Source organism: Protomyctophum parallelum (assembly GCF_964188405.1).
Source record: "Protomyctophum parallelum genome assembly, chromosome: 8".
Classification (NCBI taxonomy): Eukaryota; Metazoa; Chordata; class Actinopteri; order Myctophiformes; family Myctophidae; genus Protomyctophum; species Protomyctophum parallelum.
Window position 1 is genome coordinate 7,575,932 of NC_139703.1, and position 61,481 is coordinate 7,637,412.

At 41.8% G+C, this 61,481-nt stretch overlaps 4 protein-coding genes across 6 annotated transcripts in view; 2 read left to right on the top strand and 2 right to left on the bottom strand.

Moving 5' to 3' along the window:
- rhobtb3 (Rho related BTB domain containing 3) overlaps positions 1-6,564 on the bottom strand; it is a gene marked incomplete at its 3' end in the record, with an annotated part of 47,554 nt that extends 40,990 nt beyond the window's left edge. Inside the window, exons 1-3 of the mRNA XM_083771601.1 lie at positions 6,231-6,564; positions 5,423-5,657; positions 1,564-1,756 (exon numbers count right to left, since the gene is read on the bottom strand). Coding sequence (XP_083627727.1) covers positions 1,564-1,756; positions 5,423-5,657; positions 6,231-6,232 — 430 coding nt within the window. The 5' untranslated portion in view covers positions 6,233-6,564. The remainder of the gene's footprint in view (positions 1-1,563; positions 1,757-5,422; positions 5,658-6,230) is intronic.
- Positions 6,565-15,860: 9,296 nt separating this feature from the next.
- rfesd (Rieske (Fe-S) domain containing) lies at positions 15,861-24,573 on the bottom strand. The gene is made up of 4 exons (XM_083770995.1): positions 24,535-24,573; positions 19,367-19,532; positions 18,519-18,553; positions 15,861-16,343 (listed from the first exon to the last, which is right to left on the bottom strand). The coding sequence occupies exons 2-4, from the start codon at positions 19,518-19,520 to the stop codon at positions 16,047-16,049; spliced, it is 486 nt and encodes a 161-aa protein (XP_083627121.1). The 5' UTR covers positions 19,521-19,532; positions 24,535-24,573; the 3' UTR covers positions 15,861-16,046.
- Positions 24,574-28,186: 3,613 nt separating this feature from the next.
- nudt2 (nudix (nucleoside diphosphate linked moiety X)-type motif 2) lies at positions 28,187-32,120 on the top strand. Its single transcript, XM_083770991.1, has 3 exons — positions 28,187-28,313; positions 30,526-30,638; positions 31,369-32,120. Exons 2-3 carry the CDS (start codon positions 30,530-30,532, stop codon positions 31,686-31,688), a joined length of 429 nt encoding a protein of 142 aa, XP_083627117.1. The 5' UTR covers positions 28,187-28,313; positions 30,526-30,529; the 3' UTR covers positions 31,689-32,120.
- A 1,395-nt stretch (positions 32,121-33,515) lies between these two features.
- Positions 33,516-52,078, top strand: ube2r2 (ubiquitin-conjugating enzyme E2R 2). Of its 3 annotated transcripts, XR_014569656.1 has the most exons (7): positions 33,516-34,119; positions 34,988-35,181; positions 42,335-42,421; positions 43,638-43,735; positions 47,481-47,615; positions 48,005-49,779; positions 50,846-52,078. XR_014569656.1 is itself a non-coding variant. In XM_083771603.1 (6 exons), the coding sequence occupies exons 2-6, from the start codon at positions 35,005-35,007 to the stop codon at positions 48,297-48,299; spliced, it is 792 nt and encodes a 263-aa protein (XP_083627729.1). In that variant the 5' UTR covers positions 33,516-34,119; positions 34,983-35,004; the 3' UTR covers positions 48,300-52,078. The 3 variants fall into 3 exon arrangements, 2 of the variants coding, with proteins under 2 accessions (XP_083627729.1, XP_083627728.1); XM_083771603.1 differs by having other exon boundaries at positions 34,983-35,181; positions 48,005-52,078; XM_083771602.1 differs by having other exon boundaries at positions 48,005-52,078.
- The last annotated feature ends 9,403 nt before the right edge of the window (positions 52,079-61,481 follow it).

Genomic DNA, 61,481 nt, shown 5'->3' on the forward strand with positions numbered 1-61,481 from the left:
TACTTAGATAGATATAGATACTTAGATAGATAGATTTAGATAGATAGATAGATAGATAGATAGATAGATAGATACCGTAGAATAGACAGACAGACAGACAGACAGACAGACAGACAGACAGACAGACAGACAGACAGACAGACAGACAGACAGACAGACAGACAGACAGACAGACAGACAGACAGACAGACAGACAGACAGACAGACAGACAGACAGACAGACAGACAGACAGACAGACAGACAGACTGTAAATAGAGCAGTGTTCTGTATGTGTGGTGTGCCCTGGAGTTCATGCACGCTCGAGAGGCTCTCCGCAACATGTATGCCCTGGGTGATCTAAGCCACCTAGCAGGAGGCACATTACTAAGAGCTCACACATCACTCTCTGACTGCAGTCATGGGGGGGTTGAGACTGAGAATGCACACAGAGTCACACAACAATAAGACAAGACCAGCTATAGCAAGCCTCGCTCCCCGCCAAGAAGACCTCCCTCTAGTCACCCACAGTAAAGTCCTTGGTGTGCGCGAATGGAACCAATTTGTGCACTCTCTGAGTCAAAAGGATTTTACTGGTACACCCTGCTCTGAAGGTCTGACAGCATCTCAAAGAATCCTATGAGCGGCCAAGCTAAAAATACAGGCTGGCAAACAACAATGTGACGTGACGGGCTCCTTCCTAACAACAATGTGACGTGACGGGCTCCTTTCTAGCTTTTTCAATCAAAATAAAACAGGGTCTGTGTGCTGCAGCAGAGTTTTTTGATGTTCGTAAATACACAACTACATTATACAGTAGTACCACCATCCACCGTAGCAAGCCCAAATGAACTACATTATAGTACCACCATCCACCGTAGCAAGCCCAAATGAACTTTCACCAATATAGCTGTGTTTTTCTTTTTTCATTTGCTTGTTTGTTTGTGAGTGTACAGTATGTGCACGTTCTTTCCTGCCAGTTTGAGCTTTTTCCCATTTTGCGGGGCTCATAATGGCCGTGCTATGGACTTGGACTAATGTCTTGGTTGTTGGTTTGTTTGTTATAAAGACGCATTAGAGGGAGCAGCCTTCAGGCGGCCAAGCTTAAATTTAATCACGAGCATCCTCTCCATTGCTGAGAGGACAGGCTGGAGGACAAAGACGCTCACAGACATATCTGTGGTTCAATCCGAGGATCAGAATTCTAATAATAAAATCAACAACAAAAATCGAATTAGTGTCAAACACACATTGAAATGGCAAACAATCACCATACGTCGCAAACACAATAATGATAAAAAGATGAGTCATGAAAAATCAGACTGATGCATATTTGACAGTGCCTAAACTCCAACCTCACACTGCAAAACCCTGAAGTGTTCATTTACCCCACAATAATTTAGTGCCAGAGTTAAGTGAACACAGGATTTCCCAGTGCAGCCTTCAGATCCCGGATTCCGATTAAAACGGTGGATGGTATATGATGTCAGGAGAGGCCATTTTAAAAGCTTTATCGGTCAGACCTCTAATTCTCTTCTTGAGTAAGATGGATCCAGGGCAAAAAAGTCGACAAATGAATTTCTCACCATTGAGCCTGGCTCCCACGGCGACCAGGATAACAGGAACTCCCCAGTGCCTCAGTAAGGGGCGGAGCCTGGGTGCGTAGCCGTTGCGCACCTGCTGGAACGCTAGCTTGTCGTTAACCGAGTACTTAATGACCAGGATGTCCGCCTGCTCCAGGACACTCCGAACGCTGGCCCAGTCACTGTCCAGCAAGTCCTACACAAAGTAGGAAGGATAGGAGAAAATATATGAAATTAGGCCTGTCACTTTTTATCGCTTTCTTTACTACAAATAATGCAACATGTTCTGATTGGCTAATTCAACTACATTAAATATGAACTATGTCAGTCATACGTCGGCCATACCATGACCAAAATTGTTAATTTAAAACAAAATGTCAGACACCAGAGCGTTACGCTATTTGTCATATTTGTTGTTTGGGATTTTTGTTTACAAAGCCTAAAAGCCAAACAGAAATGTAATTATTTTTGTATTTATATGTTCCAAAGGCCCAAAAACCCAATTAAATCAATGAATCACATTTATTTGTGTCAATGGCCAAATGTCACGATCGTATCAACCCCAGAATGAACAGTTTGCAGGCAGACACATCCCACCCGCCCTGGGAGTGGCAGAGATCAGTGAGCAAGCTGTAACGCTAACCTAACCTCACCGACCGTACCTGTACCTGTGAACCTGTAAACATCCCACCTTCATTCTACTGAACAAATACCTTTTTAGGGAATGGAATGAGTGAGTGAGCTTTAACCTGAGTGGTGTGAAAGCTTTTGTTGTATACCCACAACAACAGTAAGGCCTGAGATCATCTCAAGCATAGAAGAACAAAACCCCCAAAAACGTTTATTGATCTTTGAGAGGGATAAAAAGCACAAATAGATAGAGCGGACACAGCAGTCTTGATGGATGTTAGACAGCACTACAGTGGGCTGCACTGAAGGGTATGAACACCCAACAATGTCTCACGCTGTATCAAATTCATATTAAAGGACATATAACATAAAATTCAACTTTTTCAATTTATTTTGTGTTTTTGGGGCTCCCATATGTGTGTTTTCTATTCCCACAAATAACCAATTTTGAACAATCAGGCTTTCATATCATATAGGTGTTTTAATGGAAATTGCTCTCAGGAACAGCTCAACTGATTTTGGCCTCATCGTGATGTCATCAATGTCACCCTACTTTGTATAATTCCCCCTCTTCTTCAGTCTTTAGTTCCAAATTTGTATTTCCACTTTGTTTACAATGTCCACCATTGTTGATTTTCCAAGCTGGCATGGAATGGAAACGAGCCTGGTTTTATGTAGCGTCAGTATTATAATGACTCAAATATTAAATAATGTGCATATCAGCACCCCCACCATCTCAGGACATTGTGGTACTGCAGCCAAAACTGCTTTCAAAGTCCAGAAAGAAATGACAAGGCCTGGTTCTATCAGAGTGGTGATTGAGGCTCAAACCATTAGAAATTACTTTGAGGGACATAGACAATATGATATTAAATATTAAAAGCAGTTTTAAAATGCATGTTATTTGCGCTTTAAGTAAAAATTGCAAATATGGTCCTTGGAACAATGGAGACATTTTCCATGCCGGTGGCATCACTGCTGGAAGGCAAGCAAGCAGCCTTGGAATTCCAAATGTGGCTACAACACTAATAGCGCTGTGGAAGCCGAGGGGATAAACAGCCACTCACAAATTCAATCCTTTAAACATGACAATGCGCTGAAAAAAATATCTCACTTCTTTCCCTGCAGGTGATGCCCTGACCTTGCTCTGCCACTGCACAGTGCACATTAAATATAATACGCCACCTTCACTCATGCACAAAAACTATCACAAAACAGAGGTGAGAACAGAAAACACAGATCGAGGACACATGGATGACAACAAAGAGATGACAACACAGAGAGCGTTTAGGTTATAGATGCACGGCATTGGAAAAAAACGATTATTGATTACCAATTATTATTATTAGTTACCATTATTTGCATGGTCAAATCAACCGATACCGATATTGCGATACAAGTTTCTTTCCAGTAGGGTTTACCTTATACCTGTTATACAGAAACTGTGATTCTGGGTGCAGATACAGACTTAACTAATAAACAATGCATTCTTATTACCTGATTTATTAGGCTTACACATATTTGCACATATTTACATTATTCATATTTACATTATTTACTTTACATTATTCCAACTTGTTGACCCTGAATAAGCCTTTCAGACGGGCATCGATTAACGCAGATGTTGTCAACTGGATCAACGACAGGTCTGCTCCAGGTTTCACGGGGAATCGCAAGGTTCCCAGTTCGAACCCGGGCTCCCCCAGAGTTAGTGCCGAAGTGTCCTTGAGCAAGACTCTGAACCCCTAATTGCTCCTGATGTGCTGCTGGTTGGTGCCTTGCATGGTCTCCTCCGGGATCGGTGTTTGAATGGGTGAATGTAAGGCACAATCTATGTAAAGCACCTTGGATAAAGGCGCTATATATGAATGCACCATTTACCATTTGCCACTCGACTTGACGACTTCTCCGCACGCACAGAAAATAAACCTTATTGAAAATGACTTACTAGGCGCGTTAATCGCTGCCCGTTTGAAAGGACGGGCAGCGTCCTTAAGCTTCTCCAAAAAACACTAATTGAATCTGCAGCCTTCATCATCACAAAAGGCTTTTTAAGCTTCACATACAAACCGATTAAAACTGGTTGGTTGAGGTACAGATAATAATTGGAAGTCATGGTAGCGCATCAGAATCAACATTCAGATCACACCTCACAGAACCGATCTTTACTGTTTTCTACCCTAAATGGTGGATATCAATAAATGTATATGAAATGCATAGGGGTGCATGGATAGATGATAAACACTCAGTTATGCAGAGGTGCTATCTATCTATCTATCTATCTATCTATCTATCTATCTATCTATCTATCTATCTATCTATCTATCTATCTATCTATCTATCTATCTATCTATCTATCTATCTATCTATCTATCTATCTATCTATCTATCTATCTACAGTATCTATCTATCTATCTATCTATCTATCTATCTATCTATCTATCTATCTATCTATCTATCTATCTATCTATCTATCTATCTATCTATCTATCTATCTATCTATCTACAGTATCTATCTATCTATCTATCTATCTATCTATCTATCTATCTATCTATCTATCTATCTATCTATCTATCTATCTATCTATCTATCTATCTATCTATCTACAGTATCTATCTATCTATCTATCTATCTATCTATCTATCTATCTATTGCAGTGATGCAAATAGCCTGCATCCTTACACTCACTAAATTGAGAAAGCACACAATCATGTCACGCTCCGGGGGTCCTGAGATGCAATACTGTACTCAGTACAGTACTGTAACCTATTTATATCACTAGCAAAACGACATATTGCATCAAAATCAGTTTAACCACATTAAGCCTACATCGGCTATAGCACATCTGCGTTGTGGGCTTGTAGATCTGCTATCTTCTGCATAATAATCTTTTTTTTTTAAGATATTTTTGGGGCTTTGATAGTGGAAAGTGGAGACAGATGGGAGAGAGACAGGGAGTGACATACAGCAAAGTTCGTCAGGAACAGGACTCAAAGCGCTGCATTAGGAGCCTATGTGCCCGGGACCGCTAGGCCGGCCCAGGCCCTGCATAATAATCTTGAAATGTTTTCATAAATGAATACATTATCTTACTTTACTTACTTACTTATTACTGGCACAAAATATTTTCAGATGGGGGGGTCTGTGGAACGAATACACATTAATTTGGGGGTCCTTTTTGAGAACCATATTGATCTAATCTCTATTTTACGACCCAAAAACAACTCTTACCCAGGTTGGACAGTCTCGTACCACCACAGTGACGTCTCCGAACACGCGTGAGGTGTACTCCATGAAGGCGGGGTTGTGCGGGCTGCCCTCCAGGTCCCGGGGGCCCAGCACAGCGCCGTGGCCCAGGTAGCTCCACAGCAGGCCCCCCTGCAGCTGTCCCTGGCCCATTGTGGCCTCTTCCCCTGGCCCGACCCCCCCGGCACACTCGCTGCCCAGGGCCACGATGTGAATGGACCTGCAAAGGAGGAGAATTAAGCCGACAAACACAAAGCCATGGCACGCATGATGACGACGACGATGGAGACAATTTCTGTAGATCTGTCACCGTCACCCTCATGAGAGGGAAAACACTCACAGTTGGTGGTGGGAGAGGAGGACATGCAGCTGACATGCAACTGACAGGAACGGCATGGTGCTAGAAGCTGAATTGTCTTCCTTACATTGTGATGATTATACATTGTGACTGTCTGTCTGTCACTTAGGGCATCATATATGTCACTGAAAGTGAATAAAATGACTATTCACTCCTCACATGGCACAATCCTGGAAAGACCCCTAACGTCACTGCCTGAATATAATATACGGTAATATTATATATATATATATATATATATATATATATATTTTTTTTTTAACTGGATATGATGATTAAGATGTTATTATCATTATTATTGTGGCTATTATGGCTATTAATATTATGTCTTATCTGTATTTGAAAGAAAAAAGAAAAGAAACTGAAACATGCAAGCGGGACAAAGCTCTCTCAGTCAGCGTCGTTTGCATGGACGCATTCAAGCAGATAACTTACATTGTGGTGGTGGTCACTGGTCAGTGTTTTCCACACGTAGCCTACTGCTCTCTCTATGCTCCGGAGCACGTCCGTCCCTCCAATGATCCACGCTGCGTTTTCACATGAGTCTGCAGTCACAGCCTTGCTTTTCCGCAATGAGCCGCGGCTCCTGGTCCAGCAGCACGCTCCGGCTCCACGCCGCCGTATTTAATCCCCCCTCTCTCCTCCTCATCCCCTGCATGGAAGAAGAAGGGACAAGACCACCAACACCACCACGACCACGGCACGACGGGACAGTTGGTTCTTCGCAATCTCTCGCATTTCCTTCGTCGTTGTTCATTCATAAAGCGAGCCCCCCCGATGGTGACGACGCAGCCTTTAGGGTCTATAATAATAATGTCCCGCAGCCGAGCCGAGGTGAGCGCCGCTCCGCTGCAGAACAGAGGTGCACCGGTCCGGACAGCCAGCCAGGCAGGCAGACACTGGGCAGAGTAGTGTGTGTTCTGTTGTATTCAGCTGCTGGCTGTGGGGACTGGACTCACTGACTGGAGCCGCCAGTGCGCTAGACACAAACAAGTTGACTCTGCTGCATGCTGCTCGGTGGAAAACACATTGAGGCGACGCACAGAAAGAAGAAGCATTGCTGCTGCTGCTGCTGCTGCTGCTGCTGCAATGTGTCCATACAATCCATACTGATTGACGAGTATTGATCCAATGACAGTTACGTCACCCCCAAGCCAACCTACTGAACCTAATCAAGTTCCACGCGTAAAAGAAACAGTGATAAGAGTGGAGGAGAGAGAGGAGATGAGAGGAGTGGACCGTGGTGGAACACACACACGACACCAGTGGTCCCGCCTGACTCAGCACACACACACACACACACACACACACACACACACACACACACACACACACACACACACACACACACACACACACACACACACACACACACAGAACAGATAGCCAGGGGTTGTGCGCGTGCGGGCATGCACGCGCATACATGAGCAGTAGCAGCATTATTTCATAAAATTCAATTTTCTCTGCTCTGCTGTGTCCCATAGTCTTATTAATTATTCTGTTGCTGTAGGTGTGAATTGGTTTCCTGGCTCTGAAGATGGACAGAAGATGGTGGGCACGTTCTTCTCGTAATAATAATCTTTCATTAAAATTATTGGGTATCTTAACAATCAATGTATTTGACAAATAGTGTGCGTGTGTTAACTGTGTTTGTTTGTTTGTGTGTGTGTGTGTGTGTGTGTGTGTGTGTTGGGGGGGGGGGGGGGGGGGGCTGAGACTGAGAGATGTCTTTGTTGTGACAGGCATATCTAACACTGGTGTGTATTTTTAAGGCAGTTGGTGGGACTTTGCCATTGCTGTATAGGCCTCTATTAAATCTCTGCTGGAATGGAATCCTGCCACGCTCCAATGACTGGCAATAAAGTAAACACTATAGGCCTACTGGGGGGAAAACTGACTGCAACTTGGAATGGTCGACCTATACAGCTTAAATTAAAGATCTGTTCTCCCATTACAGGCAATTTAAATACCGGTATTTGAATGCCGACCTAGCCACAAATGTCTGCAACTGCTTTAAAACTTGTGTTGTATCCCACGCTAGTTGGAATTTGTTATGTTTTATCATTGTAGGCTATTTGTCCAGGCAAAGTAGCATTTCCAGACAGACTAATTAAAAGATAATTTTTTTCACCATAGATCATCTCTATGAGGTGTCTAGAATAACATACTAAAAGTCCTAAGAAATCCTAGATGCGGAAATATGTTTAATTCTCATCAATTCAAGATGTGTGCTAATACCTCGAGAAAACTAAACACCCTAATGGGCTTTTTTTTTTTTTTGTCCTGTCACAATGAAACTTTCCACAATGAATCTTAACATGAAAACTAAACTTTTTTGTATTACAAGTTTCTCTGAAACTTAATTTGAATATGCAAATTAGCATATTAAATATGCCCACATTTGCATATCACGAAAATTTCTTTTCCCCAAAATGTATAATATTTACATTGTTGTTTCTTAATGATATCAAACACACTGATCAGACTTTCATGAACCATTTCATCGAAATATTGTGACTTCATAGAATAACATCAAAAACACCATTCATATGTATGACAAATGCATAAATCCGTCAAATCGTCCTCCAACCATCCTACTGCTAATGGTTGATGGCAATGCTGCTTTTGGACTGGCCTCTAACCTGAAACCTGCCGGGCTTGGTTGTACCTACCGGGGGCATAACCCCCACCGGTATAGTCCTCAGGGTCACAGAGGCCAGGTGACCTACCTCTGGGAGGACATCCCCTGGCTGCAGCAGTGTCTCAGTCCATTCCAGTCTTCTTGTTCCTGTACTCTGCAGACGCGCCTGAAGCTGTTGCAGGCCATCTCCCACCTCCGGGTAGACTCCATCACACATCTCCCACCTCCAGGTAGACTCCATCACACATTTCCCACCTCCAGGTAGACTCCATCACACAGCTCTCCCACCTCCAGGTAGACTCCATCACACATCTCCCACTTCCAGGTAGACTCCATCACACAGCTCTCCCACCTCCAGGTAGACTCCATCACACATCTCCCACCTCCAGGTAGACTCCATCACACATCTCCCACCTCCAGGTAGACTCCATCACACATCTCCCACCTCCAGGTAGACTCCATCACACATTTCCCACCTCCAGGTAGACTCCATCACACAGCTCTCCCACGTCCAGGTAGACTCCATCACACATCTCCCACCTCCAGGTAGACTCCATCACACATCTCCCACCTCCAGGTAGACTCCATCACACATCTCCCACCTCCAGGTAGACTCCATCACACAGCTCTCCCACCTCCAGGTAGACTCCATCACACAGCTCTTTCACCTCCAGGTAGACTCCATCACACAGCTCTCCCACCTCCAGGTAGACTCCATCACACAGCTCTGTCTCCTCCAGGTAGACTCCATCACACAGCTCTGTCTCCTCCAGGTAGACTCCATCACACAGCTCTGTCGCTACAATTATGTTGTGCGTTTCCTACTCCTTAAAGGTTTCACATGTGACATTAATTCATTTATTTTTAATGTCACAATCCCTTTAATGTGTTGCAAATTCATCCATCCATTCATCTTCATCCGCTCATCCGAAGTCGGGTTGCAGAGAGTTCCAGACTTCTCTTCCCCTGTTGTTGCTACCTTGTCGTGGTGACCCTGAGGACTATAGGGGTTATGGCCCCGGTAGGTACAACCAAGCCCGGCAGGTTTCAGGTTAGAGGCCAGTCCAAAAGCAGCATTGCCATCAACCATTAGCAGTAGGATGGTTGGAGGAAGATTTGACGGATTTATGCATTTGTCATACATATGAATGGTGTTATTCTATGAAGTCACAATATTTCGATGAAATGGTTCATGAAAGTCTGATCAGTGTGTTTGATATCATTAACAAACAACAATGTAAATATACATTTTGGGGAAAAGTAATTTTCGTGATATGCAAATGTGGGCATATTCAATATATATTAAGCTAATTTGCATATTCAAATTAAGTTTCAGAGAAACTTGTAATACAAAAAAGTTTAGTTTTCATGTTAAGATTCATTGTGGAAAGTTTCATTGTGATAGGACAAAAAAAAGGCCCATTAGGGTGTTTAGTTTTCTCGAGGTATTAGCACACATCTTGAATTGATGAGAATTAAACATATTTCCGCATCTAGGATTTCTTAGGACTTTTAGTATGTTATTCTAGACACCTCATAGAAATGATATCTGTTGAAAATAATTCTCTTTTAATTAGTCTGACTTTTGGGTCTAAAATGGGCTAGATTGCCTGGCCTATATGTGAATATGGATGTGAAAATGAAATTGTGGGCCTACTGTCTCTATGATGTACTGTATCTACTGTCTCTGCATGTACTGTATCTACGGTCTCTGCATGTACTGTATCTCGGTGACACTGCAAATGAGGGCAACCTCAATGTCTTTTCAAGAATAAATAAAGGTTTGAATGAATGCCAACACCCATTGTAACGTTCGTTCATAAAGACTTGCCAATTTGAAAACAATAAGGTACAGCAGAAGGCACTAGCTACTATCCAATTTGATTGATTAATGACTTGTTCCAACTACAAGTCATGATGTAAAATGAAATTGTCCCAGCCGTCATTAATAATTGTGTCAAAAGGAGAAGGATGGCATGTCCGAACATCAGTCTCAACATTAAGTGGCCTCATGTAAACTTCCTCTGCTAAGCCAAAGCAAGCACTAACTTTTAGTCCAGTGTTGAAGTACTAAAGTACAAGGCAGTCTCACCGGTAATAGTAACTTCACTGGTCATGATCTGGACCAGTATCATGGTCAGTAGTCAGTGTCATGTCAATATCATGGTCAGTGTCATCATGTCAGTATATTATGGCCAGCTGTATCATAGATAGATAGATAGATAGATAGATAGATAGATAGATAGATAGATAGATAGATAGATAGATAGATAGATAGATAGATAGATAGATAGATAGATAGATAGATAGATAGATAGATAGATGGATGGATGGATGGATGGATGGATGGATGGATGGATGGATGGATGGATGGATGGATGGATGGCTGGATGGAGATATATAGATAGATAGACAGACAGACAGACAGACAGACAGACAGACAGACAGACAGACAGACAGACAGACAGACAGACAGACAGACAGACAGACAGACAGACAGACAGACAGACAGACAGACAGACAGACAGATAGACGGATAAATGGATAGATGGATAGATAGATGGATAGATAGATAGATACTTTATTGATCCCGACATCCCGACACATTATTTTTTTGTCCAACAGCTCCAGTGTAAAAACATACATACAGAATAAAAAGAGCACAATGAACATATAAAAATACATTACATCATAGAAAGCAGTAGAAAAAGGCAATAGCAATAAGTTAAAGTGGCATGAGTTAAAAAGCACAACACCAAAAAATCAAGCTAATACATCAACTGACCAACCCCCTCCCTCCTTGTCTCCCCCCCACGGCCTCCATTGATATAGTCTTAATGGCCCTTGGGATAAAGGAGTTCTTAAGTCTATCTGTGCTGCATGTCTGGGATAAAAACCTGTTACTGAATTTGCTCTTCATGTCAATATCATGTCAGTATACGTATCGTGGTCAGTATCATGTCAGTATCCTGGTAACATTTTATTTCCCTTGTTTGTATTGCTTATTTAACCAGGCCAAAGTAATTGAGATTAAACTCTCTTTTCCAAGAGTGACCTTGAAGCCTCAATGCAATGCCAAGTGGACCAGCGGTTTCCGAGAACGAAAAACTGCCTGGTGTCTCATTCTCAGAGCTCGCTGCTTGCGTGCAGAGAAGTAATTTCAACTGAATGACCACTCACCACCCCTTAATAAAGGAAAACTCTTATGACCACAACAGAGGTCTACTCTATTCACAACAAGGACACGCTTTTCAAGTGATAAATAGAGAATAGAGGATGCCATAGTTGCTTCAACTTGTCCTTGGAAAATGTATCCATATGAAGGATTGTATAAAGCTGTCTGTACCTTGTGGTGGCAAAAATGCATATAAACACTATGGTATTGATTCATTGAATGTAGCCTACTAGTAGATGATACTTAACACCTGTTCTTCACTGACAAACTCATTAGAGACTGCCGACTCATGTAAACCTATTTCAAACTGTGTGAGTTAACTATAGAATAGAGTCCATTTAAGGAATGACCATCTCTTGTTACTCCTGAAACTCTGTACACTGCTGAAAGTATAAAATATGTGTGGGAGAAGTGTGTGGGGAGTTCGGAGGGAAGCTCTGGAGGGAGACACTAGTCTCTCTCTGGTGTGATGACATATACAATAAAATAATGGAGTTCGAATCCTGATGGTTGAGTCCTGCTTCTTCCTGATGTTGTTTACTTACTAATAGTGAGACCATTAATTCCCATTGCAACCTAAACTGTTTAGCTCAAGTCAAGACCCAAAATAGAAATTTGACATTTCTACAAGCTCAACATGGTGTTATGGCAGTTCCTGCCACTGAGACTGAATGCCTAAAGTTTGAATTATTATTGAATGTGTATGTTGCAGAGAATTATATTATTTTGGGATGTGTATGTATATGGGTTGATGCTTGATTGCTAATTGCTTGTTGTCTCCATAGTAGGGAGCAACTATCAGCTGTGGGGTGTGGGGAACATACCAACAGTATGAGGGTTTGTTTAGAGCACCATGCTTTCTCAGTGTTTAGATTATATGGTTACTCGATTGAATAATAAGTGATGTATAATAATAATGTGATAATAATATTTGTTGTCCCTGGACATTATGAAGTACTGGTTTAATTTTGGAATCAATTCAGGGTGGTGTGTTCCAGTGGGAGGGGCTTAGCCTTTATATGTAGGGAGGCCTCCCACTGCCTGTCAGTCAAAGTAGGACTGTGGAGGTGGAAGGAGTGAGGGCCACCTGTCCAGTATCAATGTTTTGGGTGAATAAAGACGAACATCTCTGCATCAAGGACTGCCTGGAGGTTATTTATATATATTTTCCCGTTTTTTCACACTACCCACACTAGGCAAGTGTGACAGGTGTGATGCTATTTTCACTCCTTCTTAAACTTTTTTCTCATTTTATTCATGAAATATTTTGTTTAATGTGGGAAAAGGAAAAAAGTAAATGTACTCATGATCCATCAAAATTGGTCCGCGACCCAAAGATGTGTCCCAACCCATTGTTTGGGAAACAGTGCTGTAGGCCTATACCAGTCTGGTGAAAATAAAATGAAACTACAGTATAGTGAAATTAATCCAAATAGTTTTTTGACTCTTCATCAACTCACTGATGAGCCTAAAAGCTCTATACTCATTTAGATTAGAGAACTTATGTAACATTGTTGAAGCATCATACTTCATGCTGAAAATGCAAGAGATTTTCCATTGTGATTATTGTGGTATTGATTTTCTCAACAAACCGCTGAATAAGAATGTGCTCAAGTACTCACACAGGACTTAAGTCTTAGGCAGTGTTTTGGCTGTGGCGTAGCTGTCTGGGCATCAGCTTTGGATAATGGAAGTCACAATCACACATCAACACAGATCACAGCCAACCAATCTCCATATTTGAACGTCTTAACAAAATATCCACACAAGCTCATTAAAACAGCAGCTCTACAACGTGTTGCACAGCGAAGCATTGTGAGCTTGTAGATCGGGTATTTTCAGCCTATATGACACCATCGTGTCAGCCCAGCAGCACCCAGGGAAGGATAAGTGAGATATATTTGTCAGTGCATTGTCATGTTCAAAGGATTGTGAGCGGCTGTTTTACACTACAGTACGTTAGTCTCTCTCCCCCCGGCTTCCACGCCACTATGTGTTGTAGTTGTAGCCACATTTCAAATTCCAAGGTCGCTTGCTTGCCTTTCAGCAGTGATGCCACACTGGCATCCTTAAGAAAATGTCTCCATTGTTCCAAGGACCATAATACAGCTTTTGCATGACGCCCACAGTGAGCCCACTGTATAGTGCTGTCTAACCCCATGAAACATATTGGACTACAAACCAATTAAATGAACAGGGTTCAAATATGAACTTTAAATACATTTTATTGTGTGAATTTTGCGAGCTATTCATCCATTGGGCAAGGTATGGATACTCATAAAACGATGGTACACTGTGACAACTAAAACCTTTTAATGATTAACAATAACCAATACATACACTATTATAGACCAGATGAGATAAGATAAACCTTCATATTGATTCCTGTGGGTACCTCCAGATGTCAATAATAATTGTAATAAAATTGTATAGGCCTATAGCACTTTTCAAAACCAGGAGTTACAATGTGCTAGACAGCTAGAATTATACTGTGAAGTTAACTGCTGATGTCTATGGTTTACAGTTGATGCTTGGGGGGTTCTTTTAAAAATAAATAAAAAAAGATTTTTTTTAAATTGGGTCCAACAATTGTTGGGGGTGGGGGGCTTAAAGCTAATGTTCTGTATAATGAAGGTTTTCTTTTTTATGCTACCCATTAAAAAGTTATGACTTGACATTTTGAAAACAACAAGGTATAGCCTACTTTACAGCAGATGTCACTATATCTAACAATAATGATTGATTGACTTGTTCCAGCAACAAAGACTATGACTGAGTATTACATTTTGTACCAGCCCTCAGACTGGGTCAGTGGAACCATTCATCATTTAGTCGAGGCATTGACTTTCTGGATATAAGAAGAACAACAACAAAACAGGCATTAACATTACTGTTAACTCTCCTGCATTTTGCAGTTGGGAGCATGTCTCCTGTTCCTCCAAAAGGATTTAACCCTTTTTACGTGGTCAACCCATGTGTCAACGGCCCATATACCCCCCTCACACACCCCACTGATATGCAGCCACAGCCATTAATGTTAATTTGCATAGTTCCGTGGGTTTTAGATATAAAAATCGCCATGGCAGTATTTCATTGTTTTTGTTAGAAGGTAAGAGCTCTCCTCAGTCAGTCAGTCAGTCAGTCAGTCAGTCTGACATACGGCCACATCATAGTGTGACATTTAATACAAATGTGACTGACATTAAAAGGCCACCAGTGATGATAATCCATTCCAACACATTACTTTTTTTAATCATTCTATTTATATGTGGTGTTGAATTTAAAATAATAAGAAACATATCCGTTACCAGCTCACTGCGCTATGGTGTCCGTAATGTTGCAATGCATGTTACAGGGTTCTGTAAATATATTAAGAAGATATTTTTAAAAGCAAGTTTAGTAACTCAAGCAACTTTCACTTAGTGGTGGAGTCATATTTGACCAGGAGTATACTTTTCCTCAAGATGTAACATTGTCCACCACTGCCGGCAGTGTAATAACCCATGCTCTGACTGTCCACACCTGCAAGTACCAAATACTAATTTCAGTGATGATATCTGGCTCACAACATTACATTTCCAACATTTGCATAATCTGCCCATAATTAATTTTCTGAGCTTAATGTTTAATAGTTCTATGCAAGACCACGATACACATGCCATCAAGCTGTAAAACAGAATGGAAGGATTAAACGCAGATGGAGATGGAGACAGAGGCCTATATATGCAACACAATTGTACACAATACACTGTATGTAGTAGGCGTCCCTGCTTCATCTCTTTATCACCTTTATCATCAAGGAGTTCTTGGCCTGACAAATGTTGAAGACCCCTAGATTAGAGAGCCCCGTTGCTAATAAATGCCTGACAAATCCCTCTGCAGAGACAACCATTCATCATCATCACCATTCATCCGTAAATGCTTCCATTTTCCACCACTTCTGTCACTATAGATAACAGAGATACAGTCAGCCTAATTGATAGTTCGTCCTACAACAGTCACTCCCAAAGAACAATTGATCAAAAAGTGCCCTTTAATTTGTAAAAATCTTTAATATCATTGTATTGCTTTATAAAACTTTGGACAGTCAGCAACCCCCCCTCATTTCACTAGAAATTTGACTTGTTTATAGCTAATATGTGTATTAATTTTTCCAAAAATAAGACAGACTAAGGAATATTTAAAAATATATAACAAAGACAAAAAGAAAAGAAAGAAAGAAAAGAAACAGGGCATAGTTTCAAAACAATGACAGTCAACAAAAGAAAATCTGCTTTATTAGAAAATTCTAATTCTAAGAAAAGGCTAAGACTATGGAACTAAATGTAGTACAGATACTCTGAAACTGTACTTAAGTACAGCACTCAAGTAAATGTATGCAGTCGTTGCTGAGTCGCTGACCACCACTGGTGTACAACAAAGTATAAACGAGGCCTCAAACAGGCAGGCCGTCTCTTCGTGCTTCGGCATTCTTCATTTCCCTTGCCTCTTTGCCACCCTCTCCCTGGAATGAGTCTGAATCGATAACGGTTTTTGACAGTGACAGAGCGACGTAGATGTCCCCGTCGGTCTCTGTGACGGCGTGGGTGCGCTGCTTGATGCCCTTAGAGTACCACCTGGCAACAGGTGGGTGCTCATTAGGCTTGGTGAACTTGTACACGCCCTCCCCGTCGGCCAGGGCCATCTTGTACTTGTGCCTGGGGCAGATCAGGCATAACTTGCCACCCAATTCCTGTGTGCGTGAATGGGAAGAAAGCAGGTGAATAATAACGTCTTGAGGAAATTTAGGGATTAAATTCACTTGTTCCCAAACACTGCATGGGTCGGCCGGGGACCCATTTGTGGATCGCAGACACATTTTTATAGGTCCCTTTATTTTATTTATGTCCTACATTTTGTTTTTAATTGTCTCCACCAGGCCGAAGGCATGGGGGGAGAGTATGTTTTGCACTCCGTCCGTCCGTCCGTGTGTCCGTGTGTCCGTCCGTGTGTCCGTCTGTGTGTGTGTCCGTGAGCAGCTAATCTCGGCCACTGTTAACCCGGTCGATGCCAAATTTTGCACACACACTCCCTGGATGCCAACGATGAACCTCTGCCCCAAACTTTCCAGAACGGCCTGTTATAGCGCCACCAGGAGGCCGCTTTGTGCAAAACAAGTTTTTGCACAGTACACCTACAGATTTTGTCCAAACATCGCGCAAATTGGTACACAGTCTCTCTAGAGCCATTCAACGAAACGGGTCTTTCAGATTTCTCAGACTCCATCCTGATTGGTTAAGATTGGCTTCCAAAGTTCACAGGAGTGCTCAGTTTCAAACAAAATGCTGCAAATCATGAACACATCGCGTGATTTCCGTGAAATTGTGCACGCACATTCCCACTAGGCCGAGGAAGAAATGCCACATGAACAATTTCAACTCAGCCTCAAGGTGGCGCTATAACTGGCCGAAAAGTGTTTTTACCTCTAACTGCACGGATCTGTGGATAACTTTGTATGCCAACTCCCTAGTTTACTTTTGTTGCCCTTTTATCCAACCACCAGATGAAGGCAAGCTGCAATGTCCTACATTCCTATCCTGGTGGAGACCTGTGCCCAGAAGGGCACTTTTTCTAGTTATTATTATTTCAAAACATTTTCTAAAAACATTCCCAAAAAAGCAACATTGTTCATGAATTAAAAAAGATTCAATAATTTTTTTAGTTCAGTAATTTAATGAAGAAATCAAAGTTAATTTATCTTGAGCTAAAACGTTTGGGAACCACTGGATTAAAGGACCATTTCAACCTGTTTTCATATACTGTAATTGGTCCACACTAATGCTCATTATAAGATGGCACCATTTCTATCTACTCACTCTGTGTCTCAGCGTGGACATTGTAGTGACATCACAGTTTTCTTTTATTTGAATTAATGCAAGAATAATTGCTTTCAATTTCAGTGTGCTATCTTTCTAGGAAGATTAAATGCTGTGTAGTTTAGCTAAATCCCAGTGAAGCCTGCACGTTACGCTGCATCATTAGACTCACTAAATTGAGAAAGGACGCAATTAATTAAGTCACCATCCGGGGTCCTGGGATGCAATACTGTATTCAGTACTTTACTCTGATGTCGTTGAAGTAGGACTCATAAAATGTACCCGACCCTGGCTGAGACCCATCTAAAAGACCACCCCTGGATCCCGGGACCCAATACATTGAAAACCTATATATGTATGTATTCATCACTGAAATCCCCATCGATGTTGGGCGGATTTCTGAACCGTCCATAGCAGACCAATAATGAAACGCAGAGTGAGTAGGAAAATGCATCTCATAATGAACATTAGTGAGGACCAATATTTGAAGACAAGGTTGAAAATGGGTGAGGTGCCCCTTTAACCCATTTTGGGGCGGGAACCCCTTTTGGTGTTAGCATTATGTTATGCTTTAGCTATTGAAAAATAGCAGATCTACAAGCTCATAGCAGTGGCGTGCTACGAGCTTGTAGGTCTGCTATTTTTGAAAAATCGAAGAACGACTGACAGAAACATAGCTTTTTCAGAAAACTGTCGGATGTAGAAGACATTTTTAGAATCAGAGGTCAAAATGGGTTAAGTGTTAACTTGACTTGGCATAGAATGGAATAGACGCCATTCAAATGCCAACGTATTGATTGAAAGCATCCTGCTGTACGCGGTACGCCAAGCGAGCAGCTACGAAGAATTATGAATGTGATTCGGTTTTAGGCATATCAAAGAAAAGATTTTTATTTTATTTTCCTGGAATTGCTTTGGCAGCAAAAAAAAGGAACTGGTCTTGGACAGTGTCCCAGGTGCAGTAAGTTAGGAAATAATAAATATTGTGCTTGTTTTCCTAAGGCTCCCATAAAAAACAAGCTCCATCATTTCACATGAAATGTATGGCTCACCTCAATGTCTCCGGTCAGCAGTGGAGCCCCAGCATCTGTTGGAAGGTATTGGAGAGTAAAGTATACTGTGGTTCATCATGGCTCTCTGTACTTTGATGGTGTTATGGGGAAATGTTCCATAGATAACAAGGTGAATCAATCCTCTGCTAAAAAGAACAACGCTGCTTCATGTGGCATTTTACTTTACAGGCTCTGGCATCGCTTATGGTCCGCCCTAAGTGTGTGTGTGTGTGTGTGTGTGTGTGTGTGTGTGTGTGTGTGTGTGTGTGTGTGTGTGTGTGTGTGTGTGTGTGTGTGTGTGTGTGTGTGTGTGTGTGTGTGTGTGTGTGTGTGTGTGTGTGTGTGCGTGTGTGTGTGTGTGTGTGTGTGTGTGTGTGTGTGTGTACTACTACTACATGCACGCGCATGTACAGTACAGTATGCGAGCGTGTCTGAGAGAGGCAAGTATTGTTTATTGCTATTATTTTATTGGTTATTTATTTACTTTTTAGTCTCTCCTGTTGTAACACCCTGATTTACCCCAAAAGGGGATTACTAAAGTGTCAGCTATCCTAGCCAGCAGTGAAAGTGACATTGCCATTATATTGGATGGATTGTGGAGATGACAACACAACAGCTGTTTGTCCTGTACCACAGGAGGAACTGTGGTCAAATGAGATTAGACAGAGACAGATCTAGTCCAGCTCCAACTGTATTTTTTATTACCACCTTTTCGGTGGTGATAAAAATGACCGTTGGAGCTTAATCCAGTGTGTGGACTCTGTCTTTTCGTCTGCAGCACCTGGCTTTTTTTATACACTGTTCACATGAGACGAGCCAATTTAACTAAAAGTGTCCTATATACTCACGATGACAGTAGGCGTCCAACGCATAGAAGACTTCTTGGTTGTAGATGATCAGTATATCTCTCCCTTCTATTGTCCTGCATGAGCGCTGGGCCGCGATCAATTCTTCTTTTGTCCCCACAAACTGAGGCTCTCCTGTGGGCTCCTTCTTCTCCATGGACACAACACCCTGCAGGAAACAACAACAACAACACAGTTAGCAATAATTTGCCTAGTTACTTGTTGTTTTTATAGCCTGAAACAGCCTTGCGCCTCAGTATATTTCGGACTTGGTTTCTGCAGGTCACGAGCCTAATAACCAAAGGTGACCGGGCCTTTTCAGTTATTGCCCCCAAACTCTGGAACAGTCTTTTACTGTACATTAAGTCCAGCCCCACCATCGGAAGCTTTAAATTCACCTTAAAACCCCAATGCCTTCAGCTCAGTCTGAGGACTATTTAAACTTATGGCCTTCCCTAGTCATTACTGGTATTGGATGGAGCCCGCACACCACGGTACAAGAAAGACGTTCTTTATTGAAAATACTGACAAACTTCCCTAGTCATTGAATGTTTTTAACCTCTGTGTAAATTATATTGTGTTCCCTTTGGTGTTTTGCTTTGTATTTGTATGAAGTATTGCTTTTTTTTAATGTTCTGTTTATTAATTTTTTGTTTTTTTACAAATATAGAAGTAAATTGAGAAATAAAAACAGAGTGACAAATACAAAAAACTAAAACACACACAACAACAAAACACAAACTCCAAATCAAGACAACCAAAGAACATTCAAAACAAATAAAACAATATATAAAATATATATATAAAAAATAAAAAACTCCAATATAGTCAATATACATAGCAGATCATGGTCACAAACATCATCCAGACAAGACAGGTTGGCCAGTCAGGCGACAGTTATTCAGGTTCAATCGGGGGCACAAGTGTAAGGCGGTCAACATGAGATAGAATAGGCACTCCAATTTAGTCAATATACAAAGCAGATCATGGTCACAAACATCATCCAGACAAGACAGGTTGGCTAGTCAGGCGACAGTTATTCAGGTTCAATCGGGCACAAGTGTAAGGCGGTCAACATGAGACAGAAAAGGCTGCCATGCTTTACTGAATTTGGAGATTGAGCCACGCAATGTATATTTAATTTTTTCCAATTTAAAAAAATACAGTATGTCAGATATCCAACGGGAATGTGAAGGGGGGTATGTTTTTCTTCCAATGCATGAGAATAAGACGTCTTGCCAGAAGCGTCACAAAAGCGACGAGGTCAGATTGATATTTAGGCAGGGGGATAGTTTCAGGAAGGACGCCAAATAGGAAAATAATAGGGGATGGCTCTATGGGAAACTGTAACACATATGAAATAGTATCAAATATAGCTAACCAAAAATACTGTAAGGCTGGACAGGTCCAAAACATATGAAGAAGATTAGCTGGAGCCTGGTGGCATCTATCGCACGTTGGATCAACACTATCATAAATCCTGGCTAACCGAACCTTGGTCCAGTACACCCGGTGGAGAAATTTACATTGCAACACCCCATGTTTAGCACATATTGATGAAGAATGAACACGACCCATAATGGCCTCCCAGGTTTCATCAGAAATTTCTTCCTCCAGGTCCTGGGCCCAAAGATTCTTATAGGCAGTGGTTGAGGGTAAATGAAGGTCAAATAATGAGGTATAGAGTGACGATATCTTTCCCTTAAGACTAAGAGGAGCTGACACTATAATTATGTCTATAGGTGAATTAGGTGGAATAGTCGGGAAGCTAGTAAAGTTTTGGCGAACAAAATCACGGACTTGCAAGTAACAGAAAAAGTGGGTTCTGGGTAGCTTATACTTTTGAACAATCTGGTCAAACGAAACGAACGTGCCACCATCAAACAAATCTTTGACTGACTTAATGCCATGATCATACCAAATTTGAAATGTCCGATCTTGTAAGGAAGAAGGAAATAATGGATTTGCACACAGAGGGGTTAGTAATGGGAATAGTTGAATATCAAAATGGCGTCTAAACTGAGTCCAGATCTTAAGAGTCGACTTAACTAAAACATTAGAAGAGAATTTAGATAATGCCGCAATTGAGGGAGCACATACTAAGGCAGTCAGAGAAGCCGGGGCACAGGAAGTGGATTCCATGAGTCACCATGCAGGGGAATGAGGGGATGATTGTAGGTTGTAGTCATGCAGCCAATACAACTTGAAAATTAGCAGCCCAGTAGTAGAACAAAAGATTAGGTAGTGCCATTCCACCAAGTTGTTTTGGTTTCTCTAAGATGGTCTTGCGCAGCCTCGCCATCTTTCTGTTCCAAATAAACCCCGAAATAATAGTATCCAATTTTCTGAAAAATGATTTGGTAATAAAGGTTGGTATACATTGAAAGAGATACATGAAGTATTGCTTTTATGTTTCTTTTTACTATGTTGTATTTTATGAGGTCTTTATGATGTCATTTTTAAATGGAAAGCACTTTGGGTCAACTTCTGTTGTTTTTAAATGTGCTATATAACAGTTTTGGACATACAGGGGTTCCACCTGACAGCCATGTTCAAAAGGTGAACTGTATCTGTCATCAGACAGACTTATGAAGAAATATTTGAATGCATGTTTGTTTGATCACCCTCCTCATCATACAAATTAAATACAGAGTGACACCAAGCAGCGTGGAAGAAACTTTGATGCAGCATGCGCACAAGGCATACATGTACATAGCTACTAGCTATCATTAACCCACACAAACGCTGGTCATACATGTGTCAGTGGGTAGTCAGTGGTGAACAAGTACTCAACCTCAGTACTTACTAAAGTATATACTCCTGATACTCCAGGTCAAATATTACTCCACTACAAGCGAAAGTTGCTCAGTCAAATTTGTACTTTAAAACCATTGCATTTCTGAATCTAAATTTGATAGTAGAAAAAGAAAGATGATTCAAAAATACATGCTTTTAAAAATAAAGCAAAGGTTTTCCAGAAATGTTTAACAATTATCAATAATAGAGAAAATAGAAAATCTATAAGCTCAACACGTTGTGAACTTGTAAATTAATGTATTATTGAAATAGCGGCTGAAGTGGTTAATTCATAATGTACTTTTTGAGAGCTACTGGAGTGAGAAAAAAAGAGTACAGTAGCTGCTCAAGTAAATAATATAGCCTACTTTGTTACGGTCCACGTGACGTGTTACGGTATATGTGACAGTGTATACCACTGTATACACATAGTGGGGGAGACTGGACCTCAAATGTAATGCATGTATTCCAGATCAGACTAATGAGCACCACACAGAGCCCAGCAGTGCTACAGTACAGTATAGTTGAGTAAGCAGCAGCACTAGCAGCAAAGGAGCACATCTCTACTGGCAACCAAGCAGCCCTCTGGCTAAAGCCACTGACCTATGACTAAACCACAGCAACATGCTTCTGGTTCAGTAAGTTCAGAAAGTATTTATCAGACAATTAAAGTTCCCAAACATATTATGTTTGGGAACATAAACATAACATAACAACAAAAAGGTATGTAGGCCTTTAGGCTTTAGAACCTTGATCCCAACCTCACTCGCCTCTCTGCAGCTCTCTATACTGTAGAGAGGGACCGGGGTCCGGGACGCCTAGGGGGTCCTCAGAGTTATGAAACTTTTACCTGGAAGAAGAAATCTCTGATGAAACCTGGGAGGCCATTATGGGTCGTGTTCATTCTTCATCAATATGTGCTAAACATGGGGTGTTGCAATGTAAATTTCTACTACTGGACCAAGGTTCGGTTAGCCAGGATTTATGATAGTGTTGATCCAACGTGCGATAGATGCCACCAGGCTCCAGCTAATCTTCTTCATATGTTTTGGACCTGTCCAGCCTTACAGTCTTTTTGGTCAGCTATATTTGATACTATTTCAGATGTGTTACAGTTTCCCATAGAGCATCCCCTATTATTTCCCTATTTGGCGTCCTTCCTGAAACTATCCCCCTGCCTAAATATCAATCTGACCATGTCGCTTTTGTGACGCTTCTGGCAAGACGTCTTATTCTTATGCATTGGAAAAAAACATACCCCCCTTCACATTCCCGTTGGATATCAGACATACTGTACTTTTTAAAATTGGAAAAAATTAAATATACATTACGTGGCTCAATCTCCAAATTCAGTAAAGCATGGCAGCCTTTTCTATCTCATGTTGACCACCTTACACTTGTGCCCCCGATTGAACCTGAATAACTGTCGCCTGACTAGCCAACCTGTCTTGTCTGGATGATTTTTGTGACCATGATCTGCTTTGTATATTGACTATATTGAAGTGCCTTTTCTATCTCATGTTGACCGCCTTACACTTGTGCCCCCGATTGAACCTGAATAACTCGCCTGACTGGCCAACCTGTCTTGTCTGGATGATGTTTGTGACCATGATCTGCTTTGTATATTGACTATATTGGAGTTTTTTTTTTAATATATATATATTTTTTATATATTGTTTTTATAATTTTGTTGTGTTTTGAATGTTCTTTGGTTGTCTTGATTTGGAGTTTGTGTTTTGTTGTTGTGTGTGTTTTAGTTTTTTGTATTTATTGAAAATGAATAAACAGAACATAAAAATAAATAAAAAGAGTTATGAAACTTTTGTTTAGCCGAAAGTAGCAGATCTACAAGCTTGTGTCGTAGCACAATGCGCCATGAGCTTGTACATCTTGTACTGTAGATAAATATAGCTGATATACCAGCTTGTATTTCGGCTATCCGGTGAAGAGGTTTGGTGTGTAGAGGGAAAAAGGAGCAGACTAAGTACAGAGCCAAAGGTCAAGATGGCAAAGTATTGAGGGTTTTAGTGGTTAGATAACCGAAAAATACTGCATGATGTCAGCACATTCATAGTGTATATATAGAAAAGATAAACGTGTAAACAAATAAACAAGGTACATTCATTTACAAATCATGGACGATAGTGCTGTCAAACAAGCCTATGAAGCTATGTATCTATGAAATATCATGAACAAGTTTGATCTGCAACACAATTTTATACAATATGTAGCGGGGGTCCCTGCTTCATCTCTCTCTCTCTCTCTCTCTCAGTTAAGTGGTCCTCGTTGGCCTGAAAACGGTTGAATATAGATAGGCTAGCCTTGTCAGAAAATAAATGAAAACCTACAATATTCTCATGTATCTCTTGCTTTACCTTGGTATTCAGCAACAGTGTGTCTTCCCTCCAGCTGAACAGCTACACGTGTGGCAGTGCAGGAGAGCTGCTAGGAGGCTCAGCGTCATTATCTGAACCCTCAGGACCCCTCAGCACCTCTTCAGTTAGCCGTATCTATGGTGACATTTCTTATCACTGGGTCCGGGTGTCCCAGAGGAGCCCTGCAGGGTCATCTGCCAGCTGTGTGGCAGTGTGAGCAATTGGAAACTGCTAGATCAACCTAGAATGGTCGACAGTACGTGCTTTATTGTGTTTTATTTTATTTTATTAGAAACATTTCATGAGAAAAATAAAGTATTTTGTACAGTTTTTCAGCTCTGTCAAAGCCATCTACACATTGTAGATGTATAATTCATGTAATTCAGTGGGTAAATGGAAACTATAAGATCAACATACAATTATTCTGCCATTGTTTATTCATTATGCTTTTGGAAGCATTGGAAATGTATTTTATCTTAATATTTTCAGTTTTCAGCTAGGGTTCTCAACCCCCCAAAATAAGTATACGAACTGCATGACCCTCCACCTCCACCCTGCATGACCCTCCACCCTGACAAGCACTTGGATTGTAAGGCATTAATTAGTTTAACTCGGTTACACAGATAAATGTTGTGAAAATACTCAAATAGCCTACAAGCTCACAACGCAGCCTCACAACCTCTTGTGGATGTTTTTAATAGTATAGTTTGTTGGTTACTTTTAGCCTTGGTACCCGGGCTTTTTTTTATCGTTCGCATTCGGCTCAAGGTTACTTTTGATGCAGTCTTTTTTCATTTAATTGTTTTTATTTTTTATACATCTCTTAAATTGGCAGCTGTCATCTGGGGCTCCACACAGACCCGCACTCACAGGTTGAGCACCACTGACTGTTATAAATTGTGTCATAGCTTAATTTGCGACCCGTGTAGGCTTAGTGTTCTGTGCCAGGGAGCCCCATACAAGGTTTGTGTTAAAAATAGCTGATCTTTGATCTATAAGCTCACAACTGACAACACCTTGAAACGAAGCCAATGTTTGACCAGTTTTTATAGTAGACCTATAGTTTGTTGATTATATTTGGTATTTTTTTAAGGTAGTTTTAAGTATTCAAATTAAAAGTCCTTAAATTGTCACTACACTGTCATCTGGGGACAACTTGATAGCACATCAGTGAGCTGGATGCAATCCTACCTGGAGGGGAGAGAACAGATGGTGGAGGTGACCGGAACAGTGACCCATACCACCCGTCCCGTCCCGTCTCAGTGAGCTGTGGCGTTCCACAAGAATCAGAATCAGAATCAATCTTTATTGTCACATCACAAGTAAGGTGGGTGAAAAACTTGGTTGTGCCGGCTCATCATTGCAGTTAAAGGATAGAGAAAAGAGAGGAGCATAAAGTGCATAATAAATAAAAGGTCATACAATGTATGTACGAATGTCGTCGTTTTTGATGAGGCCCATCACTGTAGTATCATCCGCATACTTAATGATGACGTTAGAGCTGTGTGTGGCCATACAGTCATGTGTGTACAGGGAATAGAGGAGAGGGCTCAGCACACAGCCCTGGGGTGCTCCCGTGTTGAGGGTCAGGGGGTCCGATGTGATGTTTCCCATTCTCCACACCTTACGGCGATCTGATAGAAAGTTCAGTATCCAGCTGCACATGGCCGGGTGCAGTCCTAGATCCCTGAGCTTTGTGTCTATAGCCTGGTGGGAATGATAGCAGAGCTATAATCCACAAAAAGCATCCAGACCCATCTGTTCTTCCCCCCCTTGTCCAGATGGGTGAGTGCAGAGTGTAGAGCCAGGGCAACTGCATCATCGGTGGGTCGGTTCTGACGATATGCAAATTGCCATGGGTCCAGTGTGGCCGGCAGCACAGAGCAGATATAGTCTCTCAGCAGTCTTTCAAAACATTTGCTCACAATTGGAGTAAGGGCCACCAGTCTCCAGCCACCTTAGAGTGTTTGTGGACCGGTACCACAATGGATGACTTGAAAAAAACCAGACGGGACCACAGCTTGGGAGAGGGAGAAGATGTTTGTAAACACTCCTGCTAGTTGGGCTGCAGTTGCACATACCTTCAGCACCCATCCTGGGATGCCGTCGGGCTCAACGGCCTTGCAGGTATTCACCCGCTGGAAGGCCCTGCGCACGTCAGCCTCCAAGATGCATGGTTAGAGGACTGGCCTCCGCAGGTACTGCAGGCAGTGGGAGGTTGTGGCTCCCTGGGTTATGCTCAAAATGAGCATAAAAGGTGTTCAGCTCACCAGGGAGGGAGGCAGAGGGACTGTGGTCTGTGCCATGTGGTCCTCATGTCCCCGCTCTCAAATAGGTCCTCCAACTTGGCTGAATATTCCTTCTTTGCTCTTCTGATGGTTTTCTGGAGCACTGCTCGGGCATACTAGGGCCTTTACTGTTCCTAATATATGTAAACGACATGACTGCTGGTCTCGGACAGGAACAAACTGCAGGTTGAAAAGGCCCTCAGCTCTGAACTCGGTAGAATCTGCACCTGGCTCGCTGTTAACAAACTATCTTTACACCTGGGAAAAACTGAATCCATTCTCTTTGGATCAAACAGTAATCTCAGCAAGGCATATGGCTTCTTGGTTTGTGGGTGACAATATTATCACATAAATTACCTATACCTAGATTCCATCCTGGTGGTAAATCTTAGCCACCAACGTAATCAAAAACGTCAACCAAAGAACAACAAGATTGCTTTACAGGATCTCCTCACTGGTCAACAAAAACAGCTTGAAGAACCTAAGAGGTTTCTTCGACTATGCATGCACCTCTTGGTACCAGTACCACAGCACCTCAAAGGCCCTTAAAACAAGGCTCCAGACTTCCCAAAACAAACTGGTCTGGCCACTACTTGGCCTCACTCCCCGAACCCACCTTACCCCTGCCCTGCCCATTTTGACAGGCTGGAATGGCATAACGGTGACAACATCTTGCAATAGGTCTGGTCCAAAAGATTTGCTATACACCACCAAGATACCCGCATGTGCCTGTCTAAATACTTCCTTAATGTCAACGAAGTCCACACCCACAACACCAGATCAATCAGTTCAACAAACCATGTGCAACCCAGATTCAGCACAAACAAGAATGGACTATAAATTAATTTCGCTCCTATGCCCCAAAAATCCCTTGACTCCTTCAAAACCGCTCTCGAAGGGTGCCATTCGAAAATGGCCCCCATAAAAAGGCTGAAACCCCCCCCCCCCCTTACTGTATATTTTTCTTTTCTCTTTTTACCTCCTCAGAATCACAGTAGGCCTACATTTCAAGCACAAACTCTGTACGTCTCTAAATGTTCTGATGAATTGAAAAGGGTGGACCCTATTGTAAACAAGTGTAATGCTTTATGTTGTTGTCCACAGTTAACAGTTTTTTTGTATAATTGAGTTGTGCTGCTTGAAATGTACTTATTCTGCATACTGTTAATAAATACTTCAATCAATCAATCAATCAATCAATCAATCTATCTATCTATCAATCAATCAACTCCAAAATCATGTGTGGAAGTTGGAACCGAACCAGAACCACTGCTCTAGAACCTGTCTGTCCTACTCCGTTTCAGCATGCGGAACCAAAGTTGTTCGTGACGTGTGCGGAACTACAATTAATGTCCGCGATGGACGTCGGACTCATTTCACGCTGGGATTTTCCTGATTCAATCATTTCACAACAAGAACCCCAAGAACCTGGCAGACTGTGGCAGTTGGAGAATGTGATATTCTTTTATCAAAAGGAGCAAATCATATTTAGTAAGTCTTGTTGCAGTTTTTCGCTGAATGGGCTTGCATTCACTTTAGAATTCGAGATGAGATACAAAACGAACCACGGTGCCGCTACAATTAGTTCAGTTCAGTTGTCACTATACTAGCTTTGATTGATTGATTGAAATATTTATTAACAGTTTGTAGAATTTACAGTACATTTTAAGCACAAACTCAATACAAAGACTGTCAACTGTGAGTGGACGACCCAATTAAGCATTACACTTGTTTACAACAGGGTCCACATTGTTCAATTCATCAAAACATTTAAAGACATACAAACATTTAGAGACATACAAATAGACATTTCTATGTAGCTAAATTCATCATATGGGAAGCAAAAAAGGGAAAAGATACAATATACAGTGAGGGAAAATGGGGTGGGGGGGGTGGGGGGGATTCAGATTTTACAGAGGCCAGTTTCGAATTGCAGCCATCCGTAGGTGCCCTTTGAGAGCGGTTTTGAAGGAGTCAAGGGATTCACATGTCTTAATGACTGTTGGTAGGGCGTTCCACATTTTGGTGGCATAGGAGCGAAAAGAATTTAGTCCCTTGTTTGTGCCGAATCTGGGTTGTACATGGTTTGTTGCACTCCCTCTGGTGTTGTGGGTGTGGACTTCGTTTACATTAAGGAAGTATTTAGACAGGTACATGGGTATCTTGGTGGTGTATCGAATCTTGTGGACCAGACCCATTGCAAGATGCTGTACTCTGTCGACGACCCTAAGCCATCCCAGCCTGTCAAAGTGGGCAGGGGTGAGGTGGGTTCGGGGGGTGAGGCCAAGTAGCTCTGGTCCATAGCCCTAATGCTTGGTTCTGGGTAGCCCCTCTCGGAACCCCCTGGGTCAGCTCATTCTATCGTGCCGAACCATGTCAGAAACTTCACTACCATTGGGTTCTGACTCGCGGGAACATTGCGGGCAAGTGCTTGTTTGAAAGTGGACGCAACCACAACACAAGTTATCTGTCTAAATACCTGAACGTGGCCAGAGCACGTCTACTGGTCTGTGTGGAATGTAAAATAAGACTAAGAGCGCTGTTAACCTATAATGTGCTATTTTCACTGTTTTTTTTATAATAATAATTTAATAATTTGCTTTTTGGGCAAGTGGGAATGACCTTTTGGGCAAGTAAAATATGCCCATAGGCCATATTCTCTGAGACCTCAGTGTCAACCCCTGTTTGACATCAACATTTTCATTATAGTGTTACAGTATTATGCAACTAGTCCCTTAAAGGAGAATTCCATACTAGAAGGCTTTCTTACCTTTTATTTGCAGTTATGTCCCCACCAAAGAGGTCCAGGTGTTATTTTGTGCAATTTCCCTTACCATAAGCCCTCAATGGGAGTTGGGTTTTTGTGCTAATTCAGTTATTTCCATCGAAATAAGTAGTAAAGTGTGCCGCTTGGGATACTATTTACATTATGAAGAGAGGATATATACACTTTTTTTTTGAGCGATGGAAATAAGCAAATTAGCACAACACCCCATAGCCCCATTCAATTCAATGCAATTCATTGAGGGCTTATGGTAGGGGAAATAGCCAATAATGCGCTTTTGCACAAAATAACACCTGGACCTCTTTGGTGGGGACGTACAACTACAAATAAAGGTAAGAAAGCCTTCTAGTATGGAATTCTCCTTTAAATGCGACCCCACTGTTCAGGGGGTACTGCATACCTTACAGTCAAGGTCAAGGTTCAACTTTATTGCCAGCAATACCAATTACAAGTGGTATTGAAACAAGGGCTGTGAAATTCATTGTACGTTAAAAGCCCATGCAACAGCTACAGACTAGTGTCAAGTAATCTACAGTATGTTAAAAAAAACTAAGTTGCTTAAAAACTATAATCTCTAAAACTACCGAAGGTGCAAAATGTGCAGGATGCCATTCTATTAGCCATAGACATATGGCCTTATAATCCAGGCCATTCAATGTCTATTCACCTGTGACCTTACTTGTTTGAAAAAAAAAAAGAAAGTATAAAATATAGGCTATGTTTTGTTTTGGCCATAGTACCTTATTTAGCTTGATTATTATTGGTATCAGTCATTGTCAATAATTTCTTTGTATATTTCAGTTATTTGTTATGTTACAAATACAAAGCCTAAAAGGCAAACAGAAATGTTCAATGTAAAGAGAAAAAAAAGACAATTAAATCACAATTATTTCAATTAGTGTTATTTTGTCTTTTCAGGGAGATGGCCGTCCGCGCGTGTGGCTTCATTGTGTTCCGTCGTCTGTCCAACAACATTGAGTACCTGCTCTTACAAACATCGTATGGAGAGAACCACTGGACACCGCCCAAGGGTAGCTGTGGTTGACACATTTACAATAATGAACTGTACAAATACATCATAATGAATGATATTATCATGATTCATGACGCATTTATACAGGTAATAAATGAGGTCTGTACATCATACTCGCGTTCGCACAATTTATTCTTCAGAGGGGGGGGGGGGGGGGGGTTTGGTTGAGTAAGAGCCTGGTGTCTCGAAGCGCTACCGACAATAAATTCTGCAAACAGGAGTTGCTGTTGGGTGGAAACCTTGTATGTCCATTCATGCATGCCGCTTCTTATCTCACCTGACCAGGGTAGAGACCAGGATTACTGCATGTTTGTTTTAGGTTACCTACCCTAGGGGTCTTCTTCTTTACCTACCCTTTTTTTAAAGGCCCTTTTGCCAGCCCCATCTAGGGTATGGCCACGGACGAGAATCGAACCCGGGACTACTACAACACAAATGTTCTTTTTTCTTTTGATGGATACAAAAACACCCCAACATGTTTACAATGTGTCAAATGCTCAAATTAGGGATAAATCGGCACACATCGGTTGCATAATTGGAGATAACAAGGTCATTAAAACATTCAATTAATGTCCGATATATCAGTCTAGCTCTATTTATCCATTTGTAACTCAAGAGTGTACACATGTAACCAAATGGACCCTTGTTTTTACACTCTCAGAGTTAAATATATCCACTCATGGATTATTATCAACCTATGTCTGCGTGACCTCCTGTCCCCCTTGCAGGCCACGTGGACCCGGGGGAGGACGACCTCGCCACCGCCCTGAGGGAGACCAAGGAGGAGGCGGGCCTGGGCCAGGAGGACCTGCGAGTGATCGAGGAGTTCCAACAGGAGCTGCACTATGAGGTCCGAGGGAAGCCCAAGGACGTCCTGTACTGGCTGGCGGAGCTGAGAGACCCCGGCGCCGCGGTGACACTGTCCGAGGAGCACCAGGACTTTCGCTGGGCCCCGCTGGAAGAGGCCTGCACTCTGGCCCAATACAAGGACCTGCAGGACACGCTAAAGGCCGCGCACACACACCTCGTAGCGGCACGACGACAGTAGCACAAAACCAAAGTAAGGATAGTAGCGTCGCCGGCTGTCAGAAACCTTGTACGAAACGGTTACTCTTCATGGAAATGGAAAACGGAACCCATCCCAGGCAAGCACGGTTAGGACCTGGACGAATTTGTGACGTCTCTATTGGGGCCAGATCAAGTCAAACCAAGACTAGTCAGATCTGGCCTAGAATATCACCTGATTTCAACCAACATACATTCTGCCCAAAAGACAGACAGACGTCCCTGCATGAATCAGAGAGATTATATTATATATTATATTATTTCAACTGGTGAAGAGTGAAGACGTCCTAGAAATGACATAAAGATCATCCCCATATGGGCTGTGATCTGGCCTAGACCTGAACGTCTCACCGGAGGACCTCATCATAACGTCATCATGGCGTCATTTGGCTTGCTGGAATCTGGGATACGATGAGTAAATGTAGTTATTCTTCAGTCACAAGCTGTGTGTGAGTGTGTGTGTGTGCACACTAGTATAACGATGTAGGGCGTTATTTACGAAAAACAAAAGTTGGAATATGGAGATACAAGGTTTCTGCCAGACAGCGACGATAGCAGAAACTAGGGCTAGGCAATTAATCGAAACAAAAACTCTAAAAAACGTTGCCAAGTTCAGATCCATTGCTCAACTCATTGAGGGAGAAAAATGAGGATTAGAGACACAGTTACCATGACTGACATCCACAAATCAACCTGAAGGAAATGATATATATATATTTTTTTAATAATTATTTAAGTCTATTAATTAATCAAATACCACTGTAATATACTTTGTTGTACAACAGTGGCATACAAAAATAATAAAGAATTCCTGATCTCCCTCTTTAGAATGATTCATTAATTACAATCTAGGCAAAAGTTTGAAATAATTGTGATATTGATTTGAAGCCATCGCCCCACGCTTAGAAACATTTTTTTGTTTTCCGTTGTACTGGAATCCGTAGCCAACTGTAATCAACCTTTTGAAAATGTGTTTTATGTGTGACATGTTTCATAAAGTTTCAGTTTAATGGGTCAAAATAAATGGTTGGAACAGTAATGCTTTCTTCCTATTTCTTCACATCACAACAGTTGAAGAATGTGATACATTATTGGTGACTCGGTGAGAAATAATACATTTTATTTACACATTGCATTTTTCATTCACAGGGAATCACAGTGTGCTACATAGTTAAAACATAACAATATAGGCTAGCCTGGCTAGGAATAGAAATTACAGTGCATACATACTGTACAGTCAAAGATCAACATTTTGGTCTTTTTTTTTGTGAGTTTTTTGTAGATTTAGTCGTTTTTTGTTTTGCCACAAGGTGGAGACAAAGACATTGTTTTCCCACAGTAATATATAAATATATATATATATAAATATTGTCCCTGTTTTAATAGCATGCACTTGTGGAAGAATTCCTTGAAATGTATCATTCATACTTGACTGTCAGATAGATAGATGACCGTCTTGTGAACCATGGCATGGCAAGTTAGCTGCGTCAGATATGACAGTTATGAGTATATCTGAGAACAGAATTGCTGATCATGTTCAGTTTTTAATGTTTTATAGGTCATTATTTTGTCTCCAGAAACTCAGATATCTTAAAAACTACAGAACTGACGTGACCAAGAGGAAAAATATAATAATAAAAAAGGCTATTATTGTGTGTGTGTGTGTGTGTGTGTGTGTGTGTGTGCGCGCGCACGCGCGTGTATGCGTGCGCACGCGCGCGCCGCACGCACATCGCGTTCAGCAGCAGCAATAACGTCCTTACGTCACAGACACGCGCAATGATAGCCGGAAGCATCGATACTGAGCAGCAGCAGGAGAAGGAAAAACAAATCGATAAAAAAAATGTCAGTATAATTCGCGAGTGTTAAAGAAAAAAAACCCACTCACGTTGGAAGCTGTTGATCGTAGCGAGAGGGAAGCGTGGATGTTAGTGTTGGCGTTCAACGTGGAGTCCGTTTGATGGCCAGTGTGAGATGAAGTTTATAGTTCCTGTGTGTTCAGGAGCTTTATAGCTGACGTGTGGAGAAGTTGAGACCGAACCGCACCGTCCGCCACCACAACAACAACAAACATAAACAAAACAGCTTGATCCAAGGACGGTTGGTTGCGGGGCTGGAGCAATAATAATGCCAGCTGTTCTGATCCCGAGGATGGTGATCTATATGGAATAATATCCCAACTTAAAAACTGGATCCTTGGGTTTTTTTTTTTTTGTTCCATGTCAATTTTGTCAACACGTGAAACCCCACAAAGAATTGTTTTTTTTGGGAAGCAGGCAGCACCAAACGCGAGGGGAAAATAATAGTCTGCCATTGACTCTTCCAACATACAGGCTGGATATTATGAATCTAACCTGAACATTTCGACAGAACGATTACACGTACTAAAGTACAAGGAGAGAGAGAGAGCCGAGGTAATGATTCCGCTTTGCCTCCACTGGGCCTGCTTGCTTGCCACTGACTTTGGTTAGCTGGGCCAGGCCACATAGTCCGTGGATTCATTATCAATCATGTCAGTTAAATTAATTAAGTTTACCCATTCGGGTTTGATGTTGCTTCTATATTCCTAATTTCATAGTGTTCAAACATTGTAGCCTTATACAAATCTGCTGTATTTTAACCACTTTCAACCTGGCGTCCCAACATTTTCTTTTGTAGTTTTCTTTCCCAATCTATTGACTTAAAGGGACACTTTTGCACAAAAAAATTGTTAATGACGCTTAGAAGATCTAGAACACTTTCCTGGGTCTTTATGTGTGTAATATGGTTAGATTTTAGCAGTAAGACCAGTGTTTCTGATGTCATGGACACTGGGCTCACTTCCTTCCTGGACTACAGTAAGAGGGGGAGGGCTGCTCCCCCTATCCACAAGGAGGAGCAGTGTACCAAAGCATTATGGGAATTGTAGTCCAGGAAGGAAGTGAGCCCACTGTCGACATCAGAGACACTGGGCTCACTGCTACAATCTAAAATATCTAAAACCACATATTACACACATAAAGACCCCCAGGGAAGTGTTCTAAATCTTCTAAATGTCATTAACATATATTTATTTTGCAAAAAGGGTAAAGTTCCCCTTTAAGGCCTATTCATATATCCAACAGATCTACACGCTCTGAGCTCGTAGATCAGCTATAGCCAATTTATAAAAAATATTGCTTACGTCTAAAGTGAATATTTTAAGTACAGTACTACAGTTCCATGCTTTTGTGAAGTTGTGACTCGTGAGAGAATAATAATAAAAAATAAATGTGCCCTTTCCCTTCTGGTGGTTGAGATCAGACGTGGGATTCACGAGCATGGCCCACCAAGCGACCCCCAGCTCCCAGAAGGCCCTGATGATGGAGCTCAAGTCCCTGCAGGAACAGCCCGTGGAGGGCTTCCGCATCGGCCTGGTGGAGGAGTCTGACCTGTACAACTGGGAGGTGGCCATCTTTGGACCCCCCAATACGCTCTACGAGGGGGGCTACTTCAAGGTGAGGTGGTGGTGAACCCAGGTTATAGGCGCCTGGGGGAGGGGGGTTTGGGGGGTAATTTGGGTCTGAATGCCCCTGTACTATTTTGCATGCCATGGTCTAGCAACGTTTCCATTTTTGCTGCGCAATAGTCGTGTATTGGCTGCATACGAGCAGTAACTGCAGTTGCTCTATTAGTCCCAACTCGATCAAGGTGTAAGACGGGCTAATAATACACAACAAAATATAATAACTTAGTACTTTTTACGTCCTGACACGCCACTGACTGACCCAGGGGCAGGTTAGGATGGGATGTGTGAAGATCAGGGCATTTTACGTACATGTTGCGTCGATGGATGGATTGATTCATTGATTGATTACTTAGTTTATTTATTTTTATTTGTATTTTTAATAAATAAAAAATATCAGGGGCAAATAAATAGCATATGGCAAAGGTCATTGCACATTGTCACCTTTTTTTTAAAGAAAAAAAACAAAACAACGTACAACCCCTCCCCCAAGAAACTAGTAAACACAAACAAATCAAAACAAATCAACAACATAACCAAAAAAAGGAAAGAAAAAACCAGGTCATGGGTCATAGTCATTGTACCGTGTGAGAAGCACTGTCTGTTACACCTAAAATCCACTGTCGTGTTCGTGTGCTACACTTCAGTCACACAGAGCATTCTAATCCGGAGAGGTATGGGTATGAAAATATTTGATAAAAGGTCTCCATGCCTTAGAAAAGCCTTCTGTGGTTCCCCTGAGATAGTTTAGAATGTTCTAAGCTTAAAGGACAACTTTAGTTTTTTTCAACCAAGGTTCATGTTGGTTGTTATTAGAGTAACTAAAAGGTGAGTGTTCATTTTCTTTCATTTGCTGCTTTCTTTTGTTTTAGGGATTTTAGCAGTTTTTGACAGGGGGGCGGGGGCATTCGAGCATGGGGCTAAATATGTATTTCTTTACAAAATGTTATGGCGATTTCTTTTTTTATTATTTACTATAGTCCTACTAGACCCCAAGAAATTACATCTGGCCACAAAAGATCACAGGATCTATTGAATGTGACAAACTGACATATTGAGCCTATACACACAGTGTGGCTTCCCCCCAGTAGACTACCTTCATATTCAGTAGATCCTGTGATCTTCCGTGGCCAGATGTAATTTCCTGGGATCTAGTAGGACTATAGTAAATAATAAAAAAATAAATCACCATAAAATGTTGTACAAAAATACATATTTAGCCCCATGCTGAATGCCCCCACCCCCTGTCAAAAACAGCTAAAATCCCTAAAACGAAAGAAAGAAGCAAACGAAAAAAAATGTATACTCATCTTTTACTTTCTCTGATAACAACCTAAAACATGAACCTTGGTTGACAAAAACTAAAGTTGTCCTTTAAGAAGTACATCACATTATTAAACCAGATTGAATGAAAGGGTGGTTTTGGAGATTTCCAAGATGGTAATATTCTTCTTCTAGCTAAGACGAGTGTTGCAAAAGAAATCTCTAACTAACTGACTCGTATACTGTTTGATGGTGTGTCAAATATAGCTAGCAATGGACATGGTTGTGCAATTTGTAGAACATCAGACAATGTGTCAAAGACAAGTAGTGACCACCAGAACCGTAACTGCACACAAGACCAATACTTATGTGTGAGGTGTGCTTGTGTCTGGGCACAGCGATCGCACTTTGAGTCGGCCTCAGGATACATTTCAGCCACCCTGGCCTTATTAAGATGAGCTCTATGTGCTACTTTCAGACAGTTGAATTAGACTGAGACGTGCCCATAAGGTGGTTTAGTTGACTCTATATAGAGTCAACTAAACGGACGGCTGTGGCTCAGGAGGTAGTGCAGGTCCAATGATCCCTGGGTCGGCGGTTTGAATCCCGGCTCCTCCTGTCCACATGTCGGGCAAGACACTGAACCCTACATTGCCTTCAATGAGTTGGTCGGTGTGAGCTTGCCACCATTGGTGTCTGAATGTGGGAAGTGAGGACGCTGGCGTCGACTGTTCGCCGCTTCACCTCCCAATGTATGAATGAATGAACCATTGTAAAGCGCTTTGAGCACTTGGAAAAGCGCTATAAAAATGCAATTCATTATTTATATAAAGCGTCTGCCCACACCACTCATCTGCCAGTTTAGTCCCCAATTCTCTTTCCAATTTATGTTTTAATCGTTGCCTATTAGCATCAGTAAGAGATGAGATAAATGTGTAACTGTCTGAGACAAACCCACTCTCAGTTGGTAACATTAGGAGCAGTTTATCCCATTTCTGATTATTAGGAAGATGTGTTAATGAACCGAATACCTGATTGATTGATTATTTATTAACAGTTTGTAGAATTACAGTACATTTCAAGCACAACTCAATATGAAAACTGTTAACTGTGGACGACACCATAAAGCATTACACTTGTTTACAATAGGGTCCACCATTTTCAATTCATCATAACATTTAAAGGACGTACAAAATGATGGATCTGGAGAAATCTGAAGAAGTCACGGGAGAGATTAAATTCAGCACAGAGTGAAGGAAAACTATGGAATATATTGTCTTTGTAGTACAAGCACCTAATTCCCACATCGTACCACCTATTAAAATTATGAGTCTATGGTAGAAGGAGTGAATAGATTAGTTTTGATCATTGGAGCATGTATAGCTGGTAAAAGGAATTTAATATGATGTCAAAATTGGATCCACATTTTTTTAAGTTGATAATACTATGCTTGCGACCCCACTTTGGGTCGCGACTAGAGATGTCCCGATACTGTATCGGTATCGGTTCGGCTCTTATTTGGTCATATCAGTATCGGCAAATATGCCAGTCTAACCACATATCCGACACAGGGGTAAGGGGTTGACATAGCAGGTAAATAAAATGTTGGGGCATGTTTGAGTTTGCTTTGAAGTTGCCCAAACTACAAGTGCACATTTGAATGAGGAGTCTGCTATAAATATAACACTATTCCCGGTCTAAATTATAAATACTAGTCCTTACCCGTTGTGAGATATTTGCCCCCCCCCCCTTGTGGCCGTGAAGGGTACTGCGCCCGGGTGCGTTTGTAATTGACTAATAAATAATCATCAATGTGTCAAATCGAAAAAAGGGCTTCGTTACGCCCTCCATATGCATGGTCAATGCCTGTGTGAAAAGTGGGAGCGATTGGTGCAGGCAGTAAGGAGTTACGGCACTGTTTCTGACAGACACACACACGGACACACACACATTCGGTTAATTATAGTATGATTATTTTCTGGTTTCTGGTATCAGTATTCGGTATCGGCTAACACAGAAATTGTGTTATCGCGATCGGATCGGGAAAAAAACAAGTGTATCGGGACATCCCTGTTCCCTAGTCACGACCCATAGTTTGAGAACCGCTGGCCTAGAGTGTTTTAAATGGTTAAATGTAGAATTGGCAGCACTAGTGTGAAGCATTCACCTCTGATGCATAGTGGGATGTTTTTATTTGAAATTGTGTGTAACTATTTAATTTATCTTCCCCCCCCCCCCACCCTCTCTTCTCCTGGTCCAGCCCTCTTCCTTTTCTGTATGATGGTTATGCTTCAGATGGCTATTTTTAGCTGTGGGCAGATATAAATGGCACCTCAGCTGAGAGAGAGGGAGAGTAAGGGCACGTTGAGACTTGTGACTTGTCTCCCTTTCCCTTGTCTGTCTTGGTGAATCTTGCTGGCTGCAACTATTGATTATTTATAATCAAGAAGCAGGTTTTAGACGAGTCGTTTTTATATATCAATTTGATGTGGAAAGAAATAAAATATATTATGTAATATAAACTAAATCGACTACAAGTCGATTAAGCTTGACTAAGCGACTAAGCTTGACTAAGTCGACTAAGCTTGTATATATGCTATTTGCCCTATTTTAAAAATATTAGAAATGTTATAATCGATAACATCTATTAGTTTGATTAACTGTTGCACCCCTATTGTTCATTCTGTTGTCTTTAAAAAACCTTTGATTCAATTTACTTAAACCAAATAGACGTTTTAATGCCTATTGCTTGTTGTGCCACTGTGTATACCGTAGGCTAGTAGAGGAATGCTCAGACTGTCTGCTGGGATTTGGTAGAAGGTACATCACTTGAGCACACGTGATGTATGGATCAATTTGACTAGTGGAGAGCGAGGAAATTATGTACCTTCCAACCATTTGCCTGTGAAGTGACATGTTATACATATTATGTACATACTATGTTGTTTTGCTACTGAATCTGCTTTTTGTTGCCAGAAACCTCATATCTCCATATTTCAACCTATGTTTTTTCAGTGGTGCAACCACTCCTATAGACAGCTTTGTGTGTTCCTGGGTCCCTGGCTGGCTTTGTCCGTCCCGTCCGTCCGAGCACGAAAATAGCGTTTGTTTGGTTTTCACCACCAAGTGGCACTGTTGCGCAGCCTAACACACACACATTAACTGTATATATGATGAATTTGAGTGCGACAGTACAGTACAGTCACAGTACAGTACAGTAGAGGGACCCCCTGGGGACCCCCACACAGTAACTCTGTCATTTCTCAACCATTGCGGACGCGGGGCGGCTCACTGGAACCGGGCCACCCCCCTGGGCGCGTTCCTGGGGGTCTGGATGTTCCGGGGACCCCCACAGGGAGTTGCACCACTCACTTCACACGGGTGTGTTGTTTTGTTTTTTTGTAAATTGCCCCACTTCATCATGCAATAGTGTCACACAAACGTAGCAAATATAGCTGATCTGCAACCCACATTTTGGAAGTGAAATTGTTTCAAGTTTGTGTGTTTTATTGAATCAATGAAAAGTATTGACAAGAGCTTGTGACTAAATCATGACTAAATTGGATTCACTGGAACATGGGTTCTTAAAACAAAACACAAAAACCAGTCCAACCATAATGTGTGCAAGTTAAGTCTACTATGTTTAATAGCGTGCCACTAAAAATGTCCAAAATGTATCATAAACAGGAGGCTCCTCTAAGGTCAGTCATACCTGCGGTGTGTATTTGCCAAGAAACCACCTGGGACTTTTAGTGTGAGGGCTGATGACACTGACTCAGAGCAGCATTATATTAGAGTGGTGATAGTCCTAAACAGATTAGTATCCTCACAGCTGGTGTGGTTGGTTGCACACACACACACACACACACACACACACACACACACACACACACACACACACACACAAGCACACACACACACACACACACACACGCACACGCGCACACACACACACACACACACACAGAATTTTCTGCACTATCCGATCTGGGCAGAAGCCATCGACTGATGTCATCATGACTGATGTCATCATGACTGATGTCGTCATCTTTGCATACAATGCAACGCTAGCCACACACAAATGTCAATGTGATTCTTGGTCAGGCATGCCTGGCTGGCACTACGTAACTAACGTTCATATTGTCGAAGTCAAGTAGAAACGTTGTATATATTTCAACCTTTTATGTAAATCAGTCAGTGCCCAATGCCCATACCACATAAATAATATATCACATGATCAATTGATCATATGCAATTTACAGTAATCGATTATTTTGTATTTTGAATGCTTCGGTGGTTGATGTTGCACTTACTGTTTTATATTATTTATGAATGTTTATTTATTCCTAGATCAGTGATTCTCAAGCCTTCTAATATTTAACCAGTTCAGAGTGTTTACACTGAACATGAATTGGTTCAGAAAACTAAAATTTGGTTCAAAACTGCAAACAAAAAAAATGGCTGCCGATTCCGTGAAAGTACCAAAAGGTTCCAAGAATCTAGAACGGAACCAGTTCTAGAATCAATGTTCTTTTGATGTAAATGGGCCCTGAGAGTATACAAAACGTAGCTTGTGCCTATAAAAACTAGAACATTCTTTTTTTCAATTTCGTGACGATATGAAACAGTCCACCAAAGTTGCTTTGTTTGTGACAGTTGGTGACAGACAAGACCAGATTTTAATTTATTTTTTGCAGAAATGTCTTTCTTTTTTTAATCGGAGCAAATTTGCATGGTAGAACGTGGTGGTAGATCGATTCCCAAACAAATCAGCTTGTGCCAATTTAAACAAAGTGATCTCTTGCATCAGCATGCTTGCACAATAGGTTCTTGGATTTTTTTTCTTCACTTGATTTATTGACTCTGTGCATAACTGTAGTCCAGGGTTTCCAAAAGGTGGTGTACCCGTTCTATGTTACAGTTAATTTACCTATAGCTTTGTTTACTAGTCAAGTTATGTTTGTTTTTACATTTTGTTGCTTCTTTTTGTTCCTTTTCCTCCCCAATTTAGTCATTATGCCAATGAATTCCTCCCCCCACTCTACTGTGTTTTCACTGCTGTTTTATCCCACTTATAGGCCAGTCACAATTATTATATCATTCATCGTCTAATCCAGTGGTTCACAAAATCTTTCATGTCAAGGACCCCCAAATTGACACTAATCAGCCCGCGGACCCCCATTTGAAAAGATATGCCAGGGACCCCCATAAGAGAAGATTCTTACGGCTCTAGCAGTGATTCTCAACCCGTTTAATTTCAAGGACCCTCAGTTTGACTTGCACATTAGTCTACAGACCCCGATTTAATGGCATTTCTATCTCTGGGACACCCAATTTATATTGTAAAATCAATGTTAATTTAACTCAGTGTACAAATTTGGTTCCAAACTCTCATTTAGCTGGGGACCCCCTGGAACTCCGTCAAGGACCCCTGGGGGTCCCCGGACCCAACTTTGGGAAATTATTAAATATCGGTAATTCTTTACCGACATTCTGCCCTGTGCAATTTTTGTTTACAATGCCAATAACCCAGTTAAAATCGTTAATCACAATTATTTGTATGACAATCAATCAACAACTTAAATTTTGGAATCATGACAGCCTGTCTCGCCTGCCACTGAGGAGCCCCCTCCGAAAGGACATGGCACCTCCCGTCCATCTCCTCCTGAATAGCCCCAGCCTGTAGGAGTACGATGTAGCAGTGACAGATATCACGGTGACCCGCCCCGGCTTCCCTCACCCGAACACGGGCCAATCGTTTCCAGTTCAAATCTGCATTTTCCGCTGAGTGAAGGATGTTTGTGTACTGTATGCGCTGTATGTGTTTAAGTATTGCAGCTGTGGGACAGACAGACCACCAATGTATGCGTTTCCTTTTTCAGGCTCACATCAAGTTTCCAATAGATTATCCATACTCCCCACCGACATTTCGCTTCCTTACCAAGATGTGGCACCCCAATATCTATGAGGTAACACCTTTTTTTTTATTATACCTTCTTTTGTGCTGTTGGTTGCTCTTTATTATACCTGTTCTGGTGCCTGTGCTGTTAGTTAAAATCAGTAATTTAGCTTCACCAACAACATGATCCTTTCAAGGCAGCTGCTGTGTATGACTATACCCTTAACTCTTCATTTCATCCACATTATCGTCCCGACTTTGGGCATAAAAATTGTGAAAATAGAAGATCTACAAGCTTACAGCCTGGCATGGCGATAAACTGTGAGCTGTGCATGGAGGATGCCATACGGACACCAGTCTTAAAACCCATTCTGGGCGGGAACCCCTTTTGGTGTTAGCATTATGTTATGTTATGCTTTAGCTATTGAAAAATAGCAGATCTACAAGCTCATAGCGTAGGTCTGCTGTTATGGAAAAATCGAAGAACGACTGACATGGAAACATATAGCTGATCTCAGGTCAAAATGGGTTAATGGTGGTGCCAGCTCACGGCAGAAACATCTCGAAAGATAAGTCTTACAAAGACAAAAGAGTGGCCGCACACACTGATAGTAAGCCAAAGTGCCGATTATTATTTATTAGGATGCAGAGTAAGAACCAACGTTTCGGCAGATGCAACTGCCTTCTTCAGGGTATCAAACTGTGAGCTTGCAGATCGGCACAACACCAAAGTATAAAATATAAATTAAACAATAGAGCCACCTTGTTTCATAGGAAGCCTTGAACGATCCATGCACAGTGTGTCAAACTGTTAGGGGATTGCACTGTGTTTACCTGTATTATATTATGTTTACAGGTTACATGGTTTACCTAAGTCAGGGTTTCCCAAACCTTTTCACGTCAAGGACCCCCAAATTGACAGTAATTGGCTGACGGACCCCCATATGAGAACATCTTTACGGCAGTCATTCTCAACCACTTTAATTACTTTAATAACGACCCTCAGTTTTTTATGCAATAGGCCACGGACCCCCATTTAATGGCATTTCTATCTCTGGGACCTCAATGTATATTGTAAAATCAAAGTTAATTTAACTCTGAGTACAAATGGAACCAAATGGACCCGGTTCCATTTGTACACTCAGAGTTACAGACTCATAAGGGTCCATTTGGTTCCTAGCTATCATTTAGCTGGGGACCCCCTGGAACTCCCTCAAGGCCCCCTGGGTGTTCCCACTTTGGGAAACACTGACCTAAGTGACTGCGTTGAATGTCTTCCTCTCCAGAATGGTGACGTCTGTATCTCCATCCTCCACCCGCCTGTTGACGACCCCCAGAGTGGCGAACTGCCCTCCGAGAGATGGAACCCCACTCAGAACGTTAGGTAAAAACACTCCAGCATTAACCCATTTTGGGGCGGGAACCCCTTTTTGGTGTTAGCATTGTTATGCCTTAGCTCAGGGGTCGGCAACCCAAGATGTTGAATGAGCCATTTTCGACCAAAAAAATTAATTCAAAATCTATCTGGAGCCGCAAAAAAAATGTAAGCCTTAAAATGCTTATATAATGAAGACAACAGGGCTGCAAGTGGATATTAGCCTATCTATCAGTGTTGGGCAAGTTACTTTGAAAGCGTAGCTTGTAAAGCTACAAGTAGCTCACCATGGCAGTAGCTTGATCAAGCTACATAGCTACCCCTGGAGAGATGTAGCTTGTAAAGCTACAGCTACATGGAAAAAGTAGCTCAAAGTAGCTCAGCTACTTTTTATTTTTCAGCGTTAAATTGAGAATGTACATGCGGGAGACCCCTCCTCCCCTCTGGGAGACCCCTCCCCTCTGGGAGACCCCTCCTCCCCTCTGGGAGACCCCCCCCACCCTGCTCCCCTCTGGGAGACCCCCCCACCCTCCTCCCCTCTGGGAGACCCCTCCTCACCCTCCTCCCCTCTGGGAGACCCCCCCACCCTGCTCCCCTCTGGGAGACCCCTCCTCACCCTACTCCCCTCTGGGAGACCCCCCCACCCTGCTCCCCTCTGGGAGACCCCTCCTCACCCTGCTCCCCTCTGGGAGACCCCCCCACCCTGCTCCCCTCTGGGAGACCCCCCCCACCCTCCTCCCCTCTGGGAGACCCCTCCTCACCCTGCTCCCCTCTGGGAGACCCCTCCTCACCCTGCTCCCCTCTGGGAGACCCACCCACCCTGCTCCCCTCTGGGAGACCCCTCCTCCCCCTGCTCCCCTCTGGGAGACCCCTCCTCACCCTGCTCCCCTCTGGGAGACCCCCCCACCCTGCTCCCCTCTGGGAGACCCCTCCTCCCCCTGCTCCCCTCTGGGAGACCCCTCCTCCCCTCTAGGAGACCCCTGCTCCCCCCTGGGAGACCCCTCCCACCCTGTGATACCAGGGCCAATCAGAGGCCAATTAGAGGCAGCTGTCAAGTGCTGATATGCCCTCAAAGCAATCAGAAAAAGGAACAGTCCTTGATTTTTCAAAGGGGGTTCTAGTACAAGAATTAACACAGCAACCAATGGTCAAAATTAATATATTTCTTTCATGTTATTGCCCAAAATTGTAGCTTGTAACTTGAGTAGCTAAGCTACAAAAAATTACCCAAAAGGTAGCTGAGCTACTTGACGAGGTACACAAATATGAATGTAGCTAAAATACCACAAGCTACAGCAAAATGTAGCTCAGCTACGTAGCTCAGCTACATGTAGCTTAATACTCCCCAACACTGCTATCTATCAAAATAAAAAGTGCGCTATGGTTCAAGCCCGTTCGGAAATAGCGCACTGTGCAATGCAAACTAATAGGCGAGTGCGCTCCCGGTGCGCATTTCCGAACGCAGTCAACGCACCCTCCATTATTATGCCATGTTTTTTGCATTGTGTTCTTACCCGTTTAATGTGATTTCTGTGTGTGGACATCGCTGGAGAGCTTCTCAACATTGGGCATGTAAAATGTCACTTTAATCTTCACACACGACTGCAAGCTCTCATCGGTGAGGCGTGTGCGGTATTTGGATTTAATGTAGTTCATGTTTGAGAATATCTGCTCACAAAAGTACGTTGATCCAAAGATGGATAATACTCCAAATGCGAGTTTCTTCATGTTCACATAATTGTCTGGAAGAGCATTCCATGTTTTCCACACAAGTGTGTGGGAAGGCAGAAGGGAGCAAACTTTTAAGAAGTGGATCGCAGCTAATTAAACTCCACCACTGCTGGCTGCTGCTTTGCTGTTTCGTTGCAACCCGGGAGATAATAAAACGTCTATATGACTCCTTCATATAGTCACCGTCTGTGAATGGCTTGCCACGTTTTATTTATTGTTTGATAGTTTGTCACTGCAGATTTAGCCATGGTGCGTCATGGCAACTGCAGCCTGTTTTACGCAATCGCTACATTTACATTGTAAACGTGTACATAAACATTCAGATTCCAAATATAAAGTCCTCGCCACATGTGCCACGGGTGTTAGAATGTTGCTGGTACAGCGATTAGCATTGCTGCATCCCGCGTTGTTTAATAAAAAGCATTTTTATCCGAGCAGTTATTTACTGGCCATTGGCTTTCAACTACGCGCCCCCACCCGGTGTGCAACTGTTTCCCAACCCCGTTTGAGAAAAGGGGCGCTCGGATAAAAATGCTTTTTATTAAACAACGCGGGATGCAGCAATGCTAATCGCTGTACCAGCACATTTCTAACTCCCGTGGCACATGTGGCGAGGACTTTATATTTTAAATCGGAATGTTTATATACACGTTTGGACTGCGATTGCGTAAAACAGGCTGCTGTTGCGTCATGACTGACAGTCATGTTTCAGGGCTATACTGCAGATTAAGCATACAGGCAATCCATCATAATATTTATTCTACACACTTTTTACAAAATTGGGAAACTTAAGAATGTTTCTGTCACGTTTGGCCTCCTACAGAAACCATAAATGAAAAATAAAAATGTGAAAAAATAAACATTATACATTTTCATAGATTCTTTTGTAATGCTACAGGGAGCCACTAGGGGAGTGCTCAAGAGCCGCAAGCGGCTCTTGAGCCGCCGGTTGCCGACCCCTGCCTTAGCTATTGAAAAATAGCAGATCTACAAGCTCATAGCGTGCCACCGAGTGGCGCGCTACGAGCTTGTAGGTCTGCTATTTTTGAAAAATCGAAGAACGACTGACATCGAAACATAGCTTTTCCAGAAAACGTATCATTTTCAAACAGACATTTTTAGAATCTGATCTCAGTGCGGTGCTGATGTAACACGCGCTGCATCTCGGCTGCGTTTTCTGCATTTCTGTACCGATCAGAAATGTGTCCCTAATGGGTCATTATGCATGTAACTGGAAAAACAACAATTGTGTGGAAATTAACTGTATGCATCTGTTGTAGTTGGCATACTTGCATTTCTTTGGTGCATGTCTTGTCAGCATACAGAATGATGGTAAATGGACTGCATTTTTATTTCGTTTTACCTCTCCCTGATGAATTTAGAAATTGCAGAGTTACATTTAGAGTTTTCAACTCAACGTTTATTTAGAATTTAATTAACTGTATCAGCAAGATGGCCTCCCCTGAATAGAAGAAAACAACTGAATACTATACACAGTATGTGAGAGAAAACCTGGTTTGTTCTGTTTTGGCGAGATAAGAGGGAGGAGAACTATCATCATCATCATCATCATATCATCATCATACTATAATTAACCGAATGTCTGAGTGTGTGTCCGTGTCTGTCTGTCAGAAACAGTGCCGTAACTCCTTACTGCCTGCACCAATCACTCCCACTTTTCACACAGGCATTGACCATATGAATATGGAGGGCGTAACGAAGCCCTTTTTTCGATTTGACACATTAATGATTATTAATTTATTTATTAGTCAATAACAAATGCACCCGGGGCGCAGTACCCTTCACGGCCACAAATATCTCACAACGGGTAAGGACTAGTAATAATAATAATTCAATTAGCCTTTATTGTCTCCGAGGAGAAATTTGTCTTGGGCACCAAGAGACAGTGTTATACATTACATACATACACACACGGAGCTATTATGTCATCTGTCAAGGCAAGGAGGTTCACATATGTACAGTTAAGTAAATGTAGTTGTGTGTGCTTGCGTGTCTTCCGTAGGACCATCTTGCTCAGCGTGATCTCGCTGCTCAACGAGCCCAACACCTTCTCCCCGGCCAACGTGGACGCCTCTGTCATGTTCCGAAAGTGGAGAGACAGTAAAGGCAAAGACAAGGAGTACGCCGAGATCATCAGGTAATTAAAGTAGTTGTTCATGCCGAGGCACTGCCCACCCCACACGCTTGGCGGGATCAATACAGGTCTTTTATATTGTGACTTGTCCTGCCTCCCCTGCTCCGCCCCCCACAGGAAGCAGCTCTGTACAGTACTTAATTTTAAGTACTGTACAATTTGGAGGTATTTGATCATTGATTGTTTTTTTTTGTAGATCTACAAGCTGTAGATCTGCAATTTTAGAAAAATCGTGAAAATGTGGCGCAAATCTTTGAATATCTTTTCAGAGCGAATGTTTTTAACTCAAGTCTTTGTTTCTGGGGGGGGGTCCCTGGAACAACATATTTTCAGATAGTTCTGGGGGTCCTTGACATGAAAAAGGTTTGAGCACTTCTTTCCGTCGACAACAGGAAGCAGGTGCTGTCGACGGCGGCGGACGCGGAGCGCGACGGCGTGAAGGTGCCCACCACGCTGGCGGAGTACTGCGTCCAGACGCGCGTGCCCTCGCAGGACAGCACGTCCGACCTGCTCTACGACGACCTCTACGACGACGACATGGAGGAGGAGGACGAGAGCGAGGACGAGAGCGAGATGGAGTCCGGCGGCGAGTCGGCCGGCGGCATCGGCGAGGAGGGCGGCACGACGTCGTCGTCCGGCAGACTCTACGTGGACAACCAGGACGACTCCGGCAACGAGGACTCTTGATGATGCTGGCCCCGAGCCGCCCCCCACCCCCACCCCTCAAGGCCTATTCATACTCCAGTTTTAAGGTGATGAGGTGACCACCGAAAAGGTAGCCTGGGCACCATTCCATTTCGGGTTCATGAACCGGTCGGGAGCGGATGATATCGCTACGTCATGTTGTAGTATTGTTTTGTAGTCGGCAAGGTGAAAAGGTGATCACCTCATCACCTAAATCTGGCGTATGAATAGGCCTTCACCACCACCACCACCAACCACCCTTTTACCCCAACCCATCGCCACACACACCCCTAGTGTGTGGTATTATCGGTCAACGTGTGCGCGCATAACTGTGGCCCGGCTGTTTGTCCATCTCAGATTTGCATAGTTTTATGGAATGACCCGCCGCTGCTCTGTCCACTTTTCATCTTTTGTTCACAATTTTCTTTCTTTCTATTTAGCTGGCTGACCTTTTCTGCTTTTGCCACCCATCCATTTTTTTTTGTTTATGTGGACAGTTGTGCAATCTGGCTGTCACATAGTTCACTGGCGAGCTTGTCCTGTCACTCCCCGGGTCGTCCCACTCCTACTATAGGTCAATACATGCTCCTTCTGACGTGAGGTGATAACATTCTTACGTAATTCAGAACTTCTGATGGCTTTTTCTCTCTTCTTTTCGGACACTCCTGCTCCCCTGACTGTTGAAACTATTTTTTTCCATCATCGGAAGGAGCATTTATTGACCTTTTTAGGCTTGATTTATACCTAGCGGATGTCACGCACTGAAAATAGTAACATTGTAATCTCTTCAATCACCTAATTTCACTGTTCGACGCCCACTTGCAAGTTGCAACCAAGTCTAAATTGGGCATAAGTCAACATACATGCTGTTTCTCTCATCCATAGAATCTTTCATGCCATCACTTTAAAGCGCTGCTTCTCAAAGTGGGGTCCAAATTGACCCTTACAGGTCTGTCCCTCTTGAGAGTGTAAAAATGGAACCAAATGGACCCTTTCCATTTGTACACTCTCTGGGGTCCTTGAAATGAAAACGTTTGAGAAGCACTGGTTTAAAGCTAGGCTCCGCCTATAGGTAGGCCTACCTGCACCTACTCCCATCGCTGTGTTTCATCTTTGAACTACGTATGTACCCTCTCCGGCGACCGCTACCAAGTTTCTATACGCCGGTAAAGGGGAAGAACTCGACTCTCCCCTCCCCAGGAGACACTTAGTAAGCGTGTGATCCCCTCTTCCTCCCCTCTCCTCGTGACGCCTCCTCTCTCTGCCTCGTTAAACCTCAGGGCCTCCACGGACTCTCGCCGAGAGAGAGAAAGAGTCAGAGAACCGTTTAACACATGGAATTGCTCCTCACTTCCACCTGCCTTTGCTCTCTTTTCTTTCTGTCTCCATGGGTGGTCACGAGAGGGCAAACTGAAAAGCAACCCTCCAGTCCCACCGCCGTCCCGTTGACGCTCAACTCAAGTTTCTGTCGGTCCTGGACAGGGTATGTTTTTTTTGTTGTTCCCTGTCTCTCCTAGAACAGCAAAATCCTCCCATGTTAACTTTCAGAGTTAACAAATGGATGCAGAGAATGAACACAGAGGATTTAACTGTGCGATATCCTGGAATTAAAATCAAAACCAGAAACTCGGACGACATCCACAGAGACTCTCCCCAAACCACCACTGACTTTGTGTTGTGATGGATGTGACAATATCATAACAATCAAGACTGAGAATTGGACATTGTTACTGTCTCACCAAACGATGAATATGTTTGTTATTGAGAGGGACAAACGTAACGTCCAACTCAGCTATACATTAATGAATGAATATTATGACTCTGATGGGCAGTTATTTGTGTGTGTGTGTGTGTGGGCGTGTACACGTACAAATTCTAGTATTCATCTTATCACCTCAGAGTAGTTTTTATTTTATTTTTCTCTTTTTCCTTTTTTTGAAGTTTTCGAGTTTACCCAGTTGACAAAACATTTGATGACATGGCAGCACTGCTCCGGTGCTGTTTACGGGGATTGGCACTGGGTTAGGTTTTTAAAAATGTGTATTAACATTTTCACCATACCACCAGGCTGAATGATTTGACTAATGTTAGAATTATTATCCCTATGCTGATTTCTACTTTGTTGTATTAAAGTGTCACTCAATGAAAATAATGATTTTCGACAGAATGTTGTTGTACCTAAGATCATGCTTTGGGCATTTCCGCTTTATTTCTCATAGTGACAGTGAGAGGAAAGGAAAGGCGGCAAAGAGAGATAAGTTGACAATGCAGCATGTGCCTTGGGTCAGATTCGAACCCAGTCCAGCTGTGGGAAAGAATATAGCCTTATTTTTGTGATATGCACTCTTACCAGGTGATCTGCCCTGAACAGAATTTTCTTTATTTCAAGTTGAAGATCAGCTATTTTCATAAAGCGGCACAGTCTGCAACAAAGTATAATACACAAGATACGGTCTGCAACAAAGTATAAAATGTAGCCGTAATCAATGAGCCTTTCATAAGTTCTCCAGTTTGACCTGTGTGTTATGACTGTGTGTACGTTTGTTCAGTTCACTAATCCAGTAGCAGAGAGGACCATGCCAAGGAAGTTCAGTTGTACAACTCAACAGCCATTACATTTTTAAACTCGACGGAGCAACGGATGCAGGAGGAAACCTTTTATCTGTGTTGGAATCAACTCTTGGAGGAACCAGACTCATGAATCAGACACTCCAAAGTCTCCACCTCCACCCACAGAAGTGAAAATGTTTCTCAATGCCCTGTTTGAAAACGGTCTAGTATCAGGAGAAACCCTTTCCTAGGCCAGACCATTAATGGATATGATGTCATAGAGCCGTGGGATGTGAAGGGTTGTTTGAGAATGTGTGTCCAATCTATGGCGTGATGATGCCGCCCCTTCTTTCTACCCCTCCTTCACAGAGTAAAACAATCAACATAATCAACACTTGGCTAATATTTCAAAGCGATTGCCAGCCATAAAATCTATCTGTTACCTGCCTTTTGAGCCAGGAGTAGTATTTTAGTCATCGATTAAGGTTTAAGCTACAACTTGTGATAGCGACTGATGCAAATTGACACAACACATACAGTACGTAGTGTCTACTACCACTATTGTATTTTTTGTTGTAAGCCGTGTTCTAAAAGTCTAGATGATAAAGTGATGTTCTCAAAGGGGAGAGGAGAGACAACCACAGGAACTGTATCGAGTTGGACATTAGGATGAAGGGAATGGACAACTGACCTAGAGGCTCATTAAAAAAAAAGACTGGGGTCATGTATCACTTGTGCATTGTTTGTAGGGACAATACATTCATTTAATCTGTGTGCGTGTGTGCGAGAGCATGTGTTTTTCAAATGAGAGCCAATGTGGTGATGCCTCACAAATGCAAAGACACACACTCACACGTAAAGGACTGAAAACTGACCTGTGTGCAAAATACAAACGGGTCAGCTGTCCAGTCTACACCTATTGATGTTATTGCTGAGATCTTTGTTGGTTTGCTGTTGAATCCTCTTTTCTTTATCTTTTTTTCCGTCTTTGTGTTTGTGAGGATGCAGATGTCATAAACATCATAAAATGTCTATTCTAAAACACATTGTCGCGTTTGTTTGCGATTTAGCTTTGATATTCGTTGTTGAGCCCACTTGTCATGGAAAAAAAATACCCAGCAATTTGTTTTGGAAATGAAATTATGGGAGAGCGTGTGCCGTTTCAGAAGCCTAAGCATACAGTTGTTGTGATGAAGTTGGCAAATTCTTTAATAAAGTAATTTGTCAATGTAGCCTATGGAATCCCATGACTTGCTTGTAGGATTTCTATGTTTTGGTTATTTTATATGACCCTAAAGAAATCATGAACAAAGCATGAATGATTATATGAATTGTTGCAACAATGAAGATGTGACTTACACTGGTACAAAACGACACCATGCAGTCCTTCCTTACACTCTTTTAACCCATTTAGAAAGGAAAAGTGTTGTTTTTGGCAGCAAGTTTTAGTCATAGTCTCTTGAATAGTTTTCAGTTAGTTTTAGTCACATTTTACTAGTCACCCATGGAATGTTTTAGTGTTTGTCTAGTTTTAGTCGACTAAACATCATAATAATTTAGTCGACTAAATCTACAGTTGATTTAGTCGACTAAAATGTATTTTGGTGGGCCTTGATGCCGTCGTAATGACTGTTTTTACACTTAAAAAGCCGATCTACAAGCTCACAACGCGTCGTGCTGCAAGTAACGCATTGTGAGCTTGTAGATCTGCTATTTTCAGCATGCAACCAAGTGTAAAATGACTTATGACTTATACCTTCCTAACATTTTAGTCTAGTTTGTATTTGTTGACAAAACTGTCGGTATATTTAGTCTCAGTTTTTGTTTTAATTTAGTTTCCATTTAGTTTTCGTCGGTGAAAAAAGGTAGTCGACGAACATTTTTCGTCATAGTTTTAGTCGACAAAATCAACACTCTTTGTAAGTGACTCTGGAGTCTGGATAAGAGTATATCAATGCATATAATGACGGTTCCCACCATATGGTGTCAAATTCATTCAAGTTTTAATTATTCTCGAAATTACACTGAGTTGAAACTCATTTTCAGTGTCGTCGAGTAATACAATCACATAGAAAAACATCACAATACATCAGAAGATCAGGAAAAGAAAAACAAAGGGTATACATGTGAATTACATAGGTTTACAAATAAAAAGCTAAAACAAATTTCAAAATGATCTAAAAACAGTTACGTATGTCCCCATAATCCAAGACAGACAGGAACACTGCCTCAACTACCCTCTTTCTGCTAATGACAGGAAAACTGGCTTTATTTCTATACAAAAAGCCAATTTTCTGTCGCAATTTACCAGCAAGGACCTCTACATGGTGTTTAAAAGTAAGTCTCTCATCAATCCAAATACCAAGATATTTATACTCTGACCTATGACCTTTTCTATATCAACTCTCATTCATAGAAGATATGCGAATGTCATTATAGGATATATTTTTGGCTCTGGAGAACAACATGAATTTTGTTTTGCTGATGTTCAACATCAATCTGAGACCAATAAGAGCATCCTGGAGGACTTGTATAGAGTCTGCAGTACAATAATTGACTGTGTCATCTGCATAGAGATGACTACAGTTATTTAAAAATGAGGTGATATTATTTATATAGATACTTTATATAGAAATCTGTGCTACTATCCAGGACCAGGCCTTAACCTCGCTTCACCAGACTTTCATCCAGGCCTAATAACCTATGACTTACTTCACCAATGGCAACAGAACTAAGGGGCAGTGGATTCTGGCCTGGGACATGTAAAATATCATCTGAGCAATAAACATATTATTAGTCTGGTGACCCGAATGGGCAACCAGACTCTTGTAACTGTGACACTTTATTATTTCACTGGAGTAGTCTTTATTTTGACGCTTTATACCTCCCACACTGTACGCTGTACGCACTTGAGCCATATGTCAAATTGACCGAAAAAATCGGGAATCGTGTGCTTGTATTTTGTTAAGAGAAATGTTGTATAGTTTAATTGATATGAATTTATTAGTGAATTAAATTTCCCCATTGACATGAATGGGAAAAGGCAAAAATTCACATTCAAGTATTCGTTCCTCGGAGAGTGTAATCACTATAGTTACAAAACTTTTAGGGATAATTCAACATTATCCCTAAAATTATTTAACCCTAAAATGTTATCGGTCGGCCTCATGGTGGCGCTATAACAGCCCACTTTACCTTTTGGCTTATAACTCTTGAACCGTAGGTCGTAAAATCAAAATTATTTTTTCCCTGGATTCCTTGGGTCATGACGCATCTCCCCATATAGGCCACGCCCATTTCCGCCATGATAGATTTTCCGCCATTTTGAATTTTGTCCAAAACACACTTTTTACTTTTCCTCCTACAGATTTTGTCCAAATCTCACAGAAATCGGCACACGTGATCTCTGGACCCATCCAATTCAAACTGAACTGCAGAATTTTTAAAGTGCGTATCGTTTGGCCGTAATCGTCTTCCGAAGTTAGTAGGAAAAATGCCATAAATCACGAACGGAATGTCCAATCCATCCCACATTTCAATCACATGTCCGGGGTGGTTCAATCAACCAAGTTCTATTCCATTTTCATCCATAGGGGGCGCCGCAAATGCGAGAAATGTAACCGTTTGTCGCAAAAACATGAATTTCGGGGGTTAAATCCCCTCCGAATTACTTACGCATGATCTAAGGCGTGACTTGAAATTGTAATTGGCTGGCAATACTAGTGGGAGGGGCATAGGCTATGTAAGCCACTGCGGCAACCACACTCTGCAATTTTTTTAAATTGCGAATTTTCTAGTTTGTGATGCCTTTGACAGATGTTTGTAGAAGTCGTTCAGTTATTGTTACATCATTTTGTAATTAACCTCTTAAGTCCTACATAATATATACACTTAGTCGCACAACAATGTTCAATTGTAAAAATGGCTGATCTACAAACTCACAACACAGCATTGTGAGGCTGTTTTTGAACATTTGTAAAGGATAATTTCACATGTTTCAAGTGATTAAAGGATGGATGGCTTTGCCGGCATTTAATGTGAATCACCACCAGCCCAGGTGAAATGTAGGCTATGCATAGTTCTTGTGAGGGTGGAATCTATTTTACAGTATGGCTCTAGATGCGGAACATAGAAATGTTATGTCAGATTTTCACATTCAGAACCGTGTTAATCAGACCAGTGTGTGTCCATGTGGAAACCTCGTATGAATCTGATCTCAGGTCAGAATGGGTTAATCAGACCAGTGTGTGTCCATGTGGAAACCTCGTATGAATCTGATCTCAGGTCAGAATGGGTTAAATACTACTGAAGTTTCACTTGTAAGTTTGGGTAAGAAACTGTTTTTTTTGTGTTTTTTTTTATCAGCTTGCAGAGACTTTTTGTCTAATCACGTGGTCTGGTTCTTTATTTTCTTTACTTTATACGATAAAGCGTCCAGTACAGGAGTTATGTACAATTTGTCAATTTGCAGGTATTTAGAACAAAATTAGACTCAAAATCTATACATGCTGCAAGTGCTCCGTCATCCAATAAATAAGGTTTATCAAGTAGAAATACATGTTTGGTTATGGTGACATACATTTTGTGCGTTGTACATTTACATGACATTGGCAGTTATAAATAAAATTGATATAAATTAACATGTTTTGAGTACTGAGTTATTTCACCGAGCTGGTTCAGTTCAGGTGAAGAAGTTTAAATGGTTTAATGTTTGAAATTATGTTAATTAATTTATTATTAGCCAAATTTGTTTGATACATATCAAGTAGTGTCTAATGGGGGTCTAATGGGGGCTCAACAAATGTGGATTTGGGAACAACTGCAGACTGCAGTACAGTATTAAGTTATTAACAGATCCCTGATTGATCTAAAAACGAATCCACAAATCACCAACAACACAGCAATAAGGCATTGAAACGTTTCCTTTGGAAAGTCAGAAAGTGACGTGCAAAATAAAAAATAAAATCTGCCAATTTATACACACTATGTTACACGTATACCGACGGTAGGATACCGTGTCTTTTAGGGGCGTTTCTGTGGTCAAGATAGGGCTTTTTTTTGGTACTGTAGCCTACCTGTCAGTTCTGCTGCTGGAGTCGGGTCTTCATGTAGGCTATAGCCTATGTGGTCTTCAATGTATAGCCTATGTGGCGTGAACACTAAATCCAGGCTAAAATCGCGAGATAGTCAGCAAGTCATTAATTACAGAAGTATTTCACACACCTTTGATTCGCTGTAATAAAGGAACTAAAAGGTGATGAAGCAGAGGGAAACACAAAAGTCAGTTGGCAGCGCCACAGCCCAGCGACACCCACGTTGTGGCCAGAAATGTCACTCCGTTTGTAAGCTAAAGGATCCCACATAATGTAGGTTTGTAATAATGTAGTTTTTTTATGAATTGAACAATGTGGACTTTTGATGAATTGAACAATGTGGACCCTCTTAAACAAGTGTAATGCTTAATTGGGTCGTCCACTCACAGTTAACAGTCTTTGTATTGAGTTTGTGCTTGAAATGTACTGTAATTCTACAAACTATTAATAAAATATTTAAATCAATCAATCAAACCAGAGCTAGACTACACCATGATATATTATTAGGAGTACAATAACTTGGCATTGTGAATAAAAAGGTATTAGCCACAGTGGGGTTGCAGTGTAATGTAATGCTGAAGGTTTAATCACAGGGCTGTCTGCTTTATGTATTATGATTAAACGTGCATTCTGGTATATTGTGAATCAATGATTGAGAAAAACATCAAAGGGGTTTGAACCCGTGAAGTTCTATAAAGTTGTATTAAGAAGTCGGGCGTCTAGACCGCTAGACCACTGAGGACGCTGCCAGGAAAGGGACTCATGTCTGTATTGACTATTTAAGCCGTGACGTAACCCGCTTGGGTCTTACTCAAGGAAGCTCACGTCATACATTTTCTTTGTCGTGGACACTTTACAGTTTACATTAATAATAATTATACTCGAGTTGGAAGCATTAAGACACATTTTAACCCTCAATGGCTTCCTTTCTGAAAAATAACGTTATTGTAAAAAATAAAAAGATTCACGCGTTCAGAATCATAATAATATGTAGCTATAGAAGTGGACGGGACCCGGATGTAACGTAGGAGGACTACAATAATATATGACTACAAGAAAAACGCAAAAGACTCGCGGGCGTGGCCTCACGTCACACCCGGAAGGAAGTGACGCCAACCCCTCAAATACGGAAGAGACGCGTGGAGGGGGGTTTTGCTCAGTGTTGTTTTGATTTTGCCACGTCACCATGTCCGCCGTAACGTCGTCGTGTCCGCAGCAAGCAGGTACGTTAAATGTTATTTAATACTTAACGTTGTTGTTGTTCAAACATGTGATCACTTTATGATAACTTTGTTGTGATGTTTATATATTATGTTCGTGCCACTCTGTAAAACCGTGTTCGAGTAGCCGAATGGTTACCGTCGGCGCCTAGTAGACTACGGCCAGGGCCCGGGTTCGAGTCCCCATCGAGGACTGAGAGTTTAGCTTCATTTCTTACCAAACTAACACAATTGTTTTAGCTTTTCTCGTCGAGGTCCATTATTCATTCAGTATTTGAGCCTAAAAATGGTGGTCCCGTGGCTCAGATACCGAATGAATAAAGGACCTCGACTTGATGCAAACAAACAGTTGTGTTTGTTAAGAAGAAAATAAACTCGGTCATCGACTGGGAAGTGAACCCGGGCCCGGTTGTTCACATTATTACCATCGACGGTATCCATTGGGCTACTGGATCATGGTTTTATAATGTAGTTAGTAACATATATGAACATAACACAGTAGGAACAGAGCATTCTGGTTCACGACGGCAGCACGCTAGCTAGCTAACGAACTAGCGTGTTCGTTAGCTAGCTAGCGTGCTGCCGTCGTGAACGTGCACAATGATAGTCAACGGACCAGCGCGTTCATGTGTTTGGGGCCAGGCTGCAATACCTTCATTCGGCCACTATGTCCATTTGGCCTCAGGGTTTCCTCTGGGTGCCTTTTCTCTATTCATAATATACTCTATGCTCACAATGGTGGTCAGTGGCTCAAATGGGTCTGAGAGGCTAAATGGCCTCAAATGGTGGTCCGTGGCTGAATAAATAATCGACTAGAGGTGAACAGAGTAGTGTTTAGATGGTTCTGTTATGACTGCATGCTGTAGTGTTTAGATGGTTCTGTTATGACTGCATGTTGTAGTATTTAGATGGTTCTGTTATGACTTCTCCTCTGCATGTTGTAGTGTTTAGATGGTTCTGTTATGACTTCCCCTCTGCATGCTGTAGTGTTTAGATGGTTCTGTTATGACTTCTCCTCTGCATGCTGTAGTGTTTAGATGGTTCTGTTATGACTTCTCCTCTGCATGCTGTAGTGTTTAGATAGTTCTGTTATGACTTCCCCTCTTCATGCTGTAGTGATTAGATGGTTCTGTTATGACTTCTCCTCTGCATGCTGTAGTGTTTAGATGGTTCTGTTATGACTTCTCCTCTGCATGCTGTAGTGTTTAGATGGTTCTGTTATGACTTCTCCTCTGCATGCTGTAGTGTTTAGATGGTTCTGTTATGACTTCTCCTCTGCATGTTGTAGTGTTTAGATGGTTCTGTTATGACTTCTCTTCTGCATGCTGTAGTGTTTAGATGGTTCTGTTATGACTTCTCCTCTGCATGTTGTAGTGTTTAGATGGTTCTGTTATGACTTCTCCTCTGCATGCTGTAGTGTTTAGATGGTTCTGTTATGACTTCTCCTCTGCATGCTGTAGTGTTTAGATGGTTCTGTTATGACTTCTCCTCTGCATGCTGTAGTGTTTAGATGGTTCTGTTATGACTGCATGTTGTAGTATTTAGATGGTTCTGTTATGACTTCCCCTCTGCATGTTGTATTGTTTAGATGGTTCTGTTATGACTTCTCCTCTGCATGCTGTAGTGTTTAGATGGTTCTGTTATGACTTCTCCTCTGCATGCTGTAGTGTTTAGATGGTTCTGTTATGACTTCTCCTCTGCATGCTGTAGTGTTTAGATAGTTCTGTTATGACTTCCCCTCTTCATGCTGTAGTGATTAGATGGTTCTGTTATGACTTCTCCTCTGCATGCTGTAGTGTTTAGATGGTTCTGTTATGACTTCTCCTCTGCATGCTGTAGTGTTTAGATGGTTCTGTTATGACTTCTCCTCTGCATGCTGTAGTGTTTAGATGGTTCTGTTATGACTTCTCCTCTGCATGCTGTAGTGTTTAGATGGTTCTGTTATGACTGCATGTTGTAGTATTTAGATGGTTCTGTTATGACTTCCCCTCTGCATGTTGTATTGTTTAGATGGTTCTGTTATGACTTCTCCTCTGCATGCTGTAGTGTTTAGATGGTTCTGTTATGACTGCATGTCGTAGTATTTAGATGGTTCTGTTATGACTTCCCCTCTGCATGTTGTAGTGTTTAGATGGTTCTGTTATGACTTCTCCTCTGCATGCTGTAGTATTTAGATGGTTCTGTTATGACTTCCCCTCTGCATGCTGTAGTGTTTAGATGGTTCTGTTATGACTTCTCCTCTGCATGCTGTAGTATTTTGATGGTTCTGTTATGACTTCTCCTCTGCATGTTGTAGTATTTAGATGGTTCTGTTATGACTTCTCCTCTGCATGCTGTAGTGTTTAGATGGTTCTGTTATGACTTCTCCTCTGCATGCTGTAGTGTTTAGATGGTTCTGTTATGACTTCTCCTCTGCATGCTGTAGTGTTTAGATGGTTCTGTTATGACTTCTCCTCTGCATGCTGTAGTGTTTAGATGGTTCTGTTATGACTTCTCCTCTGCATGCTGTAGTGTTTAGATGGTTCTGTTATGACTGCATGTTGTAGTATTTAGATGGTTCTGTTATGACTTCCCCTCTGCATGTTGTATTGTTTAGATGGTTCTGTTATGACTTCTCCTCTGCATGCTGTAGTGTTTAGATGGTTCTGTTATGACTGCATGTCGTAGTATTTAGATGGTTCTGTTATGACTTCCCCTCTGCATGTTGTAGTGTTTAGATGGTTCTGTTATGACTTCTCCTCTGCATGCTGTAGTATTTAGATGGTTCTGTTATGACTTCCCCTCTGCATGCTGTAGTGTTTAGATGGTTCTGTTATGACTTCTCCTCTGCATGCTGTAGTGTTTAGATGGTTCTGTTATGACTTCTCCTCTGCATGCTGTAGTGTTTAGATAGTTCTGTTATGACTTCCCCTCTTCATGCTGTAGTGATTAGATGGTTCTGTTATGACTTCTCCTCTGCATGCTGTAGTGTTTAGATGGTTCTGTTATGACTTCTCCTCTGCATGCTGTAGTGTTTAGATGGTTCTGTTATGACTTCTCCTCTGCATGCTGTAGTGTTTAGATGGTTCTGTTATGACTTCTCCTCTGCATGCTGTAGTGTTTAGATGGTTCTGTTATGACTGCATGTTGTAGTATTTAGATGGTTCTGTTATGACTTCCCCTCTGCATGTTGTATTGTTTAGATGGTTCTGTTATGACTTCTCCTCTGCATGCTGTAGTGTTTAGATGGTTCTGTTATGACTGCATGTCGTAGTATTTAGATGGTTCTGTTATGACTTCCCCTCTGCATGTTGTAGTGTTTAGATGGTTCTGTTATGACTTCTCCTCTGCATGCTGTAGTATTTAGATGGTTCTGTTATGACTTCCCCTCTGCATGCTGTAGTGTTTAGATGGTTCTGTTATGACTTCTCCTCTGCATGCTGTAGTATTTTGATGGTTCTGTTATGACTTCTCCTCTGCATGTTGTAGTATTTAGATGGTTCTGTTATGACTTCTCCTCTGCATGTTGTAGTGTTTAGATGGTTCTGTTATGACTTCTCCTCTGCATGCTGTAGTGTTTAGATGGTTCTGTTATGACTTCTCCTCTGCATGCTGTAGTGTTTAGATGGTTCTGTTATGACTTCTCCTCTACATGTTGTAGTGTTTAGATGGTTCTGTTATGACTTCTCCTCTGCATGTTGTAGTGTTTAGATGGTTCTGTTATGACTTCTCCTCTGCATGCTGTAGTGTTTAGATGATTCTGTTATGACTTCTCCTCTGCATGTTGTAGTGTTTAGATGGTTCTGTTATGACTTCTCTTCTGCATGCTGTAGTGTTTAGATGGTTCTGTTATGACTTCTCCTCTGCATGTTGTAGTGTTTAGATGGTTCTGTTATGACTTCTCCTCTGCATGCTGTAGTGTTTAGATGGTTCTGTTATGACTTCTCCTCTACATGTTGTAGTGTTTAGATGGTTCTGTTATGACTTCTCCTCTGCATGTTGTAGTGTTTAGATGGTTCTGTTATGACTTCTCCTCTGCATGCTGTAGTGTTTAGATGATTCTGTTATGACTTATCCTCTGCATGCTGTAGTGTTTAGATGGTTCTGTTATGACTTCTCCTCTGCATGTTGTAGTGTTTAGATGGTTCTGTTATGACTTCTCTTCTGCATGCTGTAGTGTTTAGATGGTTCTGTTATGACTTCTCCTCTGCATGTTGTAGTGTTTAGATGGTTCTGTTATGACTTCTCCTCTGCATGCTGTAGTGTTTAGATGGTTCTGTTATGACTTCTCCTCTGCATGCTGTAGTGTTTAGATGGTTCTGTTATGACTTCTCCTCTGCATG

Bases quoted from the DNA above. Each gene is read 5' to 3' on its own strand.
- rfesd (XM_083770995.1), bottom strand. From the start codon at position 19,520: ATGGAGAAGAAGGAGCCCACAGGAGAGCCTCAGTTTGTGGGGACAAAA. The intron at 18,554-19,366 runs GTGAGTATATAG...ACCTTCCAACAG, and splicing joins GTTGGACGCCTACTGTCATC to ATGCTGGGGCTCCACTGCTG. The intron at 16,344-18,518 runs GTGAGCCATACA...TCACGCACACAG, and splicing joins TGCTGACCGGAGACATTGAG to GAATTGGGTGGCAAGTTATG.
- nudt2 (XM_083770991.1), top strand. From the start codon at position 30,530: ATGGCCGTCCGCGCGTGTGGCTTCATTGTGTTCCGTCGTCTGTCCAAC. The intron at 30,639-31,368 runs GTAGCTGTGGTT...TCCCCCTTGCAG, and splicing joins CCACTGGACACCGCCCAAGG to GCCACGTGGACCCGGGGGAG.
- ube2r2 (XM_083771603.1), top strand. From the start codon at position 35,005: ATGGCCCACCAAGCGACCCCCAGCTCCCAGAAGGCCCTGATGATGGAG. The intron at 42,422-43,637 runs GTAACACCTTTT...CTTCCTCTCCAG, and splicing joins GGCACCCCAATATCTATGAG to AATGGTGACGTCTGTATCTC. The intron at 43,736-47,480 runs GTAAAAACACTC...TGTCTTCCGTAG, and splicing joins AACCCCACTCAGAACGTTAG to GACCATCTTGCTCAGCGTGA.